The sequence below is a fragment of the Diospyros lotus genome, chromosome 13, assembly GCF_014633365.1.
Source record: "Diospyros lotus cultivar Yz01 chromosome 13, ASM1463336v1, whole genome shotgun sequence".
In the NCBI taxonomy this organism is placed as follows: Eukaryota; Viridiplantae; Streptophyta; class Magnoliopsida; order Ericales; family Ebenaceae; genus Diospyros; species Diospyros lotus.
In genome coordinates, this window is record NC_068350.1 from 38,806,442 (window position 1) to 38,878,530 (window position 72,089).

The following is a 72,089-nucleotide window of genomic DNA, read 5'->3' on the forward strand; positions in this document are numbered from 1 at the left end:
CGGAAAGTAAGGGGCTGTTTGGACCATTTCGTGTCTTTTCCCATTCCCTCTTGGTCGGTCAAGTGGGTCTGGACTCTGGGCCCTTTTTAAAGATTGTTTGCTTTCCTTTGTTCCCATTGGGTTGGTGCCCTTCAAAAAAATTCTTAATTTCTTATTTGTGCATGTGAATAATACAACCTCATCAAAGGATTGTTATGTTATGGATGTATCTGTCCTCAAAACAAAATTAAAAATGAGATCATACCTAATAAATTTAAAGCGATGTTTATTGAAGATAGGATGTTCACATTTGATAAGATAGCAAATAATTATGCACATGAAATGACCAATTTTATATTTTTGTTTATATGTTTTTATATTTTTTTCATGTGATCTTTTAATTTTTTTATTATTTTGATTATATATATATAAATTTGATTTTTGAGTTAATTTAATTTTTATATTTTAATTATTTTTTTGTGTGATAATTTAATTTTTTTGTTATTTTGATTATATCATTAAACTTGTATTTTTGAGTTAATTTAATCTTATATTTTTATATTTAAAAAAAAGTAAAATGAGATGATAAAGTATACGTTATGTTTTATTAATATTAAAATGAGTTAAATTGACTTAAAAATGTAAATTTAGTAATGTAATTAAAATAATAAAAAGTTTAATTCTTTATATAAAAATAAAATAAAATATAGAGATTGAATTAATTTAAAAATATAATTGAAACAATAATATAGATTTAACCTAAATGAAATACTTATTTAAGATAACATATAAGAGGTACAATTGAGATGATTTGAATATTTATTAAAAGATTGGAAAAAATTGTAACAACAACAATAGAGGGGGAATAAAAATATTTGGTACAAAGTAAGAAATATATAGTGACTTCTCATAAAATATGACCATAAGACATATATCGTTGAAGAGTTTAGATTTTTGTATTTGGTCTTTGGTTGATTTTTGTATTTGGTCTTTGGCTGTGATTGGGACCCATAATCAGATGACCACCACAATGCATTGTATTTAGCATTAGGTAGTCCAGATCACATTTGAATAGGGCAACACTTTTCCAATGTGTCGGTAAACGCACTTCCATCAATTTTGTCACTGTCATGAACTCACAAATAAATAAAAGAAATGAAATGAAATGAATATAAGGAGAGAAATTGGTATGAGAAATGACATTTCACCTCTTTGATTAGTGGAGAAGCAAAGATGGAATGGAAGTCTTCTGCATAGGAAAATTGACTCTTTTGCCACCATTTTAGTGTGGCCACTTCCACTTGGGTCCTTTGCATTAACACTTCCAGTGAGTTAATAGCACAACAACCATGCAGACAAGTTTTCAAGGCATTACAAGCATGAACCCTTATTATTTTTCTGTTTAGGCAAGTCTAATCTATTACCATTTATGGGTTGTAAATTTATGAAACAATTATCCCAATGTATATATGACTATGATTTGTCCATATTTCTCTCTCCCTTGTTGAGTAAAGGAATAGGTTTAAGATCCAAAATATGTTTGTGTAGAACAAATAAATCTAATTCTTTAATCCACTTATAAGACTAGACTTGACTGGGCAAATCAACTTATATTACACTTAGATAATATCTAAAGAATTGAAGTACTCTGATTTTGGCTTCAATAATAAAGTTTTTAATTATTTCATAATTTAAATTTAAATTATTAATGTAAGAGATTACTAAAATTTGAAATTATCATCTTTGCGTAATTTCTTGTCGTTCGTGTTCTCGATTTCAACAGATGAGATAAATTGACGATAGAGATTTTGCCTCACAAACAGAACAATGAATTGAATCCTCAACTTATTGGTGAGAATCCCAACTTATTATGACCCAAAACTTAATTTGTGCTCTAGAGAAAAGAATTACTAAAACTTGAAATGATAGAGGGAGAGTAATCATCATAATTGAAGTCACAATCTTTCAAATAATTTGATATACCTATATTAAGAAAAAAAAAAGCACTAAACTTTTGAGGCAGATGATATCCATTAAGCTTTTGAGGCAGCTGATATCCGCTTGCCATTGGAAATTAATGAAAAATCAGTTGGGGATGTGATATCATACCTACATTCTCAGAAAATTCCTTTGTCTGAATGATCATCCCCAACCCCAGCCCCAACCCAACCCAACAAAATGAATCTGAAAGTGCAAGCAAGGGCTTGCCCCTTCTTTGCTCTACCATTCCCCACCCTCTCTCTCTCTCTCTCCCCCTTATCTCTTATTTGGCAAATAATCAACTTCTCCATTACTATTCCATGCCCGCTATGTCTTGCTTTGCTTAAATCTGCTTTTCCTCCCCTTTGTAAATCATCATCTTTCCAATTTAATAATACCTCTGTTCATGGACTTACATATCGTTGCTTTTCTCTCTCTCTCTCTCTCTCTCTCTCTCTTAAATACAAGGTGTAGCTTGGCCTCATAATTGTGGAATGTAGCTTTACTCAAGTCATGACCCCCCACTACTTATAATACCCCCAGAAACAGAAAAGCCATAGCCAATATCTTCAACAATCCCCAGAATCATTTTCATTTCACTGCCACTTGTATTCACCAGTTGTTGCTGTGAAAAAGAACTGTTCTTGCTTCGTCTTGGTTGATCCCAATTGCATTGCTGAGGAGTTGGATCTGCTAATCTCCTGGGTCTTGGGTCTTCAATGGAGACGGAGAATGGCGATGTGAAGTCCAAGATGGAAGATTATGAAGTCATAGAGCAGATTGGAAGGGGAGCTTTTGGGGCCGCTTTTCTTGTTCTCCACAGAGCTGAGAAAAAGAAGTAAGAAAAATTCCAACTTCTTTCTGTGTCATATTGCGAACCAGTACCGTAGAATCAAGGGTTTCGAAACCCAGTACGATTTTGAAGGGACTATTTGAAGAAACGACTTGGATGGATTGAAATATTTATCCTATTTTGGTCCCTTTTCTATTCGAAGCTTGCATCTTAGAACTTCATGTTCCAAGCAAACAAGAGCGATATTCTGTGTATAATGATTTGTTTGAGATGATTTTTAACTGAATTCCTAAAATCGTACTGTTTATGGACGAGATGTTTAATTGTGTTCATGCCCCTCTTTTCTGTGCATGACTTTGTGCGTATCCTGCGTTTGATGGTTGTTCTAAACGAAGCAAGGGGAAATCATCTTCTCTTTCTCCGTACCAGCAAACCTGACATAACTAAGTTAGATGAATCTGAGGAAGAATTTGATTTCGTCGATGGTTTCTGGAGTTTCAGAAGCATTTTAGAAGTGCTTAAGAAAAAAACTTGGGCAAAATGTTTCACATTTGTCGAAATGTTTGTCATTTTTGCGCCTGTTCTATTTGAAACCTGCTATTTTAGAACTTAATGGTGCATAGAAGAGCAAGATTTCTGTGTATAATAATAGTTAATTAAATGATTTTCAATAGGACTGCCAAAGTTGTACTCTTACCTACCAAGATGTTCAATTATGTTTCATCTCTCTCGATTCTAAGTTTGACTTTGCATGCATCTTGTATTTCATGAAGTCTGATGGTTGTTCCCCCCCCCCCCCCCCCCCCCCCCCCCCCCCCCCCCCCCCCCCTCCTTTCTCTGAAAGGTATGTGTTGAAGAAGATTCGCTTGGCTAAGCAAACTGAGAAGATTAAGCGGACGGCACATCAGGAGGTATTTTAAGAAAATTTGTTGGATCCTGAACTTGGTTCTGCACTTGAGTTATCTTCTGTTAATGAGTCTGTCAAATATTAATTTTATATCTCTTGTCTGTAACATTAGTTTCAAACTCCATATTCCACATATGCATGTCTATGTACCCAATTTTCTAGATTTATCTTATCAACGGTACTCTTTGGCTGATCTTATAGACATATAAGCGCCTAACTTTCTTGTCTTTTGGATGTCTAAGTACCCAATCTTGTATTTGAATTGATCATGTAAAATTTTCTTGAAGCATCTGCAAGATAGCAAGTGGCAAGTGAGAATTCATGTAGCCAATCCCATGTAGTGGGATTAAGGCTTGCTATGTTGTTGTTTATCTGCAACTGAGCAACGGCTGACTAAATTTTATTTTCAATTATATTGATAAATACTTTGGAATTAGTGCCTAATTGTTTCCTTTATATCAATCTTAACTGCAGTGGTCAGTAAAATTGCTCTTTATGATGTGAAGTTGAATTTATACTTCTCGGCTTACCTATTTTGTCATCTCCTACCTAACCTAGGAAGCTGATCACATTGCATGCATACAAGGAACGGAAAAAGTAAAGAAATTCTTTTGAATACAACAGTCATTATAGCTAGGATGGAAACTCTGTGCTTTAACCTTCAACAGTTCTAATTTCAATTTGTCACCATATTCTTGTACAGTATCATCTTTTTTTTTTTTTTTTTTCCTTTGGGTCAATTTATACTATATTTCTACTATATATCTGTTCTTGCTTGTATTTTTGACCTGCTTAAGATGTCATCTATCTACATATGTGGGAAATAACTTTATAGTCTTTGTTTTAGTACAGAAACCAAATACATAGGTTATTTCTAGAATTAATGAGAAAGAAAAGCAATACTTTACTCAAAATTTTCTTACTTTAGCCATCAAAAGAGAAGGAAAATATAATAATAAAATCTCTCTCTGAAATAAATGGGTTGTAGAACTAAGTCAATAATGATTTAGTAGAAGTTATGAGCCTCAATAATGTTAGTCACCGTTGCAGATGGACTTGATGGCTAAGCTGAACCATCCATATATCGTGGAGTTCAAAGATGCTTGGGTTGACAAGGTAAAGGAATGGTTTCTATATGCGGATCTTTGTTGAACTGAATGTCATAATTACCATGAGATTAGACAGAAAACTACTGGTACTGGAACTTCCACCATATTAACTGCCCACAACATGTTACGTTGCAGGGATGTTATGTATGCATTGTAACTGCCTACTGTGAAGGAGGAGATATGTAAGTAAACAGTTTCATTGTTGGACATGATGGTAACGTTCTTTCACATTAACCACAAATGAATACTGAAAGAGCCAATTTTACACAAAGAAAAAGCACCAACTTAAAACTGCATTCAAATTCTAGTAAAAAATTGTTGCTGCAGAAAATAAGAACCAACTTAAAACAGCATTCGAATTCTAGTAAAAGAATGTTGCTGCAGAAAATAAGTATGCTTCAGAATATTTGCTAAATGCTACAAAGTATGGCTTCTAGGTGTGTATAATTAATTTCCTTAAGACTTAATTCACCCCTATCATAAACTGAATTGGTGTGCAATGGGGTGTCCCGAAATAACATTTAGGATGCAAAAAAGCCTATGTTTGAATGCCTTTTGCACAAAACATATTCAAACTTCTGAGTAATCACCAAAGATAACAAGATCGTCAAAGTCTTAAAGATTGTTTTTGCAGTGAACAAGCTTTAAGGATGATTTAGAAGTATGGAAAAATTGATTTTTCTTTTGAACCAAATGAGAACTCTATTCATAGAGTTGCTCATACTCTCGTTCAAAAAGTTGTGACTTTTCTGATTAGTCACAGTATTAACTACCCGAAGTAGTTAATTACCAACCATGGCACCTTTTAATAAAAGGTGTTACTATACAAATAGTTATCAAATTAACTACTCTTTGATGAAGAGTTGTGACTTTTAGAGAATAGTCACTAAGTTAATAATTGGTAAATAAACTAATTTTCTACCCCTCAAACAGTTGTTGTGACTATTTGAATAGTCACCTGAGTACTTCCTAGTTATTTAACAACCATCTATATCTTTTCATTAATACATATGACTTTTCGGAAAATGTTTTATTAATTTTGAAAATGTTCCAACAAAAAAAGCGTTCAAATGTTAGGGAAAACTGATACTTTATTTTTGGTATAACTTTCACCAAATGCACTGATACGAGTTCCTTTCCAGTTAATGATATTATGTTTCTCCCATGTAATTCAATCAAATTTTTGGAAAAGCCAACTTATATTCTGAACATATATACATACATATGGAACACATACCCTTTAGAAATGAGTGACTAATAATATTTCTAATGTTCTTGGATGATCAGGGCTGAGATTGTTAGGAAGGCCAGGGGAGTATTTTTCCCAGAGGAGGTAATAAGAAAGAATTCACATAATTGATTTGTATTTGTAGCATCGGTTGACAACTTACACCTATTTGACATTTTCTTCTGTGTTTTGTTTCCCAGAAACTATGTAAATGGCTGACTCAGCTGTTACTAGCAGTGGATTATTTGCACTCCAACCGCGTCCTTCATAGGGATCTGAAGGTATATGCAAATTATCCTTATAGCAAGGTTGAACTTTTTGACAATGGCAATGCTAACTCAACCTTATTCAATTACAGTGTTCCAACATTTTCCTCACCAAGGACAACGACATTCGGCTTGGTAGGTTGAAATAGACAAGGGGATTTCTCTGTCAGGTTTCTCTTCTAGTTTCTTCTAAGCAAATTTCTTCTTACATTACTCTACAGGTGACTTTGGGCTTGCAAAACTGCTCAACTCAGAAGACCTTGCTTCATCGGTAATGTTTTTCTTATGGTTATTATGTTTATTTCATTTCAATATCTTAGCATAATTTGCTAGTATATGGAGTTGACTGAACCTGAACTATTGCTAATGGACATGATCTGTTAAGCCAGAGAATTTCAACTTTGAATGGCATCATTCCCCATTCTTTTTCTTTGTTCTCTTCTCTTTGTATCTTTCTTTGGAACAGTGTCATTCCTGCACCCAACCCAAACTACCATTATAGTATTTTTTTTTTTTTTTAGGATTAGAAGCTTATGTAAAAAATTTGGGGTTTGTGGTAATTCTAGTTTTCTTTTGCATATACATGTTTTTCTTAAGGGTTAATTAATAAAAAAAACTAAACTTTAACTGAGTTTTCAATTTTTAGACCGAGCTTTTAATTTTTTTAATAGTAGCATCATACTTTATTTAGTTTCATTTGTGGACCACTGTTTTCCCTCATTAGATGTTGTTGTTAAAGTGTGACGTGGTAAGTTAATGTTTAATGAGCTGGCAGAATTTTTTTTCCATAGTAAGAATTTCATTAAAAAACAACTAAAAGCCTTTACAGTTTTAAACTAGAGCATTCCCCAAGCCCCAACCAAAGATCACATGAGATCTAACCAAGTAATAAAATGTACAAATATGCAAAAGAAAAAGCCTCTTGACATCAAAAGAAATGTACAACTGTCAGGAGAAACTTTCATCAACGTCACCTTTTGAACATATTCAGAAAATTAACTTCTCTAAGGATCATGTTGGCTTTGGTTATCAAAGGTTAACAGTTGTGCTGCCAACCTCACGATACTCACCAAAATAATCACTTAGGTTGCAAAAGTATACTCATAGCTCGAGCCACCGTTTAACGTGAGAGTAGGCATTTGTGACGTCAATACCTAGTTACTAAGCTGCCCAAATTAGTGGAGTAGACAACAAACACAAAAGTGAACTGTCAACTCATGAGTTTTCTTAAGGATTATGTTGACTTTGGTCGTCTAAAGTTAATAGTTGTGTTGACAACCCCATGATACTCACCAAGATAATCAATGTATAAGTATACTCATAAGTCAAACCACCATAAGTGATTCGAATTAGCGGAGTAAAGAAAATTGGTTAGCTGGAAGCTGCCAAAAATGCCGTAGAGCTTAGCTCTGTAAAATAGGAGGGAAAGAGATAATAGCTAACCTTGTCTAGACAAAGCACACCGGATTTGATATACCAACTGGGACACATATCGCTCTTGCTCCCTAAAGCATTGATTGTTGCGCTCTTGCCATAGAAAATAAACCATAGCATGCAAGACCAAATGGTTAGGAACTTGCCAAGGGCCTTTACCATTCCATCTTGCCGCTGCCCACAAGATGCCTGTCTCCCATCGACGCCAAAGCCATCCAAATTTCTTTGAATGACGAAAGAAAGACAACAACACTTCATGAGAATAAGGACAATCAAAGAAAATGTGGCTATGTCGCTCTGGGGCTGCCTTGCAAAGGACCCATCTATTTGGAAAAGGCAAATAAAGGTTAATACGATCAAGAGTAGATAACCTTTCCCTAATTGCCAACCAAAATATAAACATATGTGAAGGAATACCCAAACTGTGCCATACCAATTGATGCCAGGGAATGCGCTGATGCTGCACCAAAAAGCCTTGCAAGGCAAAGCGAACAGAAAGTACCCCATTTGAGGTTGGCAACCACCTTAATTCATCCTGATGCCCAACTCTGGGAGGGCTAGGCATTTGGTCTTGGATAATTTGCAAAGATGGTGACAAAGTCACCTTAGACCATCTCCATGACCCATCAGCAAGGATTTCTGATACCTGTGCATTTATAGAGATACCCAACTGTCGAGGCAATTGGCAGGAGAATCGATCTAGAAACACCCCAAGGGGATGCCACTGATCATGCCACAGGAAGACTTCCCTACCATCGCCTATCTTTCATCCAAATTTATATCGCATGTCATTGCGGAGTGATAGAAGCCTCCTCCAGTACCAGGGACACGAGTAAGGTACCATAAGCAGCCAAAAACACCTATTTTTAACTTGATAGGTGAGCTGCCAGAAATTATCCACCTCACCACACAAAGTACCAAAAAATGAATCAAAAACTGAATAACAACATACAAAAAAATTGAAGAACAAAAAACATTGTCTAACAGGGGATAATTTTTGCTGCCTCATCATTACACATCAACTTGCAATATCTTATTTTAATGGCAACACCTAATAAGGGTCAATGGCAGTCCATAATTGAAACTAAATAAAAGTAGGATGCTACTCTGTTTTTTTTTTTTTTTAAGATTGGAAGGATGCTACCATTGAAAAAATTTGAAGTATGGTCTAAAATTGAAACTCGGGTAAAGTTTAGTTTTCTTTTTTCTTTTTGGTAATTAACCCTTTTCTTGATGAAAGGAGAGACAAGTTTTGCCAACCATCTGTTTCATTTAATCAATTCATTTTCTTGCCTTCTGTAGGTTGTTGGAACTCCCAACTACATGTGCCCTGAGCTTCTTGCTGATATTCCTTATGGCTACAAATCTGATATATGGTCACTTGGTAAGAACTGGAAAGCGTGGTGCGTGCTTTCACATTTTCATGCTGAAATACCTCATTGAATAATGTCTTTCCATTACTTCAGGTTGCTGTATGTTTGAGATTGCTGCACATCAACCAGCATTTAGGGCTCCTGTAAGTTCAGGCTTGAACTATGCGAATAAGAGTGTTATCATTTAGTGATTACAATATGCTAAATTGAGTCATCTTCACATCTGGCTGTTCTCAAAATAATATAACACCGGTGGCAACATTGACAGGACATGGCTGGACTTATCAACAAGATAAATAGGTCCTCAATATCTCCACTCCCAATTGTATATTCATCCACATTGTAAGTGTAATCTTCAAATCCTTGGCAAAGTTTGTGTTTTCTCAAAATTTACTTTTATGCATAGACCATGATAGATTGTTCTTGGTGGACACTCCTCCATGCAATTTTTTTAAAAGTTAGGATGATACTGATACTTTAATAAACAATATTGTTAAAACCGAATCACAGTTTGTATCCAATAACTCACTCAAATACTCACTGAATCAATCACAATGCATACACAAAACAGAAAGTAAAAGAAAGACAGAATTTGAAAAAGAAAAGAAGATCAAACCACAAGTATTGCATGCCGATTTTACCCTAGTTCATGCCTTAGAAATGACACAACTCCACTAAGAGAACAATCCACTAAGAATGAGAAATCAGTACAATGAATCACTCGCCTTCTCTTACAACCCGAGTACAATTCTTTCAAAAGACTCCAAGAACTTTATCCTTCTCACAGCTCTCTCTCTTTTTCACTGCGCTCGAACAAGAGAATAAAATGATTTATGATTGATAATCACAATTGATCCCTTGCCCTCTTATTTATAAACTAAAAGGGGTGGACCAACCTAGGGACATATCCGACTCTTATAAAGTCTAAACTGCCCCTAATATTTTCAGTTAATTACAGATATATCCTGCACACTAACTGCCATTTGATCATCATCATAGACTCCTCTGATTTCTTCTAAGCTTCCAGCATACTAAACTCGGGCAAAACATCGACAAATATGTTTTTTTTTTCTCGTACAACATAAATAAGGCTTAATCCCATTATGTGGAGTCGGCTATATGGATTCTAGCTTGCCAATAATCTCTATTACCATATGCATGCAGGAAAATATTAACAATCCTTTATATTCTGCATTGCACATACTTTTTTAGAGAACTTTATTTATAAACAAGTTGATAGCTTTGGAGTAGAGAATTCTTGTAATTACAAGTCTAAAGAAACGACAGCAAAGGAAATCTAAACAATCACTGACGCTCTTAAACTCGTAAAGTGTGTCTAATTTGTCTCAGTGAAGGACATGCATCTTACCATGGGCCCAGGTATGTTCAAAAGTACTGAAAACGTGTTTGGTTCCGTAAAAATTAAAAAATGATACACTTATTTGGCTGTGTCTACACATACTTGGGAGAGAGTAGCTATCCGACATAGTATCTGATATTACATGCCGCCTTCTTTTAAGTGTTTGTGCTTCTTCATGATCTAGAGCTGCCAATATTTTATTCTATTTGCGATCACGATATGTCCATGAACTGAATCAGAATAATTTAAACATTATAGGAAGCAGATCGTTAAGACTATGTTGAGAAAAAGCCCCGAACACAGACCTACTGTAAGTCAGGCAGTGTACCACCTTGAGTTCAATTTTCTAATTCTAGTTCATCCTAATTTATTTGCTTTCACATTTCTGCAGGCTGCAGAACTTTTAAGGCATTCCCATCTACAACCCTATCTCCTTCGTTGCCATAATCCGTCCTCTGTTTTTCTTCCAGTAAAACCCACAAACAACACAAAAGATAAAGCGAGAAGGAGATTGTCATCTGGCAGATCTAGTGATGGCAAAGACGATGATGAAACAGAGGTAAAAGTAGAAAAACAGACAGAACCAATTCCGAAATTGGAGGAAAATGGCCATAAGCAGCAGATGAGTTTCTCCAACAGCGACATGACAGCAAGCATCACCATGCAAGAAGACAATCTTGGAACCAGAAGAGTTGATCGTGCTAGCTATTCCTCCAATATCTCTAATAATAGTGAGGATTCAAGAGGCGGGGACATCAGCTCTGAATTAACTGATTGCAATGGAGATAAGAGGGTCGGCTCTCACTCCCTATCAGAAACGGAAAGCAATGACACTCAGAATACAGCGAGCAAGGTATCAAATTGTCTGCTGGAAGTAGAACAGTTGAAGGCCAGTCAAGTTGGTCCCGAATGCTCTCAGCAATACCAAGAGATTGGTATCGAAAAAGAGAACCATGACGATGCTGAGACCTCCTGCAATCAAGAAATTACCAGGGAAGCTGAAATACAGCTGGAGGTTTATGCTTCACAGGACCAGATAAGAACGTCCAGTGATAGCCACATTTATGAAGACGTATCTATAGATAATAAAAATTCATCTGCTTCGGTGAGTACTGCAAGACTTGAACCTGAAAGCAATGATACACCTCGATGCAAAGATCCGGATGATTCTACAGAAGCTGTTCCTGCACATGTATCGTCCGAGGGTAATGGTACCCTTCCAAGCAAAGATAATGTGGCTGTGAAAACAGAGAATACGAGTCACTTGACACAAACAGAGAAAGATGATGTAAGTCAAACGATAAACCAAGGTTCCAGCAACATTTCATTGCTGAGTACGCTAACTGCAGTAGGCAATGATAACAAGAGTGGGTGGGAGAACCCGACTCAGCAACGAGCAGATGCTCTTGAGTCACTGCTGGAGCTCTGTGCAAGATTGCTGAAGCAGGACAAACTTGAAGAGCTTTCCAGGGTCCTAAAACCCTTCGGGGAAGAAGCTGTATCATCCCGGGAAACAGCAATATGGCTGACTAAAAGCCTCATGAGTGCTCAAAAGTTTGCTGGAGGTTCCTGATGTTTGAGAAGAGGTTTAGAATGGCGTTTTCTCATTTGATGCATTACTGCTGAATTGGTGTCTTGTTAGGCTTGTTTGATATAGAATGTGTTGTGCTTTTAGGAGCTTGTTTGGTTGATGGCAAAAGGTACTGGGCTTGAATGTCATTCAGAATGTCATTAACATATTACTTAAAAGGAATCCATGTTTGTGCTTGATCTTGAGTTCATTGTGGACTAATGATGTCATTTTGCTCATCTGTGGGTTGCAAAAATGTGGAGTAGAAGATGGATATTAGGGCTAAAGGGCCCTCGCCCAAAACTGTCATTTGTATTAAAGAACCACCGTCAGTTTTGAATAATTTACCTAGGTATGGACGTTACTGAACATAAAAATGGCTGAAATGATTTGAGTCAATAACATCTATCATGGATTTACATTGAGCACCACACGTGTAGAAAATATTTACATTGAGCACAATGGTAGAATGGTGATGAGATGCTCTGTCCACAACCATTGAATATTTGGGCACCCTTGACTTTATTAATTTGTTAACCGAAAAAAAATTAGGAAGTGATCTTCACCACAATAACTGATGTTGGCAACTATTTTGTTTGGAACTCCACAAAATCTGATGTTCTTGATCGAGTTATCCAATACAGGTAGGGATGTTATCATATTAATCTCTCCTTTACAATCCCAAAAATAAATCCCAATGCCCCAATTAAATAACATCATACAACAGAATTAAGAGTTCCGGAAAGGGGGAGAGAGTTGCTCGAAATAGAAGAACATTAAGAATGGCGAAAGAGCCTACTACTTGGGATTCTCAGGCTCCAATGGCACGCAATCTACATGAACGCAGTATTGGCATTCCAAACAGCAATAAACCCAATACCCCTCTGTTAAGTTTCCATATGCAGATTTCACATTTGCGATACTTTAAAGGGAACATAATGGAGGATGGTTAGGGGGTGACGGTGGGGACGAAGATCGAGTGGTTGGTAATGAAGGACAACGCTGATTGACCCAGAGGCTACAGGTAGTGCAAAGATACGATTTGCCCTCATGCTTTCTACCACAAGCATCGCACAAGAACTGGGCCCCCATCTCGAGGGGGATCAGCTGGTGCTGGTGACTCCTGTGCTCAACCATGTCCTGAATGTGGAGCACCATCGAAGCGCAGGCTAGGTCGAGATAGAAGTGGCAGTTGGAACAACGGCATGTGAATCCGTGGATGTGCGAGCGGCAGACATCGCATGTGTGAGTAGAAAGCGGGTTGGGAAGGAGGGCGAGAGCGTGCTTCTGGTGAGTGGGTTGGGAAACTGACATAGGAGGAGCTGGCGCTAGAGATTGGCTCCCCACGGCCTTCTTGACAGGTAAGTTCGACGCTGTACTCTAATTTGTGTTCTTCATTGAGAAGCAGTGGATGATCATGGCTCAAGTGTGCTAACTTTATCTGATCTCTTTCTCCTTCCATCTCTCTCTCTCTCTCTCTCAAAGTTGTTGGATCTCTATACTATACTTGCAGATGGGTTGACCTTTTGCTCTGCGTGTTTCCAGTGGAGGGAGGAGAGGTCATGGTACAGTTGCTGGTAGGTGCCTTTGCTCGTCTAAGTTAAACGGTTTCAGCTCAAGTGGATGAATGCCATCTTTTAATTGTGAAGACGATGGGTCTACAAGTCTTGTTGGTAAATGCATAACTGCTCGTGGGGCACAAACAGTTGTAGCATAGAATTGCCTGTGCCACGAACAATTATATTTGTGAAGCAAACTGTATACCTTTGCCACGATTGCATTGCTAAGAAAAGGGGAGTTTGTGGCTTGAGCGTAGACTGTATTCTTTTGTCTTAGAGATCTCTTGTTTTCTTGTAATCTGGTTGTTTCACTCCTTTGCATAAGGGCTACTTCTTATGACTGGATGCTTAGGTTGTCTTGTCCCTAAAAGCTTCTCCTAGAATTTTTTCGAGGCTTCATATGCTCTGTTCAGCAATGGGGGAATATTTCTATTAGCAGGCTGATAATTCCTAAGTTCTTGATTTGACTTGGAGCTACTAATTAAGCCCTCTTTTGCAATGACAAAGGAGGGCATGATTAGCTGTTCCATGCTGTGAAAAATAGGAATTTTCTGTTTTTTAAAATTAATTTACCATAGTATTTACTCAGGTTTATGACTTTATGTTGGAGCTTGCTTCCTGCAACTGAGGAATGATTTATTAAATGTCTTGTAACCGTAATGAAGAGATGTTCTTATTTTGGGAAGCTTCCATTCTTGAGTTGAGAACTAAGCCTCTGCACAGGTCCTCTAGTGCTTACAGGTCTCAAGTATATGAATGTCCTTGGGAGGCTCTCAACAGTGCTCAGGAAGGACGACTGTGATTTGGTTGCTTCAGGCATCGTGTTCTCCTTCCATATTGCTTGGCTTGGCTTTTTCATGCTTTTGGAAAAACACTACTACTACTACTACTACTACTACTTTATTTCTCACTTATTCTTCCCTTATATTGTTTGTTGTTTTTTTGAGCTGTTCTCCTATTATTTTCAGTTATCTTCTGCTTTGTTTTTAAAGAAAAAACCCTGGAGACTCTAAGCAGGTGTGAGGATTTTTGTTATTACTCAAATGATGCCAGTATCCTATTATGTCTTGGTTGTGTTGATCACAATGGTGAGAGGTTCTATTTAATTTCCTTGTTGCCTGAAATGAAGTAAGGCTCTCTATGTCCTCGTGGGGAGTGTAGGACTCAGAAGCATCCTGGCTTGGGAAGATCAAATAGTTTTTGGGAGGATGTGTCTCATGAAGAGGGTATCCTACTCATGCTTTCAACTCTCGGGGTGATGGTTAGTAATAATAATTTTTCCGTTTTTCCACTAAGTAGACTATCATGATATGAGCTTAGCTGCTGGCCTGGAGGTGTTTTGGTTGTGGGTTTCTGTTTGTAAAATGGGACGGTCACTCTGCTGGTTGCTGGTTGTAGAATGTGGTGTGTTCAGCCAGCACGAAATTCTTGTCTACTTCTGCTCTTGCTGTAGTTGAGCAACTTAAGCAGATAATTCTCATCTATTTCTTTCTAGTTGATTTAGGATTGGTGTCCTTTAAGACTTAGTGTTTTGGATGGTTGCTGTTTCTTCAGTTGTCTTCCTCAGACAAATAATGTCTCTTTCAATTGTCCTTGTTCTTTAGAAGAACTTTGCTTTATCATTAATAACTGGATTTGTTTACAAAAACGAAAAAGAGAGTTAATTCATTGTCTAGCTTTCACATCTATCCTTTACGCATACATTCATAGCTTTGTTTCACATATGCCATTTGCACGTAACATAGTGATACGAGATCACTTCTCTTTATGAAGCCTTTTGGCCGAAGTTAGTAATACTATTCTCATTGTTTTTGTTTGTCTTCTACACACTTTCTGCAGGTGAAGAAGATTAAAATTGTACATGGGCCATTTCTAGAAGAACATGAAGCCAAAAATTTACTGAAATTCTGAGGTTAGTTGGGATGCTAACTTCTATACTCATGGCTGCTGTTCTTATTTGCTGATTAATTGATCTAATACCTTCTGCTTACATAATCTGACCATTTACTATTGAAGTAATGCTAATTTGAGCAGCAGCAGTATACCATTTATATGGAAGATCCTTTTTGCTAGCAATAGCGTTTACTTTATAATATGAAGCTATTAGTATCTAAAACATTAGCAGGTTGCTTAGTTGCTTAGATATTTGGTATTCGAGTGAGAGGGATGCTTAATTTCTGGGGCCAATTCTGGACAGTATTTAGGCAATTCAGGTAACTTAGGCACCATAGTCTTTGTTTTCTTCATTGAAAACCAGTGGAGGATCATGCCCGATGTACACACTCTTTACCTCTCTCTCACACATAAGCTTGTTCCCCAATATATGTATCTTCTCTCATCTTAACAATTCTCTTTAGTTTGGCTATTGTTAACAAAAAAATCATCTTTCTTCTCTGGGTCTTATTTTTGAGAAGGCCTGGCTTTTGGGCCTTATTTTTGAGAAGGCCTAATGGGAGCCAAGCCCATGTGAAGTCATCTTTCTTCTCTGGGTCTTAGGCCCGACTTTTGGGCTTATTTTTGGGAAGGCCCAATGGGAGCCAAGACCATGTGACAATAGAAAGCCACTAGGGCTACCAGCTCCCTTCCTTCCTCCCCCTCTTCTTGTTTTTTTCCGTCAGTCTCTTGTCTCTCTCTCTCTCTTTCATTCTCTTCCAAGAGCACTTTTGTAAATCACCGATTTTGTAAAATCCAACTGTCTGATCTTGAATCCGATCGAATTTTCACCGTGAAAGCGGCCCCGATCTACAAGGAGGTAAGTCTTTTAGTTTTGTCAGAATTAATTTCAGCACAGATCCATGGTATATACGTATATACACGCGGTTTGGGTTTGGCCGAAAGTTTAAACTTAGATTTATGGAGATTGGGCCATTGGATCTTGCTGGTTTTTGGATATGTTGATTGATGGGGATAAGGGTGTCGGGTCGCTGCCTCTGATCGCTGGAAACCACCGGCCATGGTGGCCGGTGGCGACTGCCAGGGCGTTTTTTCAGTTCTGGCCGGAAATTAAAAATCAGATCTATGAAAATCCAGCCGTTAAATCTTACCCATTTTTGTGTATGATAACGCCCTTGGCTTGGCGTTTCTAATGGTAGGCTCTGATAGTGGGAATCTCCGGCGGAAGGTCGTCGCCAGCGGCCGCTGGTGGCGGCGGTTGTGGCTGGTTTAGGCTGTTTTTGGGATTGGTCTAGGTTGCCCAGCTGGTTCATGGGCCAGTCCAATGTGTTTGGGGCTGGGTCTGGCCCTGTTGTGGCAGCCCTTGGGTTGGTCCAAAACCCAATCCGTCGAGCCGTTCGACCTTAACCGTTTACCTTTTCGTTAGTCAGTTTGGATAGGCATTTTTGATCTTGTATTTATGCAATTCTCATGTAATTTACTGATCTTATTAGGGGACTTTGATGTGACCCAGCGGAGAGGCCTATGAGGGAATCCCAAATATTTTTTAACACTGTGTGAGTGGATAAATTGTAATTTTTGCATTCATAATTCAAATCATTTTGGGGTTCTATATATACTATTCACGATTTCATTCTTTAATTGCATCTAGAAAATTAGAATCCATATTGTCTATTCTGCCCATATTGACACTTGTAGTTGATTGCATTTCTTTTAAATTAAATTTGGGAAAAATATGATTCCTGTTGTTGTGGACGGTTAATGTTGATACTTATATGTGATATATTGCGTGTGGCACTTTTAATATTAAATGGTAGCATAAGATGTATCTTAAAAAGGAGTAACTAGTTAGAATCTTGTATTGCTAATTATAGTAAAAGTTAGTTGTTGGTGCACCATGTATACATTAAAGTGAGAGTTTGTCCACCCTTATTGGTGAGAGTGGGTCTGCCATCCATGTTTATATCTGGTGAGGGTACGGTCCGTTGAAGTGGATGATCTTGTGGGTGAGAGTACAACCCGCCCCAAGAGAATAGAATTTGTGAATTTTGATTCTAAATTGTTTACTCCTAAATGTGCATGTGTATTCATCTTCTCTTATAATGATATAATTATTATTGGGCATGACATGGCATGATGACTATCTTTGATGCATTGATTTTATATTTTCTCTATTATAATGCTCTTTACCTCTCACTAAGTTAGTGGTAGGCTTACCTCTTAATATTTCAGATTTGTAGGTTGACATCAATTTTGACGGTAAGGATCGTGGTAAGTGATTTTACTACATATGCACTAGTCACGCTCCGACTACAGCGCGAACACCTCACTTCCTAGGAATTGTGCATAGGGAGGTTTAAGTTTCTTTCTTATGTGAATTAGTAAATTTTGGATATTGTAAACATATGATGAAATTTTGGGCTGGTGGACACTTCAATTTCAGTATAAAAGGTAATGGAAATATTTTTGTAATTTATTTGAGATGTTTAAATGTCAGAAGATTATGTATATTGTAAGGTTTACTATTTCCTATTGAAATCTACAACTTCTTAGGGGATAATGTCGGTCCAGATTTTGGGGTGTCACAGTTAACAAAAATCATCTTTCTCCTCTGGGTCTTTGCCTTCCCTCTCAAACTACCATTTTTCAAGAACCTGTTTAAATGATAAGCCAAATGTTGGGTAAATTTTGAGTTATAATTTATTAACAGAAATGCTACTTGCACACTCAGTAGCAATATTTGGGGTGACATTTCTATATTAGTTTATTATACACTTGCATTGAAACGAAAAATACAGTACAATACAGGAATGCAGAAATGTTATCTCAGGTGTATTTGTTACTCTTGACTGACTGTTGAAGTACTGTTTCCAATTTATTGATTAGAAAAAGTAGTGAATAATATTTTAAGTAGTAATAATTGGGAATTGCAGCTGGCCGAGCTGGTTGGCTCTAGTTATTGCCAAGCAGTAAGTAAATACAGCTGCATATATTGACATCTTTGGGGGCACAAAACCAGCCCTTACTGCTATAGCTGGAGCAGTTCAAAGGTTGATGGTGTTCTACATCATAAACAATTGTGATAGCATATTTGTAAATTTAAAATGTTATTATAAGAGTTTTTCTTTTGGTTTGTTTTCTTAATTGTATTTGTACAATTAGTACTATTTTTGTTTTTACTATTTTTGGTCATCAGACAGACAAGGCGGAGAATTTGAGAATCAGGAGGTTGATTGTTGAGGTTGAATTTGTGAGTCACAAGAAGAGAATAGCTTGAATTGCACTTCACCAGAGTTGTAAAATGAAGGCACAAAGCAGAGAGAGAGATTGATGGAAGTAGAAGAAGAAAGGGAAGAGAAACAAAACCAACGTACAGAGAGATTGATGGAGGAAATATTAGAAGGAGAAATGGATGGGAAAGATCTGCCAATAATTGAGCACCCCAGCCATGATCTCCCTCCCACTGGTTCTCAGATAATCACTAGATCTGCCAATAATTGAGTACCCCGGCCATGATCACCCACTGGTTCTCAGATAATCACTCCAAGGCCACGGCGGCTGCTATGGTGGTGGAAGTGTCCAAGTTTACTGCGATGGATGCAGTAAACCAATCTCTTCTTCTTCTTTTTCATCATCATGAGGAGCAGGGGGAGGTGGAGGCGCTTTCTATGCTTCCCCCAACTCCGATTGCTGGTTTTTGCTCTCACACTCTCCACAACAAAAACTCTTCACTCAAACTCTCTAAATGGATCTTAGAACGTTTGATTTGTTTCAAAATTCTTCAAACCGCATTCCTTGTTATGCTCAATCTCTGCCGCCTATTGCCACAAATTTAACCAATAAACTTATGAGGGAAGACAATCCGCGATAGTGTGGTTGTCGTTTGCTTGTCATGTTCACACTCCAATTTCTCTAAAATGACAATGTGGGCACCCCTAGTCTTTCTTAATTTCTCCTAGGGCTTTCTTCTCAAGCCCTCTTAAACTTTTGATCAATTATGTTAATTCTCTAATTTCAACAATTACCAAAATATCCTAGATGATAATCTAAATTATCAAAATGCCCTCAATCCATTCTCTCTTAGAAAAATCACTATTTCTATTTTTTAAATTTTCTAAAATATATCAAGTGTTACATCTAATCCCCTTAATCAAATTTTGTCATTCAAATTTTTTTAAGTTAGTGTTTCAAATAAACAAGCACTTAAAAAAAAAAAATGATTTTTAACAACAGAAAAAATCCTTCAATAAATACCCAAAATTCGATTGTTATTCACTTGGCTACGGAATTAGTGACAGTATTTTAATTCGTTGCTAATTGTTAATTATCGCGACAAATTTTTAAATTCATCACTAATTAAAGATGAAAAAAATTTATTTTTAAAATTAAAAACTTTATCGCTAAATTAATCACAAAACTGGCCACATTTTGGTTTTAAGATGGGAAAAACAAGCTATCGAGATCAATTTTGTGGCTATTAATGACTAAATTAATTTTATTTCTAATTAATAATAATAGGTGCAACAATAGTAGCAGAGGGTGTGTGGTGCTCAATGGCTTGGGCACGTGCGGCATGTGCACGCTCGTGTGTATGGCTTTCCTTTTTTCTAAAAAATATTGTTTCCCCTGTAACTTAAACTCGGATTCTAGTGTGATCGACGGCCCTAACATGATTTACTTCATCATGAGGCCCAAGAACCCGATCAATTACTTATTTGTCCTAACCTATATTTAAACTATTCTTTCCTATTTTTTATAAAAAATTCTAACTTTTCCTTATCTTACCAACGATCAATCATATTATCATTAAATTAACATATGTGAAAAATATTAATTATTTTATTATAAAAAATATTTAATACAGAGTTTAGAAACGAAAAAGATATATTAGAATATAAATATAAACAAAATATTAATTGTTTATATTATAAAATATCAATTATTTTATTATAAAATAAAAAATCCTTAATATAGAGTTTAAAAACAAAAAAATTTCGTCTCTAAACTTAGATACTTCCACATATGTTAGAATATAGATATTATTTGTATTTATTTTCTAAAATATAAATACTAATTATTTTTATATTTTTAAATACTAATTATTATTACATGCATACTTTATATTTTAAAATGCCAATTATTTATATTTTAAAATATTAATTATTTTATTATAAATTAAAAAACTCTTAATATAGAATTTACAAATAGATGCTTGGCATAATATAAATATTGTTTATATTTATGTTCTAACATATAAATACTAATTATTTTATATTTTAAAATATTAATTATTTTATTATTGCATGCATATTTTCACTTTTAATTATTTTTATTTTATATTCTTTAATTTTGTACAAATAGAGACGAAAATTAATTCTGTCTTTAAGCTAAGAGCGAGGCCAGAGACGAAAATTAAAATCAGAGATGAAAAAAATTTGTCTCTGGCGAGGAAAATATATAGAATTTTTGTTTTTAATTTCAAAGACAAAAAAATTGTCTCTAAATTTGTTTTTGAGCAAAAAAAAAAAAAAAAATCAAAGATGCAAAAATTCCATTTCTGATTCTATCTCTAAATCAGAGACGACTAGTTTCTATCACTAAATCAGTCTAAAATTATTTTTCTAAATTTGTCTCTATTAGAGATGGAAAAAATTTTCTCCCTCTAAAATTTGTCTCTAATTTTTTTTATTTTTTTTGTAGTGAAACCAAAAATGCCTCAAATTATGGTAATTAAGTCATTTTCTTCAATAATTTCTTTTAGTTTTATGGGCAGTACACTTGCAATTTTTTTATAATGATACAAATATTATTTACAATTAACTTAACATTAAAATTAATCATTTCACCCTCATATTTAAACAGTTCTCTCTCCTCTCTCTCTCTCTCTCTCTCTCTTCCCCCCCCCCCCCCCTCCTCTTTCCTAGCAACTCTCAAGTCACCTGTTCCTTTCCTTTTTCTTGGCATTTCCCAACTCGAACACCAACTCCATTTCTATTAGCTGATTACAACCGGAACCATATTATATATTGATTAGTTGATTACAACTGGAGCCATATTACTTTACATACAATTTATGTTTATATTTCATCTTGAGGTTTTAGAGAGTTCAAAAGTAAAGACTCTTTATTGATTATATATATTGAAGCCAGCCAGGAGCAACGACTGGAACAAGAAGTCTATCTTCAATTAATTAATAGAGATTGATATAAAATGCGGTTCAGCTAACAAATATCCCTTTGTCATGAAGTGGAATTCAACCTCAAATTGTAGATTCCCAAATTGTTTGATAGATGGCCTAATCTTTAATTAAGTTGTGAGAATCTTTTGGGTAATTTGGAAGCAGAAAGACACATACAACGCATAGAGAGATTGATGGAATTAGGAGGAGAAATGGAGGGGAAAGAGCTGCTAATAATTGAGCACCCGAGCCATGATCACCCACTGGTTCTCAGAGAATCACTCCTAGGCGGCGACGGCTATGGTGGTGGAGGTATCCAAGTTCGCTGCGATGGGTGCGGGAAACGAATCTCCTCTTCTTCTTCATCATCATCAGGAGCAGGGGGAGGAGGAGGAGGAGGCTCTTTCTATGCTTGCCCCAACTCCGATTGCTGGTATCTGCTGCACAAACACTGTGCAGAATTGCCCCCTAAAATCGAGCATCCCTGTCACCCGGAGCACGCCCTCATTCTCCGTCTCCATCTCTTGCGTGATTATTATGAATGTTATGTCTGCGGTTCCACCATCGACGAATTACATTACCGTTGTTCCGACTGCGGCTTCTGTGTTGACGTTCGCTGCGCTTTAATGGCGGTCCATATCCATGATAGGGTGGACGAGAACAACAGGATTCACCAACACCCGATGATTTCCCTCGAGAAGGAGGCTGAGTTCTTGTGCGATGCCTGTGGTAGAGAACATAAAGGCAAATCCTATCTTTGCCCCACCTGTGGCTTCTGGGCCAATCAGATTTGTGCTTCTGGGCCAACCACCGTTGACATCCGCAGCCACCCTCACCCCCTCGCTCTCTTTCGTTGTTTTCGCGATGATGTTGACTATTGTCCAATCTGCCATGATAGAGTGGAGAGAGCGTCTTGGGTTTATCGTTGCTCGGAGGGATGCAGTTATCTCGTCCATGTAGGTTGCCCGCTGTCGGAGGAGGCTGAAAATTCCAACAGGTAGGCTCTTCTCTTCTGTTCGTCCTGCTTACATGTTAGATGTTTTTTTTTTTATTTGATTAATTTGAATAAATATTTTCTCTACCCAAGCAAGTTTCATCTTTTTTTCTGTGCTTTCAGTGATATCCAAACAAAGCTTCATTCAGAATCAACAAGCCATAAAATTGAGATACTCACGTAAGCATTTTCCCCCCCTTCAATTGGAATTTTTCCTTTTACTCAATCATATTTAATTAGACACATTCTCTTCTTATATTGTGATTTTAGGGATCCTAAAGAAGAGATTATTCCCATCACTTGGCCTGTGCATCAGGAATCTATTGAAATAATAACCCAATTGATCAAGAACCTTAGCTTACAAGGAAGGCATAAAAGAGCCACCAAGATCCTTGGTTGCAAAAAAGACCACCCTTTGACTTTTGTCAACAAAAAAATTGATAAATCAAAGGATGACCAACTATGTGGTGGCTGTGCACAAAATATCTCATCCCAATTCTACCATTGCACTCAATGCAACTTTTCTCTTCACAAATGGTGTGCTATGTTACCCACTAAACTCCAACACATATCTCACCCAGAACACCCACTTTACTTGATGACAGAGCCTTGGTTCCACAGTTGTCGTAATTGTCAATTGCCTTACATCGGGTTCGGCTTTGGTTGCAGCACTTGTGAATTCTACCTTGATCTCAAATGTGCTTCACTTCCGCGAGTAATCAAACATGAAGCTCATGACCACAATCTTGTCCTGAAGAGGAACAAATGCGACGGTTGCTTTAGTGGTTGCAATGCATGTGGAGGAAATCGCTCCATATTCTCTACTTATTTTCAGTGTGAAGCTTGTTATTTCAGGGTGTGCATGATATGCATTCTTCTTCCATTTTCAGCCAGACATAGATATGATAAACACCAATTTGTTCTTATCTATTCCCCATCAAAGGTCAGCCTGATGAGTATTACTGTGAAATCTGTGAGGCGGACATTAACTCCATGTACTGGTTCTATCATTGCATTGAATGCGATCAATCTCTACACGCAGAATGCATCTATTCTATTGAACAATTTTTGACGTGAAGTTTGGCGCACGCATGGAAGTGAATTTTCACTCCCACCTTCATAGTTGCATCCGCCGCCCCAAGGCAGGGGTTGAATCCCCCTGTTGTCATCACTGTGGCTATGGTTTTAGTGAATTTGACTGTGCGGCCTATGAATGTTTTTAGATGCACCTTAATTGGCTGTTTATTTAGTGTACTTTCAACTAATGAGCTAACCAATTCAACAACTCTGCCAAACTAAGGATTCTTAGTTTGTGTATTTATAAGCTCTATGAATAAAAAACTATTTTTATTGGATTTTTTAATATTTTCTAATAAATTATATTGAAATAAAGAGCTTATAAAAACTTTATAAAATTATCAATTTCCTTTAAATCTCAACCTCCCAACATAATCAAATTATTACTATGTCATTATTTTTGTAGTAATTAATGCAAAATTATTTTTTTGATATCATGTTTATTTTTTTTTAATTTCCAAGCTTGGTTGAGTTGGTCACTTGATTAGCAGGTGTAGTCAAAATTATCACATACTTGTCTTCGATCACTCTATTGTCACAAGTAACATCTATATATTATTTAAGTAGAAAATTATAAATATTTTTGTATTTATAGTTTTGAAAAATAAACACTTTTTATTATTTAAAATTATTTATGATTTTATGAAAAGTATTATTAATTATTTTAAAAAAATACTTATAATTTTATTCGTGTCAAATAGGGAGTTGAAATAGAGTATCCTGATAACATGATTGGAAATGCAATTTGTCTAACACTCAAAAGTTTAGGTGGTGTTCTCTTTGTGTTTTAGTTTTGAATTTTGAATTTATTTTCAGTTTTGTATTTTGAGTATCTATTTTGAGATTTTTGAAAACGCGTTCTTTTTTTTATTTTCTAAAAATCCGTTTCTTAAAATGGAAAACTAGAAAACACATTTGCTTTGTAATTTTGAAAAATTATTTAATGTTTCTTTTTTTTTTTCCTTTCTTCTTCTATTCTCTAGCGTTGTATTTTCTCCTTAGATCTAAGATCGACGACGACAACAACTTTCAATAGAACCAGCAAGATCAATGGTAACAGCTTTTAGTAATGGCGGGCGAGGTCGACGGCGGCTCATGGAGATGACGAAGATGATTGGAGGAGGTCGAGAGAAGAAAGGAGACCCACGGTTTGAACCAGCAAGATTGAATGGCCAGTGGGTAGTCGACGAAGGCTTTCGACAATGGCGAGCGAGGTCAACAGTGGCTCATGGCAACGACGAAGATAGTGGGATAGTCGACGGCCGATGCTTGTGAGAGATAGAGTAGAGAGGAGAGAGAGAATAAATTGAATTCTGTCTAGATTTTGGGGGGTTGGGGGTGGGGGGAGACTGTTTTCTGTGTTTTTAAGTTTTCGGTATATTTTCACTCAAAACAATATTTTGTTGTTTTGGGTTTCTTTTACAAAGTTTTTAATTGTTTTTGAAAATTTGTTTTGAAGAATAACAAAGAAAATGTATTTTCAATATTTTAAAAAATTAAAACTTCAAAACGGATTGAAATTGCCAAAGAGAACATGCCTTTATTTCCCAAGATATCACCATCTTCTCTGAGTGTTTAGCATGCTTGGCCATATCTTTGTGACCCACCTCTGTTGACATCGTTCTTTTAGGGTCGATATAACCTATTGGACAACTCTTTTTTTTTTTTTTTTTTTCGATACCCGAACTCTACTCGAATCGATGTTGTTATCTCACTATTCATCACCAAGGCCTTGAACTGGCCATGTTGTATTACCCAAAATCTCATTTATCGAGAATTCACTGACTCTCACATTTCGATCTTTAGATCCCGCTGACTATCGATGCAAGGCCATTCATGATCCCATTGTCAGACTAGATACCGATGTATTCTACTCCTCGAGTCTCGTATTGTTCGTCATGTCACCTACTCCCAAGATGACCGCGAACCCCGATACAATTCTTTAAATAAGTCACTTAGTCCATATTCAATCCATTTCATTCGGGTTAATTTCCTAGGCTTCCAGGCTCTTTTAACCTTAGCTAGTGGCATACCTCGCACCCTATACCATTGGGACTTAAACCCTTACAAGGTACAGACCCTACTGGGCTGTCCCAGATCTTCAGCATCTAATCGTCTCCCAGGCAGTTTGCTACGATGCTTCGATCGACGGGCTTCCCGTACCTTATCGCAAGCCATCCATCAACCATCTGCACGTGGGTCCCTAGATCCAGATCTGTCACTGCGAACACCGAACCAGTAGTGTCGTCACGCTGCTAGGGTTCTTATCCCGTCTTTGCGAGTCACATCGATTGTACCACCGTCACCTCATCAATTGACTTAACTCATATGCCATCACTTGGCCATCTTCGACCTTTTGCTTGACTCAATTCGTTGGATCCCTAATCTACTCATCTTATTTCCGAGATACTAAATGGTCCTCGAAATACTTATCATTCAATCCTAACTCAACATCTAGGCTATGTCATATCAGACTAATCATCCATGACTTAATCATTTTAATAAGTACCAGCTATCCTATCATTCATCGCAAGGATTTCGACTAATGACCTTGTTATGGGAGATCTCCGGAATTCAGCTGACGGGCTGGACTCGGTTGCGCAGGGTGAACCCTAGACTCGGTTGCGCAGGGCGAACCCAAAATACCCAAGGCACAATAGGTCGGCCGGAATTCCTTAGAGGCTCGCCAGGCCCAGAGATCGAGAACCGCCAATGAAGAGTCTCACGGTAAAAAGTCAGGTCACCTGAAGACAGCGAGCTCGCTCTAAGCGAGCTCACTCAAAACAACATCCCAGCATCACAACATCACGACTTCTGCTTCGCCGAAAGATGCGCCAAAGATTAGAACAACTAGGAGACCGCGAGATTATCGAAAGCGATATACACCTGCCTATCAGAAGTAATTCAAATCCCTGAAGACAAGGAACCTATCCCTGATATTCCGGAGCCGATAAGGAAAGCGCCATCAACGGAATAGACTCCTTCCATATTTAGAACTGATTCGAATTGTAAACAACATGACTCTATTTATAGAGAAGAATACACCACTGTAAAGGGATCGATCATAAAATTACATACTGTGACTCTGCTAGAATAACCAGAGAACAGTCGTGGACTAGGCATCATTCGAGCCGAACCACGTAAAAATCTTGTGTGCTTATTGTTGGTTCCTTTGCTTCTGTTCCTTACTCTTCGGCACCTGTTATTGCATTGCGGGCTCTCGAACTTCGGTTGACGGTTTTCGTACGTCAACAGACCTCAAATCAATAGTCTCTGAATCTCTTGGATCCATAATCATGGTTACCGAGTTAACCTTACACCCAAATCATATCGTCAGATCCTAACTTCAATAACTAGATCATTGTACTAGCTTCCATCTGGCTTTTACTATTCATCGAGAATAGTAATCATATATTGGAATAGTATCTGTACGTAAATAGTACACCAGGTAAGTTCCCAGGAAAGAGAGGTGGGTCACAAATGGACACACTTAAATACCAAGTCTTTCCTTAGCCAGAATTTCCCTAGACATGTACTTCCACTACTCAACACTGAAATCCAATAACCTCTAAGCCTTCAACCGACAATCCCCAAATTTTTAAATAGGGATCTCATTTTACGAACCATGAATTTATTTCCCTTAAGCCTTTACTTGGGGGTCCTACTAACTGGTTCTGTCAACATCGGATCCTCTTAAGTCTCCAATTCGTTCTTCCCTAATTTCCAAATAGGGTTTAACTCTAATTTCACTATATCCGAGTCACTTAGGGCTTCCAATAAACTTAAGCTCTGATACCAACTATAACGCCCCGTTTTTTCGGCGCGTTATAAATTGAGACAATTCCGGGACAAATTTTTTTTTTCTTTCAAACTTAATTCTAAATTACATCATACCTCAAATCTGTCCCAGAATTCCCATACTTTGATCTCGAAAGAGAATCACTATGCACATCAAATGTGGAAGCAAAGATCGAAACCTGATATTTTAACATTAATCATAAATAAATTTTTACATCTTCAACATTTCTCAAAGCGTTCAGAATCTAAAGTAACAGAATTTAAATACAGGGGCTACGTAACATACATTCCATTTTTCATGCACTCTGATAAGTGTCATTTCATGTCTCATTTATCCTTGAATCTGCTATAATCTCCACCTGGAACGTTTGAATATTCCAGGGGCAAAAACCCAAATTAGATGATGAATCATCTAAGTAAGGGTACATAATGCTATGTCATGTGTGTATGCAATGTTTTTCATCGTAGGTGTCAACTGCACCCCTCATGCTGCCTACCATTTTTGCGGCCTCCTCTTTCGAGACCGAGGTGTATGAGTGCACCCTTGGTAAAACAGCGGTGTCAGTTCGTACTCCCTACGGCCATAAATGTGCGTGATCGATGATATCAATGTGTGTTTATGCATTTCATAGTCATGTATGCAGTCTACGTGATGATTACGTATCAGGGCATGTCAATATGATGAAAACATTTCGAGGAAGTACCACTTACTTTCTAGAGCTTATCAGGTTACCTCGATATTCGTGCCTTGCCTCGTGCATTGCCTCGATTTGCGTGCCAACCTCAAAATTTGCACCAGTCACTTCAACTTAAACCTCAAAGTATCCTTAACTTAGCATCTCCGATTTTCTTGATATGCGTGCCATTTCCTTGAAATGCGTGCTCGGGCCGTTTTCTCGCCAAAATCTCTGAAATATTATCGAAATATAATTCCCTATTTTCTCAAATTTTTCTGAAATTTTTTTGACATTTTTTCCATTTATTTTTTTTCCTTTTCTTTTCCTTTCTTTTTCCTTTTCTTTTCTATTTCTTTTTTCTTTTTTTCTTTTATTTCTCCTCTTCTTCTCCACCTTCTTCTTCCTCCTCCCGCTTGCAACTCCATCTTCTCTTCTTTTTTTTTTTTTTTTCCTTTTTTTTTCTCCTTCTTTTCTTTCTTTCTTCTTCTTCTTCTTCCTTCTATTCTTCTTCTTCTTCTTCCCTTCCTTCTCTTCCTCCTCTGCTTCTTTCTGCGCGAACAGAGCACTACGGCTGCCGGCCTTGCCGCCGCCCACGCTGGCCGCGCGATCGCCTCCCTTGCTGCCTGCTGGCCACCGCGATCGCCTCCGCCAACCTCCCCGGCCGCTGATGCAGCCACTGCGCTGTGGCTGGCAGCCATTCACGGCCGCTAATGGCCGCGGCTGGTTGCAGCCTTGCTGCAACTGGTTGCGGCCATGGCTTCCATGGCCGCGCCAGCTTCTCCGGACCGACTCCTGGCCTTCTCCGAGCTTCTTTGCTCGTTGCTACTCCCCTACCCGCTGCTGGAACTTGCTGCTCGGCCTTCCTCCGCTTGCTGGCTGCCCGCGCCTTGCTCCATCTTGCGGCCATGGCCGCCTGGAGCTTGTAGCTGCAATGGCCACCAGCCAATGACCCTCCTCATTACCTACAATCTCTCTCTCTCTCTCTCTCTCGCATTTGCTTGCCGAAGCTCTCATGTGCTCACTGCCATGCTTTCAGCTTCCATTTCTATTCTATTTATAGGCTCTCCACTTCTCCCCCACCTCACTGCCCATACCTCATTACGTCTAAGACCCTTAATTTTCCATAACAATTGCAGGGTGAAGATTTGGACTTGCAGGGATTGGATTTGCGTGAAGGACTCCTAACTTGCAAATTGAAATTACAGGGCATGGGTTTAAAGTAAAAAGGCATGGAGATTTGCAGAGCGCCTGCTACGTACATATATATAAATATATAATTATATATTATGTTTTAAATTAAAAAAAATTATAAAAATTACACATTAAATCTCAATTGTTACTTCTATTTCATCTATGCAACTCTTAAATTGCAAGTATACCCTCAAACGCAAAATTAAATTGCATTATAATACCGAAAATATAAAATTAATAATTTTAAAGTTACTCGATAATGACGATTTCGCCCCAGTATTCTTACCAGGCTATCGTTTCATCTCGCAATCACTGAAGGGTTGTTTGTTACGCAAAACCGAAGCCCTCTAGGGTTCCGTTGATTTTTCGGGAGCCTCCTACAACGATTCGGTTTTATAGCCTAAATGGCAGTTGTATTTTAGCTGTACCGAAAACTGTTCCCGATCAGATTTCTTTCGATACCATAAATTCTATCTCAGAGTGCTCATCAAAATCATATCATTTTTCTTAGATAATTCTACCCTGAGACACTCCCTGCAGTTGATTCGGTACTTGTAACTGCTATTAATTCAATTTTTCAGTATCCTAATCTCATCGAAATTACGTGGCAACGTCATACGAACATGGGGTATTACAGTGGCTCTTTTATGTTTTCCTTGTAAGCTGAGGTTTTTGATCAATTAGGTCATTGATTCTGTAATACTCCGGGAGTTTAAAGAAAAGTAGTATATATCGATGATAAGTAAGGAAGGAAATAACATTAGTTGGATACCTTTTGGGCTGAATGCAGGCAAAGAACTCCAGGATTAAGCGTGCTTGACCTGGAGAAATCCAAAGATGGGTGACTCCCCTAGGAAGTTCGCGTAGACCCATCAGGGTAAGTTGTTTCGATCCTTTCTATCGCTTAATGCGGGATGTTACAGGTGGTATTAGAGTCGACCCTTAGAGAAGGCGGTCCAATGATGGCGGGGAATGGCACTGGGGCGCAAGGCCTGATCAAGGAGCGGCTCCTGACAAGCTTCTAGGATGGTAGCCTCCAAAGGGGAAAATGTCTGGGACCAGTTATAAGGTCACATGACAAGAACGTCATGTGTTCAAGAGGGGGAGAATGTAATATCCCGGGAGTCCAGAGAAGAGTAGTATATATCGAGGATAAGTAAAGAAGGAAACAACATCGATTGGATACCTTTTGGGCTGAATGCAGACAAAGAACTCCAAAATTAAGGGTGCTTGACCTGAGAAAATCTAAGGATGGGTGATCCCCTTGAAAAGTTCACATAGAATTATCAGGGTAAATTATTCCGAACCTTTCTATATCGCTTGATACAGGATGTTAAAGATTTGATAGATTCATGTGACACTCGCCAACTGTTAAGAATAATTATATCTTCTTTGAGATCCCTAAAACCACAATGTGAGAAAACAACGTAGCCAATTAAACAAACCATCAATAACCAATAGAAAAACTCTTCTATAATTAATATAAAAAATATAAGAGTGACTTTTAATCACATTAAACATATTATTGTAATATTATTTAGATAATATTTTTTATATGAAATTTTATAAAAATACATCAATTTCATTGAGTTTTACATGAATTTAAAATTTGAAAACTATTTTTGCTTTTGCAATTAATTTTTGTTTTAAGAGTAGGGAAAAATCAAGAGCAATTTTGAATTTAGACCAAGTTTATTAAAATGGAAGATGTTGGGATACCGTTGTTGTTAGATATCAGTATTTTATATAACACAGAAGAGTATTAAAACTTATTAATATTTTTGTAAAATAATTATATATTTTAGTCAATTGTGTTTATTTGGTTTAAAATTGTAACGTTCATGTTAAAAATTGAATAAAAAATCAAAACTATAAACAAAAATAACTATTTCAATATAAGAAACTCAAACGAATTAAATTTAGAAAAAGATTGAACTGGATTAACCAAAATTAGTCGGGTTAGTTTGAAAATTGGATTTTAACCAAATAATTAATGGCATCTATGAAACATACACTCGAAGCATAGATGTAAAAGGTAGACCATGAATATGTTCATTTTTTTTCTTAGATAAAGAAATACATCTATTAAAGATAAAACCAACTATTTCTGAAGAAAAAAGACAACTGAAGGAGACATTATTCATCTAAGATAAATACAATTGAAGACAAAATATAGTCTTAAATGACATCAATCATAAACCAAATAGAAAGATATATGGAGAGAATCATGTACTAAAGGTGCCTAACTAATTAAAGGACAATTACTATATGATCCTTAGGCAACCGGAGGACAAAATATGTTCCAAAGGAAGAAGAGTCTCCAACTTCTAAACAACCAACCACAAACTAAGAAAATCCTTAGTTTGCTGGAGTCATTGAAGTGGTGAGCTTTGTTTGTTGAAAGGAAGAAAAACATGAACGGTGCATCCAAAAATCACATTGCTCATCACATTCATAGGCCATGTAGTCTAATTCTTTGAAATGATGGCCACAATCATGGCAAGGGGCTAAGACCCCCGCCTTGGGGCGGTGGACGAAACTAAGAAGGTGGGAGTGAAATTTCACTTCGAATCGCGCCCCAAACTTCAGAATCACTTGTCGTTCAATCGAATATATGCATTCCGGATGCAGGGATTGATCGCATTTGATGCAGTGATAGAACCAATACAATGAATTAATGTCCTCCTCGCAGATTTCACAGTAATACTCATCAGGTTGTCCTTTGATAGGAGAATAGGTAAGAACAAATGGGTGCTTGTCATATCTATGCCTGACTGAAGATGGAAGAAGAGCACAGTTGATGCACAACCCGAAATTGCAACCTTCACATAAAAAATTAAAGTATCTAATGTAACTTGATCCACATGCATTGCATGGATCTTCGTTCATTACCCTTCTGAAGGCAAGATCGTGATCATGAACTCGATGATTGATTAATCGTGGAAGTGAAGCACACTTGAGATCAAGGTAGAAGTCACAAGTGAAGCAACCATAGACAAACCCGTTAGTTTGCATATAACAACTATCACAAAAGGTGTGGTCCATAACCGTTCGTGTGTGCACAAGCCCGTTAGTGTGCACATTTGATATCAAGGTAGAAGCAAGTGAGCAAATGGGTTCTCTTCGTTGTGTACACAGGCGAAGTGGGTGTTCTGGGTGACATATGTGTGGCAATTCGTTAGGTAACTCAGCACACCAGTTGTGAAGAGAAAAGTTGCATCGAGCGCAATGGTAAAATTGGGATGAGATAGTCTGTGCACAACCATCACATAGTTGATCATCCTTAGATTCATCAATTTTCTTGTTAACAAAAATCAACGGGTGGTCATATCTGCAATGGAGGGTCTTGGTGGCTCTTTTATGCCTTCCTGGTGAGGTGAGTTTCTTGATCAATTGGGTCATTACTTCAACAGGTTCATTCGACAGTGGCCAAGGGAGGATAATATCTTCTTTAGGATACCTAAAACCAAGATATGATGGGAGAATGTGGCCAAGTAAGTATCATTGGGTAAAAGGAAAAATTCCAATTAACGACGGAAAAATGCTCACATGAGTATGTCAATTTTATGGCTTGTTGAATCCGAATGAAATATTTTTTGGACATCCCTGAAAGCACAAAAAAAAAATGAAATGGGTAGAGAAAATATTTATTCAAATTAATCAATTAAAAAAATATCTAGTTAGCATGTAGCATGACGGGCAGAAGGGAAGAGCCTACTTGTTGGAACAATTCTCAGCCTCCTCCAACGGCAAGCAACCTACATGGACTGAATACTTGCATCCGTCCGAGCAAAAATAGGCCCAACACGCTCTCTTCACTTCCTCATTGCAGATTTTACACTTCTCATGGCGGCGAGAAGCTGGACGAAAGAGAGTGAGGGGGTGAGGGTGGCTGTGGAGGTCAACGGTGGTTGGCGCAGAAGCACAAATCTGATTGGCCCAGAAACCACAGGTGGGGCAGAGATAGGATTTGCCTTTATGTTCTCTACCGCAAGCAGTACACAGAAACTGGACTTCCATCTCAATGGGAATCAACAAGTGTTGGTGAATCTTGTTGTTCTCATCGACCCAATCCTGGATATGGAGCGCCATTGAAGCACAGCGTAGGTCGACATCGAAGTCGCAGTTGGAACAACGGTATATGAATCCGTTGATTTCGGAGCGACAGACTTCGCATCGATGATAATATTGCAAGCGAAAGTGATGCAGAGTGAGGGCGTGCTCCGGGTGAGAAGGATGCTCAATTTTAGAGGGCAATTCTGCACACCGGTTGTGCAGCAAAAACCAGCAATCGGAGTTGGGGCAAGCATAGAATGCTTCTCCTCCTCCCCCTACTCCTGATGATGATGATGATGACGACGGCGACGACGACGACGACGACGACGAGGAGGAGGAGGAGATTGGTTCCCTGCATCCGTCGCAGTAAACTGGGACACTTCCACCACCATAGCAGCTGCCGCCTCGGAGTGATTCTCTGAGAAGCAGTGGGTGATCATGGCTCGGGTGCTCGATTATTCGCAGATCTTTCCCCTCCATTTCTCCTTGTGTTAATTCCATCATTCTCTCCGTCCGTGGGTTTTGTTTCTCTTCCCTTTCTTCTTCTACTCCTGATGATGGCGATGGTGATGGCGATAGTGGTGATGATGATGATGAAGAAGAAGAGATTGGTTCCTGATAACGGAGCGCCATTGAAGCGCAGCGTACGTGGAGATCGAAGTCGTAGTCGGAACAACGATATAGGAATCCGTCGATGCTGGAATCGCAGACATCGCAATTTAGATTTATTAAATTGATTTACTTTATTTTTTTTTAATTTGCAGGCAGTGGGCCCCTGGGACTCCCCAGGTAATTAACTTTTTCTTTTTCTTTTTTGTTTTTTTATTTTTGTCCCCTTGCAATAATTTCTGATGGTATCTTATAAAGGACAGAAGATGTAATTTTTCAGGCATCTTCATCATTTCTTGCTTCAAGATTAAGGAAATTCTATTCAGAATCTAAAAATTTATTCTTCAAAACACAGTCCTATCAAAATTTTTAATAATTTTAATATATCTCTTTTATCCCCATAATTCACAGTCAACCCTCTCTTCCGATCACCTCTCATTATCGGCCATCACCTTGCATTTCTTATCACCGACCATCACCTATATAAATATATATATACACACTCACACACACTTATATATACATAGCATGGCCGCGACCATAACAGCCGCGACTATGCAACCCAGCACACACACATATACACTCACACACCTATATAAATATATATATATATATACACTCACACACATATATATATATATATATACATACACATAACATGGCCGCGGCCATGTAACCTAACACACACACATATACACTCACACACTTATATAAATATATATATACATACTTACACACACACACACAAGTTCCATGGCCGTGACCATGGAAACCCCTGCACCTTGTGTTGAGAGAGTTTCAGCAATTCCCGCACCGTGAGGTACGGGACTTTCAGAACTCCCCACACCTCGCGGTGCGGGGGTTTCTACAACTCCCGCATCGCGAGGTGCGGGGAATTAAGCAATCGGGGAAGGCTGGTTTTATTTTTTTTTATTTTAATTAAATTTGTTTTATTATAATAAAATAAAATAAAAAATAAAAATTAATATAAATAAATAAATTCTAAATATCTGTATTTTAAGTAATTATAAATTAAATAATTTTAAATTTTAAATCATTGTAATTAGGTGTTGAATTTTTTATACTTAAAAAAATTTAAAATTAATTAATTTATCTTATTGATTTTTTTTAAAATTAATTAATTTATGTTATTGAATTAGGTAAAGATACATATATTTAAAAAAATATTTTAAATGATGATAGAATTTTTAAATTTATCTTATTGAATTAGGTAAAGATATATATATTTTAAAAAAATTATTTTAAATGATGATAGGATTTTTAGATATGTGTATTTTTAAGTAATTCAATAAAATAAATTGACTAATTTTAAATTTTTTTAAGTATTAAAAATTCAACACTTAATTACAATGATTTAAAATTTAAAATTAGTTAATTTATAATTACTTAAAATACAGATATTTAGAATTTATTTATTTATATTATTTTATTTTATTATAATAAAATAAATTTAATTAAAATAAAAAAAATAAAACTAGCCTTCCCCCTGCACCGGGAGGTGTGGGGGTTTCCATGGCCGCGGCCATGGAACTCGTGTGTGTATATATATATATATATATAAGTGTGTGAGTGTGTATATATATATTTATATAGGTGTATGAGTGTATATGTGTGTGTGTTGGGTTGCATGGCCGTGGACATGCTGTGTGTATATATATATATATAAGTGTGTGTGAGTGTGTATGTATATATTTATATAGGTGATGACCGACGATAAGAGATGCAAGGTGATGGTCGATAATGAGAGGTGATCGGAGGAGAGGGTTGGCTGTGGGTTGTGGGGGGTAAAAGAGGTATATTAAAATTATTGAAAATTTTGATGAGATATGGGTTTTGAAGAGTAAATTTTTGGATTCTGAATAGAATTTCTCACAAAATTAATAGAAAGCTAATAGGATAGGTGGGTAAAAATATCGGATAAAAAACTAAATGAATCTATCATTTCATCTTCTCCTATTTTATTTTTTGTATTTTTCTTACAAGTATAGGTGTAATATTTATACCTATACTTATATTAGTGTCAAAAATAAATTGAAAGTAAAAACAAAAATAAATATTTTTATATAAAAAACCTAAACCAATTAAATTTAAAAAGTAAAAATTACAAAAAACTAACCATCCTTCAAAAAACAAATTCATTTTTAATCACTATTTAAAAAAAATATTTTTAACAACTCAAATAAATTAATTACATAATTTACCTATTTTATCACATTTGACAATTATTTTATTTAAAAGTAAAAAAATAAAAAAAAGTAAATATCAAAATATTCTCACACACTTTAAACTCACAAAACCATGCAAATATCAAAATACCTTGTAACGTCCTGTAATAGCCTATATTTGTATAAGGTTGCCATATAATTTTAATAAGTTTAGAATACCGAAAAATTAATTTTTATAGCAATTTCAAGTACCGAATCAACTACAGGGAATGCCTCGGAGTGAAATTGTCTAAGGAAAATGATATGGTCTCAATATGCGTTTCGAGTTAGAATTTATGGTATCGAAGGAAATCAGATCGGGAACAATTTTTAGTACAGCTAAAATACAGCTGTTATTTAGGCTGAAAAATCGAATCATTGTAGGAGGCTCCCAAAAAATTAACGAAACCCTAGGGGGGCTTCGGTTTTGCGTAATGAGCAACCGTTCAGTGGTTTTGGGATGAAACGACAACCCGGAGAAGACAGTGGGGCGAATCGTCCTTTTTGACTAAGTTTTGAGTTATTAATTTTGGAATTTCGATATGATAATGCAATTTAATTTGGCATTTGAGGGTATACTTGCAATTTGAGAAGTTGCATTGATGAAATAGAAGTAAAAATTGTGGTTTAATGTGTATTTTTGTTAGTGTAAAATATATATATATATATAAATATATATTATATATGCGTGCTGTGAGCGTAACCCCTGCAATTCCGCCATGTCCTGCAATCTCATGACCTGCAACATTGGATGGATTTGCACGCACTAGGTGATGTGTAGCTGCAACTTGAGTGTACTATACGCATTGAGGGATGGCTTGAGGCATGGCGTAAGGCTGTGGCATGGACTATAAATAGAAATAAATTGGAAGCAAATGGCAGTGAGCAGCTTCTGCCGAGAGAGAGGAAGAGAAGGCTTGCGAGTTAGAAGGAAAGAGATCGTGAGGTAGAGGTCAGCCGAGGCAATGGCGAAGCAAACTGCCACAGTAGCAGCAAGCGGCCATAGTTGCGAGCTCCCAAGGTTGCAACGGCTATGGCCGCATGGGAAGCAAGCTGGGCGGAGCTGAGGCAGCTGCAAAGAGGCCGGTGGCGGCCTAGCAGTGGCCAGCAAGGCCGGTGGCGGCGAGTAAAGGTCGAGAAACGGCTGTTGAAGGCAGCAATGAAGGCCGAAGTTGGCCATGGTAGCAGCCATGGAAGCACCGCGAGGCAGGGGAGAGGGCCGCGGGCGTGGTGCAGCGCCGCTGTGGCTGCGGCTGTGCACGGGGGAGCAAGGGTGGCCGGCGACGTTGGTGGTGGCCGTTGGGGCGGTTGTGATAGTCGGCGGAGCTAGACCGTGTGCGGCATGGCCGTCGCGAAGAAGGAGGAGCAGAGGAGTTGCAGACGTGCGAAGGAAGAAGAAGAGATGGAGAAGAAAGAAAAAGAAAAAGAAAAAGAAAAAGAAAAAGAAAAGAAAAGAAAAGAAAGAAAAAGAAGAAAAATTAGGAAAATTTTTTGAAAAAATCCCGAAAAAATAGGATTTGGTGATTTATTATTATTCCGGAGATTTTAGCTAGAAAAGCGGTCCGGGCACGCTTTTCAAGGATAGGGCATGCATACCGAGGAAATCAGAGATGTTAAGTTAAGGTGAGTAAAATTTCCTAGAAAATTTTAAAAATTTAAGAATATTATTTTATGAATTGTCGTAGTGAAATATTTGAGAAAATATTTTAAAAATATTTAGTTTGGATTTATTGAGGGGAAAATAGGAAGAAATAGAGAAAAAATTAAAGAAAATGCAAGAAATTATGGAAAAATAGGTTTTAATGTTTATTTAAATAATTATGGTAATAAGGATGTTTTGAGGCTTAAGTTGAAGTGACTGGTGCAAATTTTGAGATTGACACGCAAATCTAGACGATGTACGCACTTTAAGACAGGTGCAAATATCGAGATAGTTTGATAAGCTTGAGAAGGTAAGTGATATTTCTCAATTAAAGTTAATTTTATGAAAAATGCTTGATTTATAAGTGAATTATGTTCATCAAAAATGCTTTCATCATATTGACATACTCTGATATGTACCAATCACGTAAACTGCATACATGACATGACTATGAAATGCATAAATACACGTTGATATCATTGATCACTCGCATTGAGGTCGTAGGGAGTACGAACTGGCACTGCTACTTTACCAAGGGTGCACCCATACACCCAGATTTCGAAAGAAGTGGCCGCAAAAATGGCAGGCAGCATGAGGGGTGCAGTTGACACCTACGAGGTAAGACATTGCATACACACATGATATAACATTGTGTACCCTTACTTAGATGGTTCATCATCTAATTTGAGTTTTTGCCCCTGAAATATTCAAACATTCCAGATGGAGGTTGTAGCAGATTTGAGGATAAATGAGGCATGATAAGGCACTTAGCAGAGTGCATGAAGAATGAAATGTATGTTATGTAGCCCATGTATTCTGCTACTTTAAATTCTGAATGTTTCGAGGAATGTTGAAAATGTAAGAATTTATTTATAATTAATGTTAAGATATCAGGTTTCGATCTTTGCTTCCCCATTTGATGTGTATAATGATTCTCTTTCGAGATTAATGTTTGAAAATTCTGGAACGGATTCGAGGAATGATGCAGCTTAGTTTCAGTGTTTGAAAGAAAAACAATTATTGTCCCAATTTATAACGCACCCGAAAAAGTGGGGCGTTACAGTCCCGCTTTTCCCGATCGTTAAATAATTTAGAAATTTCGAAGATATAAATATATATATATATTTAAGATAAATTCAATATAAATCATTTTTTGATAATCCCGATCTAACTTCTCCGCATACCAAAATAGGAAATCAATGAGATAAGACAGACAATTATCATAAATGCAGAAACAATAATCGAAATCTAATATAATACATAACCGAATTCACTTAAATTATAACATAAGAATCCGTACCATAATATATCTTCAAATACAAAATAAATGAAAACTTATCTTTCAAAGATAATAACTGAATACCTCAATAATATTGAACAATATTGCATGATCGGTTCCTTAAAACATCACTTGAATACATAACACTCTTATATAGTACTAATCATCAAAAGAGTATAAGATTAAAAACATATATGTCTTTTTATGATGAAGCAAAATACCAGAATCACATATTGAATCCATTAGACATGCACGTTACCGCGTGTCGTCACATCTCAATAACTTCCATGTTTAAGCTGCAAGTCCTATCTAGAACGTTTGAATGTTCCAAAGGCATAACTCAATTAGAAGATGAATTTTCTAGTGAGTGTTTAAAAACAGATACATGAATGCATGATGCAAATACATGAATAACATATGCCTTAGTGTAACTTCCCTGGCCCACAAGCCCGATACGAAACTCTAAGCAAAATCCCAACCTGTTTTCAGAATAATCCTAACGTTGTTCCATCAATTGCCCTTAGCGAATTACGACTACACTATCGGGGCGACATCTTAATCACATGTACGAGTATTAATATGCCAATAATATTGTGTCACGTAAAAATCATGACTTTTTATGCAATAGTATATGAACAAATATAACAAAATGATCATAACTTTCATAAGTATCATGCATAATATAAGTAATCATATCACATACAAGCTTTTAGGGAGAACCATTCACTTTAACACGAAATTCATAACACCTCGAAAAATATGCATCGTCTCAATTTGCGTACCTGACATCAATTTTCATGCTGAACTTAGAGATCACTTAAGCCACAATGATCCCTAGACACCATATTTATTTAAAAGAAATATAAATACCTATTTTTTTTTATAATTTCTTTTATTTTTTTCTCATTTTTCTCTCTAATATTTTAAATAAATAATTTCTTAACTATTTGTGTGTCAGATTTGTGCTTCCGAGCCAACCACCGTTGACATTCGCAACCACCCTCACCCCCTTACCCTCTTTCGTTGTTTTCGCGATATTGTTGGCTGATAAGTGTCTTTTATTCACTTATTTTGTTCTATAAACTTAGCATTTATACATTCAATGAGCATAATTTCTACTTGATTTGGTTCTATATATGATTATGTAGATGTGGAGCATGTGTTAAAGCGGACATGGAGTAAAAAGAATGATTTTGGTGTATGATGGGAGTGAAATAAAGCTTGGAGGCATGGTCGGGTATCGAATTAAAAGAAAGCAAAAGAGTATCGAGAGCAAGAAGTTGAAGATGATAAAGTAAGAGGCTAAAGAAGAAGGCTAGCGGGCTTACAGCGGAATGCATACCGCTGTAGGACCGCTATAAGACTTAGTTTTTGGAGCTCACGGTTTTACAGCGGAATGCATACCGCTGTAGGACAGCTTTATGAATTAGTTTCTGAAGCTCACGGGTCTGTAGCAACAAGCATACCACGATAGGGTTCAAAACTTCGTGAAAAAGATCGTTTTAAGCCCGTTTCAATCCAAATAAAAGAGAGATAGACTCCTTCAAGGTGCATGACTTTGATAACGTAAAGAGGACTATATAAAGAATTATTTTTGGGAGATTAAGGAGCTTTAGGGAGGAGGAGAAGACGGCAAGTCGAGGAAGAAGAAGGAGATTTTTTTGAAGATCTTCGGTTTGGTTGTATTTTTCCGTTCTTTTTTCTCTCCAACATCATGAACTTTATTTTTATTATTCTTTCATTGATTGAAACTATGTTAGGCTAAGTACTTTGTGACTAGGGTGATCGATGAAACCTAGTTTAATGATGGTTTAATTAAAAGTATTTGAATTTTATTTTATTCTTGTATTTGGAGTTGATCGTTTGTTATGCACTAATTTTGTTTTGATGCTTGGCCGCCATTAGAACGTGTTTGTGATTTATATTGCTTTCGAGAGATTCAATATAGATTAGCATTTGGTAATAAACGACATAAGGTTCAATAATAGGTAGAGATATCGTTATGCCTTGTGAAATCTTATTTTGATGATCATTGTGGATAAATGCATGTTTGTATATTTGCAGATTAATTAGAGATAATTAATCTCATATGTAAGTATAGATTCGATTGACCATCGAGAGAGACTTTTGATTAATTTAGGATCATCGATTTTCAGCTCAAAGTAAGAATTATAAAACCCGATCACTGAAAAATTAAACCAATTATAGAACTATGATGGATTTATGAACCCTAGTGCATTAGATTTCTATATTTAAAACCTAAAGAGTTATTTTGTAATTTTTTTTTGGTGAGTTAGTTTTAATTTATATACAACTTTCATTTAGTATTTTTTTAATTGTGTGTGGCTTATTAAAATTAATAGTAGTTAAAGTAGGGATCAAAAGCTAATTCTCGTGGAAATAATATTTGATTCATCATTATATTACTTGTTACGATTATATTCACTTACAAAAAAAGAATACGCGAATATTGGTCACCGTCAAATTTACTATCATAGAGTGGAGAGAGCGTCTTGGGTTTATCGTTGCTCGGAGGGATGCAGTAATCTCGTCCATGTAGGTTGTCCGCTGTCGGGGGAGGCTGAAAATTTCAAGAAGTAGGCTCTTCTCTTCGGTTCGTCCTTCACATGTTAGATGTTTTTTTTTTATTTGATTAATTTGAATAAATATTTTCTCTATCCAAGCAAGTTTCGTCCTTTTTTTTTTCTGTGCTTTCAGTGATATTCAAACAAAACTCACGTAAGCATCCCCCCCCCCCCCCAACTGGAATTTTTCCTTTTACTCAATTATATTTAATTAGACACATTCTCTTCTTACATTGTGATTTTAGGAATCCTAAAGAAAAGATTATTCCCATCACTTGGCCTGTGCTTCAGGAATCTATTGAAATAATAACCCAATTGATCAAGAACCTTAGCTTACAAGGAAGGCATAAAAGAGTCACCAAAATTCTCTGTTGTAAAAAAGACCACTCTTTGACTTTTGTCAACAAAAAAATTGACAAATCAAATGATGACCAACTATGCGGTGGCTGTGCACAGAATATCTCATCCCAATTCTACCATTGCACTCAATGCAACTTTCCTCTTCACAAGTGGTGTGCTATGTTACTCAGTAAACTCCAACACATATCTCACCCAGAACACCCACTTTACTTGATGACAGAGACTTGGTTTTACAGTTGTTGTAATTGTCAATTGCCTTACATCGAGTTTGGCTTTGGTTGCAGTACTTGTGAATTCTACCTTGATCTCAAATGTGCTTCACTTCCGCGATTAATCAAACATGAAGCTCATGACCACAATCTTGTCCTGAAGAGGAACAAATGCACAGGTTGCTATAGTGGTTGCAATGCATGTGGAGGAAATCGCTCCATATTCTCTACTTTTTTTCAATGTGAAGCTTGTCATTTTAGGGTGTGCATCATATGCATTCTTCTTCCGTTTTCAGCCAGGCATAGATATGATAAACACCCGTTTGCTCTTATCTATTCCTCCATCAAAGGCCAGCCTGATGAGTATTACTATGAAATCTGTGAGGCGGACATTAACTCCAACTACTGGTTCTATCATTGCATGGAATGCGATCAATCTCTGCATGCAGAATGCATCTATTCTATTGAACAATTTTTGACGTGAAGTTTGGCGCACGCATGGAAGTGAATTTTCACTCCCACCTTCACAGTTGCATCCGCGCCCCAAGGCAGGGGTTGAATCCCCCTGTTGTCATCACTGTGGCTATGGTTTTAGTGAATTTGACTGTGCGGCCTATGAATGTTTTTAGATGCACCTTAATTGGCTGTTTATTTAGTGTACTTTCAACTAATGAGCTAACCAATTCAACTACCCTGCCATACTAACGATTTTCTTAGTTTGTGTATGTATAAGCTCTATGAATAAAAAACTATTTTTATCGGATTTTTTAATATTTTCCTAACAAATTATATTGAGATAAAGAGCTTATAAAAACTTTATATAATTATCAATTTCCTTTAAATCTCAACCTCCCAACATAATCAAATTATTACTATGCCATTATTTTTGTAGTAATTAATGCAAAATTATTGTTTTGATATCATTTTTTTTTAATTTCCAAGCTTGGTTGAGTTGGTCACTTGATTAGCAGGTGTAGTCAAAATTATCACAAACTTGTCTTCAATCTATTGTCACAAGTAACATCTATATATTATTTAAGTAGAAAATTATAAATATTTTTGTATTTATAGTTTTGAAAATAAACACTTTTTATTATGTAAAATTATTTACGATTTTATGAAAAGTATTATTAATTATTTTAAAAAATACTTATAATTTGATTAGTGTCAAACAGGGAGTCGAAATAGAGTATTCTGATAACATGCATGATTGGAAATGTAGTTTGTCTGACACTTAGAAGCTTATGTGGTGTTCTCTTTGTGTTTTACTTTTGAGTTTTGAATTCATTTTCAGTTTTACATTTTGAGTGTCTGTTTTTAGATTTTTGAAAACGTGTTCTTTTTGTCATTCTGAAAAATCGTTTCTTAAAATGGAAAACTAGAAAACTCGTTTGCTTTATAATTTTGAAAAATTATTTTGTGTTTTTTTTTCTTTTCTTCTTCTATTATTCAGTGTTGCATTTTCTCCTTAGATCTAAGATCGACGGCGGCTCATGGAGGTGACGGAGATGACGGGGGCGATCAAGAGAAGAAAGGGGACCCACGGTTTAAACCAGCAAGATTGAATGGTCGGGGGGTGGTCGACAGTGGCTTTCAGCAATGGCGAGCGAGGTCGACAGTGGCTCATGGTAGCGATGGAGATGGTGGGGTAGTCGACGGCCGATGCTTGAGAGAGAGAGAGAGGAAAGAGGAGAGAGAGAAGAAATTGAGTTCTGTTAAGATTTTGGGAGGTTGGGAAGGCTGTTCTTTGTATTTTTGTGTTTTCAGTGCATTTTTATTGAAAATATCCAAAACAATATTTTGTTATTTTAGATTTCATTTACAAACTTTTCAATTATTTTAGAAAATGTGTTTTTGAAAATAACAAAAGAAACACATTTTCAATATTTTACAAAATTAAAAACTCAGAACGAACTGAAGTCACCGAAAAGAATATGCCCTTATTTCCCAAGATATCACCATCTTCTCTTAGAGTGTGTTTGATTGCACACATTTATCATAGAAAATATGTAATTATTACACATTTTCTATGAAAAACAATCAAACATACTTAAATTTTTTATAGAAAAATATATATGGTACAAGCATTTAAAGTTTCTTTTCATGGAATTCATTTTCCAAGAGAGTGGGATGATTTTTGTTTTCTAAGCAATATTACTTAGAATTAAATTTTAGATAATGCAATCAAACACACATTTAGTTTTTAGCCAGCTTGGCCATATCTTGTGTGGGGGAGAGGAGAAAAATGTCTTTTTCCCTTTTTAACAATTCACCCTAGTTGGGCAATTGTTAAGAAAAAGAATCTTTGTTCCATGGGTCTCTCCCTTCCCTCTCAAACTACCATTTTCCAACAAGTTGTTTAAATGATAAGCCAACTGATGAGTAAATTTTGAGTTACAATTTATTAAAAGGAAAGGCTACTTGGACAGTACTCCTAGTAAAAATATATATTTGGGGTAACATTCTTACGTTAGTGTAGTATACACTTACGTTGACACTTTATACTAATGTAAAAATGTTATCTCAAGTGTGTTGTAAAAATGTTATCTCAAGGGAGAGCATATTGGGGTTATTGTTCGTCCTGTTACATGCTAACTAGATGTTTTTTTTATTTAATTAATTTGAATAAGTATTTTCTCTACTCAACCAAGTTTCATCTTTTTTCTATTCTTTTAGGGATATCCAAACAAACCTTCGTTTGGAATCAACAAGTCATAAAATTCAGATACCCACGTGAGCATTTTTTCCCTTTTAAACGAAATTTTCTCTTTTATCCAATAATATTTAATTGGTCACATTTTTTTTCTCACATAGTGATTTTATCTGCAATTTCACTTTTTATTAATATGAACGATCACACGAGACCAAAAATACAGGTAAAGATCAAAGAGAATCATTTTAAGTGATCTCATCACTCAAATTGATACCAATAATAATTGATGAATTGACTATTTGAAGTGATAGACATATCGACATTTGAATTCATATTGATTTTTTCAAACCGACAATTCGTTTGGTAATAGTTAAAGTGGCAAAAAATAATGAATTTATTGTGATTTGAATCCTTTTGAGTATTAGTTTGCATGTTACTATAAATACATCTTCACATTAGTCAATATAGATCAAGCAATTTCATCACAACATATTAGTGGAAGTGAAGTACATTTGAGATTAAGGAGGAAGGCACAAGTGGAGCAGTCGAAGACAAACCCATTGGTGGGCATACCATAGCTATAACAGTAGGCGTGAAAAAAATCCTGAAAAAAAAATCCAGATGTTCTCGTGTATTAAAGTGAAGTGGGTGTTCTGAGTGAAGTACGTGTTATAATTTATTAGGTAACTAAGCACACCACTAGTGGAGAGAAAAGTTACATTGAGTGCAATGGAAGAATTGTGATGAATTTAAAATTTGAAAACTATTTTTGCTTTTGCAATTAATTTTTGTTTTAAGAGTAGGGAAAAATCACGAGCAATTTTGAATTTAGAACAAGTTTATTAAAATGGAAGATGTTGGGATACCATTGTTGTTTAGATATCAGTATTTTATATAACATGAAGAGTATTAAAACTTATTAATATTTTTGTAAAATAATTATATATTTTAGTCAATTGTGTTAATTTGGTTAAAATTGTAACGTTAATGTTAAAAACTGAATAAAAAATCAAAACTATAAACACAAATAACTATTTCAATATAAGAAACTCAAACAAATTAAATTTAGAAAAAGATCGAACTGGATTAATCAAAATTAGTTGGGTTAGTTTGAAAATTGGATTTTAACCAAATAATTAATGGCATCTATGAAACATACACTCGAAGCATAGATGTAAAAGGTAGACCATGAATATGTTCATTTTTTTTCTTAGATAAAGAAATACATCTATTAAAGATAAAGCCAAGTCTTTCCAAAGAACAAAGACAGCTGAACATTATTCATCTAAGAGAAAGACAATTGAAGGCAAAATATAGTCTTAAATGACATCAATCATAAACCAAATAGAAAGATATATGGAGAGAATCATGTACCAAAGGTGCCTAACTAATTAAAGGACAATTACTATATGATCCTTAGGCAACCGGAGGACAAAATATGTTCCAAAGGAAGAAGAGTCTCCAACTTCTAAACAACCAACCACAAACTAAGAAAATCCTTAGTTTGGTGGAGTCATTGAAGTGGTGAGCTTTATTTTTTGAAAGGAATAAAAACATAAACGGTGCATCCAAAAATCACATTGCTCACATTCATAGGCCATGTAGTCTAATGCTTCGAAATGACGGCCACAACCATGGCAAGGGGCTAAGACCCCCGCCTTGGGGCCGCGAACAAAACTAAGAAGGTGGGAGTGAAAATTTACTTCGAATCGCGCCCCAAACTTCATAATCATATATCGTTCAATCGGATATATGCATTCCGGATGTAAGGATTGATCGCATTTGATGCAGTGATAGAACCAATACATTGAGTTAATGTCCTTCTCGCAGATTTCGCAATGATACTCATTGGGCTGGTCTTTGATGGGAGAACAGGTAAGAGCAAATGGGTGCTTGTCATATCTATGCCTGATTGAAGATGGAAGAAGAGCGCATTTGATGCACAACCCGAAATTGCAAGCTTCACATCGAAAAAAAGTAAAGTATCTAAAGTAATTTACTCCACATGCATTGCAGGGACCTTTGTTCGTTTCCCTTCTCAAGGCAAGATTGTGATCATGAACTCGATGTTTGATTGATCGTGGAAGTGAAGCACATTTGAGATCAAGGTAGAAGTCACAAGTGAAGCAGCCGTAGACAAATCCGTCAGTGAGCATATAACAACTACTACAAAGGGTGTCCACAACCGTTCGTGTGTGCCCAAGCTTGTCAGTGTGCACATTTGAGATCAAGGTAGAAGCATGTGAGCAAATGGGTTCTTGTTGTTGTGTACGCAGGCGAAGTGGGTGTTGTTGGTGAAATCTGTGGTTCAATTGGTTAGGTAACTCAGCACACCACCCGTGAAGAGAAAAGTTGCATTGAACACAATGGTAGAATTGAGATGAGATGGTCTGTGCACAGCCGTCACATAGTTGGTCATCCTTCGATTCGTCAATTTTTTTATTGACAAAAATCAACTGATGGTCATTTTTGCATCGAAGGATTTTGGTGGCTCTTTCATGCGTGCCTTGTAAGCTGAGCTTCTTGATCAACTGGGTCATTAATTTGGTAGATTCATCTGGCACTGGCCAACTGCTAAGAATAATATATTCTTTGAGATCTCTAAAACCACAATGCGAGAAGAGAATATGACCAATTAAATATCATTGAGTAAAAGGGAAATTTCCAATTACAAGGGGAAAAATGCTCACGAGGGTATCTCAGTTTTATAGCTTGTTGATTCCGAATGAAGGTTTGGTTGGATATCCCTGGAAGCACAGAAAAAGGATGAAACTTGCTTGGGTAGAGAAAATATTTATTCAAATTAATCAAATAAAAAAATATCTAGTTAGCGTATAGCATGCTGGGCAGAAGAGAATAGCTTACTTGTTGGAATTGGAATTCTTAGCCTTCTCCGACAGCGAGCAACCTACATGAACAGAATCCCCGCATCCCTCCGAGCAACGATAAATCCAAGATGCTGTCTTCACTTCCTCATTGCAGATTATACATATCTTCTGATGACTATAGCGAAAAGAACGGAAGAGAGTGAAGGGGTGAGGGTGGATGTGGAGGTCAACGGTGGTTGGCGCGGAAGCACAAATCTGATTGGCCCAGAAGCCACATGTGGAGCAAAGATAGGATTTGCCTTTATGTTCTCTACCGCAAGCAGCACAGGGGACCTGGGCTTCCACCTCAATGGGAATCAACGGGTGTTGGTGAATCTTGTAGTTCTCATCGACCCTATCTTGGATATGGAGCGCTATTGAAGCGCAGCGTACGTGGACATCGAAGTCGCAGTCGGAACAACGATATAGGAATCCGTCGATGCTGGAATCGCAGACATCGCAACTATGATTATCTAAGATAAAGTGAGAAAGAGTGAGGGCGTGGTCCAGGTGAGAGGGATGCTCGATTTTGGGGGGCAATTCTGCACAGCGTTTGTGCAGCAAAAACCAGCAATCGGAGTTGGTGCAAGCATAGAAAGTGCCTCCTCCTCCCCCTACTCCTGATGATGATGATGATGAAAAAGAAGAAGAGATTGGTTTCCTGCATCCATCGCAGTAAACTTGGACACTTCCACCACCATAGCAGCCGCCGTGGCTTTGGAGTGATTCTCTGAGAACCAGTGGGTGATCATGGACCGGGTGCTGAATTATTAGTAGATCTTTCCCCTCAATTTCTCCTTGTAAATCCATCAATCTCTCTGTCCGTGGGTTTTGTTTCTCTGCCCTTTCTTCTTCTTCTACTTTTCCATCGTTCTCTCTATCTGTTTTGTGCCTTTATGTTACAATTTTAACTCTCTGGTAAAGTGGAATTCAAACTCTTCTCTCGTCCATATTCACAAATTGTCCTCATCTGCGTGTCAGTCTGATGGCCAAATAATTAATTAATTTGATGATTTAATTGGCTGTTGATTTAGATTTATTAAATTTATTTACTTTATTATATATTTTTTTTAATTTGCAGGGAGACTGATGAATTTCTGTATCTAAAAAATATGAACATATTCATGGTTTAGCTTTCACATCTATGCTTTTGGTTAAAATTGGACTTTCAGACTGACCCAACTAATTTTGTTTGCAAAAGCAATAACAGTTTTCAAATTTTATAAAATTGATGTAAAACTCAATAAAATTGATGTATTTTTATAAAATTTCATATAAAAAATATTATCAAAATAATATTACAATAATATGTTTAATGTGATTACATATCACTCTCATGAAATAATAATATAATAATAAAAAAACATGAAATGTGGGTGGTGGTGGCCACTTATTCTTGTCTTTGAGTGACGTTTGCTTGTATTTTGTCGCAATGTGATTATTTTGGTAATTTTGACAATTACAAAAATATCTTAGATGGTAATCTAAATTATCAAATTATCCTCAAGTCACTTTCTCTTAAAAAAAAAAAAAAAAATCACCGTTTGTGCGTCAAAAACCAGCAATCGGAGTTGGGGCGAGCATAGAAACCACCATTGCAGCCGCCGGCGCCTTGGAGTGATTGTCCAAATTGTCCGGCCAAATAGTTAATTAATTTGATGATTTAATTGGCAGTTGATTTAGATTTATTAAATATATTTTACTTTATTATATATTTTTTAATTCGCCGGCAGTAGGCCCCAGCCCCAGGGACTCACGGTGATTTGACTTTTGAGGCATCTTCATTCATCTCTTCTAACTACGGAAGCTAATAGGATAAAGTGGGCAAAAATGTCAGATCAAACAAGACTTTGGGGCGCAATTGTTAGCTTTTCTTGTCCCTTTCTCCTCCCTCGTCGGTGTGAACGATCAGATAGAATCATTTTGAAAATGTCAGATCCAACAAGACTTTGGGGCGCAATTGTTAGCTTTTCTTGTCCCTTTCTCCTCCCTCGTCGGTGTAGAGAAAATTTTATTGGCAATTCGATAAATTACTCTTCACAATTTAGTATATATAAAATTATGTATTAATTTTTAATTTTTTATTTTAACCCCAATCCATTATTTTCTCCAACCACCACCTCACCATTATTTCTTCCAACCACCATCTCAGCTTTTTCTTTTTCTCCTACACTATATACATATATACACACAAACACATACACCATATATATATATATACTCACACACACATATATATATATATACACACACGATTTCATGGCCGTGGCCATGGCAGCCACGGCCATGGAAGCCGACCCACCTTGGGGAGAGAAAGAGAGTGGGTCGGCCATGACCAACCCACACACACACATTTATATATATATATATACACACACACACATATATATATATACACACACGCATGGCTGCGGCCATGGCAACTGTGGCCGTGGAACCTCTGCACCGTGAGGTGCGGAGGTTTGAGAATCCTCTGCACCTCGTGGTGAGGAGGTTGTACAATCCTCCGCACTGCGAGGTGCGGTGTAACACCTCAAATTTCTCGAGCATGTTATAACTTATGATTTCGGGGATATAAAATTTTTTTCATATCACAATAGCTGTTATACATCACACAATATCTCAAAAAATCCTAATTTACACCTTCTCAACTTAACAAACCCATTAATCGTATAGTTAAGACATGCGTTAAAATCTCGAATGCGGAAGTTAGATTGAACCTGATATGGTTCACAACCATAATATTTTATTTATCATAAAATTGTTCAAGACGTCTACAAAATATATTACATGGACATCATCAAGTAATAACTGAGCATCTTAAACATATCCAAAATTACATAAGTTCGCACATAAATAAAAATATGCTAATCATACTACAGACAGTAATTTAAACTAATTCTTCAGCTACCTCCTTTCCCTTAGAGCCGCTTGTCGAACCTGGAATGTTTGAATATTCCAAGAACATAGTCCAATTAGAAGATGAATCTTCTAGTGAGAAACTCCAAAAACAGTTTATATCGATGCATGATTAGGTATAAAATGTATGAGAAGACAGTGAGAACTACTTCGAAGTGTCTCGTGAACATATCAGCCTCCTCCAACGAGAGCTTTCTCAATGGCGCACGCATAGCGCCTCTTGGGAGGTCCCTAACCATGTCACTTTGGCTCGACTTCATAGCACTCATGCAAACACCACATCCGTTGTTCCTTAGGCTGACAGTTTTCCCCACGAGAGCTTTCTCGATGGAGCACGCATAGAGCCTCTCGAGGGATATCTGACTTTTGCCTTCGGCCAACAACAAATAGGTACAATAGTATGGCCATACGAATTTTATAAATGCAACAGTTAAAAAGCCAATAGCATATATTTTCCAGAAAAATACATTTTTATATGCAACATGATTTCACGTAAGAGAATAACAAGAGTTTACGTATAGGAACTTCACAAAATACGTCTCCTGCAATAGAAGTCTCTCATAAGAGAATAAAAAATAAGATTTAGAGTGTAGGAGTTTCACCTTGTTGGTTTATATCTTGGACGGTATAATTTCACAGCAAACGGCCTAGGTTTCTGCAGAAAACACGCGTTTTGGTAAATCTAACCTCAAACATTTTTATATAGGGTTGAGGGGCATTAAAGTAGGGGCATAACTGAAAAATTTAAAGGAAAATGGGTTTCTTATGCGCCCTCATGCGTCTCGGGAAGGTGGCTCACGCGTCTTCACGTGCAGCCACTTCCAGCGCATGTATCTCACGCGCTGCTACCAGATTTCGGAAAGTATTGCGTCGTTTTCGTATTTCGCCCACATCTTTATCGTTTTAACTCCGATTCGACTCCCGTTTGAACCTACGCGACCTTCTCTTCTCCCTCTACAGGATTATAAAAAAAAAAGGACTTACCTTGCTTTCTTGGAATGATTTGAGAACAACTCATTGTACCTTTTATAGATTTCTTCAACCAATCACAATCTAAGCCATGGACTCCAAAGACTCAAAGATATATTTGAATGGCTTTTGAAATCCAAAACTATAATGGATTTAACTTTTGAAATCCAAGCTAATTCCCCAACTTCTCCCAAATAATATATAAACTTTTAATATTTTTTAAGTGATGTTGCTTATTGAAAAATAAAATATTAAATCATTACCTTTTTTGAAAAAGAATGCCATAAAAATAACATGATAGTGCAATTTTCATTTGTGTTGATGCATTTTGTAGCTAATGGCGAGTAGTGCACATATTTCTCTAAGTGTTGATCAAAGTCTGTCTATATCACCAAGTTCATCAATTCCTTCATCATTGCCTCCTTTAAACTCTTCCGCTGGAAGTGCAGGTCAAAATTAAGTTTAATTTATAATGTAATTACCTAATTTATATTGAGCTAATTTTTTTCCTAATTATGTTAATTATATTGTATTTAGTCTAACATGAATATGGTCTATCTCAAGAAAAAGAACTCAGGGGAATACCAAAAATAGGGAACTCACAAGTTTAGCGTCTGGTCAGAAATTGCCATTACAGTTTAACAATTATAGTCAAGTAATAGGTCCAAATACAAACATGTTTGCAAGCTACTTAGGGAAGATTGTTGCAGTATGTGAGGATGCTCCAATAACTTGCAAACGGTGGGAAGATGTTCCTCAAGCTAACAAAGCTAAAATGTATTCATATGTATTGGTAAGGTCAATAGACAAAATTTATAATAGATATAGTCATTTTTAATTCTTTTTTTGATATATTCCTTTTTTTGATAGGACAAATTTGAGTTTGAAGAAAACGAAAATAGGAAAAATTGGATTATAAAAAAAATGGGAAACAAGTTTGCAAACTACAAGCATAGATTGAAGGTCAAATACTACGACACGTACACCACAGATGAAGAGAGAATTCAAATGGGTCCAGTAGACATTGAGAGAGGGCAATGGAGAGATTTTGTGCATTGGTTGAGCTCACCGGAGTTTCAGGTATACTACACTTGAAGGGTGTTTGCTTTAGTATATTTGTATTTATTATTATTTACTTATAAAGTAAGAAAATTCTTTAAGATTTTTTATTTGATTAATTAATTTTTTCATATAACTTGACATCAAGGCCACATGTGCTCGAAATAAGGACAATCGATCAAAGTTAAAGATGAGCAAAACTACTGGTACAAGAAGTTTTGCTCGGGTCAGAGCTGAAGAGGTATAAATTTTCAATGTTTTAATTTTTATCATTACATCTCATTTTGTGTAGTATTTTTTTACCTATTAATTAAAAATACCTTTTTATTGATAATTACTTAAATCCAGGCTCAAATATTAGGACATGACCCAACAGAAGTATAAATGTTTTACTTGACACATAAAAAGAAAGATGAGTCAATGGTTGATTCGACGTTAGCAGAAATTGTGGTAAGCATTTTAGTTACTTTTAAAGTTTATGTTGTTGTTTTGTTATTCTTGATATCATCAAAATAATTATAATCTTTTTATGAAATCTTATTATGGATCAAAATTAAAGTTCTTCCTTGCAAGGCCCAATCCAAGAAGGTAAAAACCAACTAGAAATGTTCTCATATTACATTCATCCATACAATTTAGAGAAAAACAAAAGGAACTAGTAACTCTGTTAATTATGTTTGGATATGAATTTTGTCTCACTCTAAGTTCTCAAACTTAATTGTTTAGTTGTGGAAAATGATTATTTTCTAATATTGTTTAAGTGCAATATGTAATAATTATTTGTGCAACATTTTATTATAGGAAAATATTCAAACTATAGCAACCTAAAGAGCTAAGGAGCAGCCTTCTGAACCTGTTGATGAAAATCAGATTTTTCTTGAAGTGGTGGGCAAAGAAAGGCATGGTGAAGTTCGTGGATATGGTTTCGGCCCCACACCTTCTTTAGTCTCTGGCAAGCTTCCTTCTCAATTATAAATGGTTTCAACAATTGAAACACTAAGATAAGAGAATAAAGAGTTGAAAGAAAAACTAAGCATAGTAGAGTAAACTCAAGTAGAAACTCTTAACTTGCTAAAAAGCTTCATGGAAGAGGTTAGATTAGGAAGGGTTAGTAATGAATGATGATGCTCTACTGATATGACATGTTTTAGTTGATGAATAGTGTTCAACATTCCATATTTTGTAGGTTTATTGATTTTGTAAAGTGATATTTTGAATTATAGTTTTTGATTGTTGATAATGTGAGTATATATATATGTTTGCCTTTTGGGTTGTTAATGATTGTATAGCAATATATTTCATATATTGTGATAGTTTGTAGCATTTTGTAAAATAGGTGTTCGTAAATTTGTAAAGTAAGTGTACTATGTACATGGTGTAGGTTGTAGGTCAAAAAAGGTGAAATTGTAAACCACTTTTAGTGACGGCAACATATGGTCGTCACTAATGGGTTAAAACCACTTTTAGTGACGGCCGCATATGGTTATCACTAATGGGTAAACCACTTTTAGTGATGGCCGACATTATCGTCACTAATGGGTTAACTTTAGTGACGGCCAACATCGTCGTCACTAATGGGTTAACTTTAGTGACGGCCGACATCGTGTCACTAATGAGTTAATTTTAGTAACGGTCAACATGTAGTGACGACCACGTATGACTGTCACTAATGGGTTGCCATTAGTGACGGCTAGCATTATGGTTCACTAATTACATTAGTGACGACCATATTAACTGTCATTAATGGGTTAACTTTAGTGACGACCAGTTTTATCGTCACTAATTACATTAGTGACGAGGGCATTAGTGACGACTTATGATGGTTTGTCTAGCCTTCACTAATACTTTTAGTGCCGGCTTTTTGGGTTTTTAGTGACGACCTTAGTCTCCACTAAAAAACTTGTTTCTTGTAGTGAACCTTAATCTTCACTCTCTCTCTCTCTCTATATATATTTTCTCTCTCTCTTCCTTCCTTACGTTGTGTTTGTAGGCATGAGATATAGACCTCAACCAGCTCTATGACTTCAATTCCACAACCTTTAAAATTTTTTATTTTTTTGGTTAATTAGGTAAGCCTTTATTAAAGGTTTTCAATTCTCATTATGGAACACTAAAAAGGGACATTGTGGAGGAACGATAGATTAAGATGTGAGGGTATAAACTATTAAACGAGCCCTGTTCAGTTATTGTTTTACCTTGCATTTTTTTTGTGATGAAGTCTAGCAAATGAACTTTTAGTATTGACTGTCACAATGGCTTATTGGTTGTTTATCGAGGGTGTTTTTTATTTTTATTTTTTTGTTTCTTATTATTTTATTTCTCTTATCCTATAATATTTTATACAAATCAAAAGTAAAAATTTATGTTTATAAATTCTTTATTATTTTATACAATTTATGTTTATATTTCCGAAATGTTTGATAGATGGTCGAATCTTTAATTAAGTTTGGAGAATGTTTTGGGTAATTTGCATACAACGAATTAAAGAGGAATATAGAAGGGAGAATCATGTACTTAAGGGGCCCAACTAATTAAAGGACAATCATTATGTCATTCTCATCGAAGGCAACTGAAGGACAAAATATGTTCAACTTCTAAACAATGAACCACCAACTAGGAAAATCCTTAGTTTGATGGAGTCAATATTGATGTCGTCCGTTTTTTATTCGAAAGTGCTTTAAACATCTAGCATGCATCCAAAAATCACATTGCTCATATTCATAGGCCACACAATCTACTTTGAAATGACAGCGAGGGGAATGGCAATGGAGCTTTGACCTTTGCCTTGAGGCAACGGAAGCAACTAAGAACGTGGGAGTGAGAATTCATGTTGAAGCGAGCACCAAACTTCACATATTCATAGATCATTCAATAGGATAGATGCATTCGGGATGTAGGGATTGATCGCATTCAATGCAATGATAGAACCAAAACATTGAGTCAATGTTCTCCTCGTATATTTTGCAGTAATACTCAGGCTGGCCTTTGATGGGGGAATAGGTAAGAGCAAATGGGTGTGACTAAAAATGAAAGAAGAGCGCATAAGCTTCACATTCAAAAACAGTTGTTAGGATTTATGATTCAAAATGTATTTTTATATAATTGGTATGTGTTGTTTGTATGCATTTTGTTATATATTTCGATTTTATCTTATGTTCATTTAGCTAATGTTTAAATGTATATATGATTGATCTGCTGATTATTTTGTAGGCCAAAGCCTCTGCCGTGAGTAGGATTTTTTTGAATCCGAACATGTATCTCGTTGTGTTGATGTTCTATGTGCGTGAGTTGTGTTTTGAGAGTTTCATTTCTGTTTCTATTTTACTGCGCTTGATCTTGGTTGGTTTGGTCGATTAAACAGGGTTGTAATACATTAACAAGTGGTATCAGAGCCCTTGGGATTCAAGATCCGGGCCGAATCGTTTCAGATCCAGAAAGGTAAACACAAAGATCTTTTTCGAATCTTCAATTGGGTAAGAAATTTCGTGTTTGCCCTAATTTGCGATCTTTTTTTTTTGTTTTGCCCTAATTTCATAATCATTACTGTTTTTCAGTAATTGTGTATGTGTGATTCTGATTTTCTTAAATTCCTTATCTCGAGTTATTTAAAGCATGCTCAAATCTGTTTGATTCCTGTATCTTTTCTTTCCCTAACTCTTTCTGAAGTTCTTGATTCTGTTTATGATCTAATAAGTCTTTCATTCTGTTTTTAGCCTAATATTGTATTGATTTCTTGATTTTTTGTTTTAAATCCAAAATTGTTTTTCTTTAAAATCAGTGTTTAAATTCTGTTTTGTCCCAAAAAGGGTTTAGAGAGTGTCTGATAGGACTGTTTATCTTGTTCGATTCTTGATTAATATGTTTTTAGCCTGTTTATATGTTTTCTATATGGCTCCATCTAAATTGGAAGTAGATAAGTTTGATGGCCATGGCAATTTTAGCATGTGGTAGAAAAAGATGAAGGCAGTGCTTGTCCAACATCAGTGTGTGAAGGCTCTGTTGGAAATAAAGGAGGAGAAGGATAAGCAACTCTCCATGACCGCCCAAGAAAGGCAGGACATGGATGAGATGGCTTTTTCTTTGATCATCCTTAGTCTAGCAGACAATGTCCTACGCCAGGTAAATGAAGAAGAATCAACTACAAAGGTATGGTCTAAGTTAGAGTCCTTGTATATGACTAAGTCTAACTAATAAAATATTTTTGAAAGAATAGTTGTTTGGATTTAAAATGAACCCTGCAAAAACCCTAGAGGAAAATCTAGATGAATTTAAAGTGATTACAATAGAATTAGCCAATACTAATGAAAAAATTTCTGATAAGAATCAAGCTATTATTTTGTTAAACTCTTTGCCAGAAGCTTATAAAGACCTTAAAACAACAATTAAATATGGTAGATATTCTTTGACCTTAGAAGGTGTGTTGTCAGCTCTTAGATCTAGGGATCTTGAAGTTAAGAAGGACAATAGGTCAAGTCCTGCAGAGGGATTGCAGGTTAGTAGTCAAGTGGATAGAAATGCCACTAGGGATAAACCTATGATTGGAGGGTCAAGAAAAGAATCCTCAACAACCAAGACTTGCTGATACTGTAAGAAAGAGGGTCACTTAAGGAAAGAGTGTTTCAAAAGGAAGAAAAATCTCGAGAAAAATAAGTATAAAGAATAATCAGTGAACCTGCTTGATGGTTATGAGAGTATAGGAGGTCTGTAGGCTTGGAGTCTAAACATTAAAAGGCTAGGGCACATTGGTCATAAGAGAGCTGTTAGAGTTAAACATGTTAGGCATGAATGGATTTGTTTAGGTTTGTAACCTAGAGGGCTGTATAAATCCTGTTTTATTATATGGGGTAGAGTTTCCCATAGATGTCTGTGTTTTGATTCCCATGGGGTTGTAAGTTGCTTTCTCTGTCTCTTTATTGGGAGCTGTTCCGAGTTCCTAGTTTCTGTCTAGGACCTGTTTTTAAATTCTGATGAAGGTCTAGATGTTAATGTGTGCCTGGTCTTATAGTATTTGATGGACTTGTAGAATTAGACGTACCTAAACAAACTCATAGTGTAGAGTTTGAGGTGGAAATTTGTTATTCTTAGGGTGGAACCTTAGGAAATTTCCGTGTCTAATGGAAGGCTGAGTGTTAGCCCTGATGTCTTGCTTATAGAAGTCTTGAGAGAGGTTTCTGTTGTCTGTAGTAAGGCATGTATTAATTGAGTCGGTCTCAGGTTTTAAGTTTGAGCAAGCTGTGCTGTTGCTCAATGTGCTCTTGTCATAGCTGGGAGAGTTTGTAGAGGTCTCTGGTCAAGTCCACTATTAATCCATTCTTGAATCAAGGTGGAATTTGTTAGGATTTTTGATTCAAAATGTATTTTCATATAATTGATATGTGCTGTTTGTATGCATTTTGTTATATATTTGGGTTTCATCTTATGTTCATTTAATTAATGTTTAAATGTATATATGATTGATTTGCTGATTATTTTTTGGGCCAAATAGCCATTGGGCCGAGATCTTTTTTATGAGGCAAGCCCATATTCATGTGGCTCATGTGATTTGCCTCAGCCCAGCCTGGTTGCTTGCTGCTATATAAGGGCAGCTTCATGCCCTAGTTGATCCAGATCTGCTATTCCTCTCATTTTGAAGCCCTATGTTCGACGCACTCAAAGTGAGACTCTCTCTCACTTGTAAATCATTCTCTTGTTCGATTGACTTTGGTTTGTGATAAGATTACTTGGTAAGGCTGTATTTCTTTAATCTTTATTATTGAATCGCTTGAGACGTGAGAGATTTGGTGTAACTAATAGATCAGATTCTTGACACGATATTGAGATCAGTAGAACAAATCCTATACTTGTTCTTGTATTTTCTTTTCTGATTTCAGTTTATGTTTTTGCAATATGTTTTGTTCTTGTAATTCAATTGTAATCGAAAGTTATTTAGTGGATTGACTAGAGGCAGAGCCTATGTCGTGAGCAGGATTCTTTTGAATCCGAACACGTATCTCGTTGTGTTGATGTTCTGTGTGTGTGCATGAGTTGTGTTTTGAGAGTTTCGTTTTTGTTTCTATTTTAATGCGTTTGCTCTTGGTTGGTTTGGCCGATTAAATAGGGTTGTAATTCGTTAACAACAGTAAAGACTGGAAAGCAATCTACTCCACATGCATTGCAGGAATGTTTGCTTGTTACCTTCCTCAAGGCAAGATTGTGGTCATGAACTTGGTGGTTTGATTACTCCTGGAAGTGAAGTGCATTTGAGAGCAAGGTAGAACTTATAGGTGAAGCAGCCGAAGACAAACCTGTTGGTGGCATATCACAGCTATGACAATAGGTGCGAGAAAAATACTTGTCTTGTGTATACAAGCAAAGTGGGTGTTCTGGATGAAGTATGTGTCGCAATTCGTTAGGTAATTCAGCACACCACTCATGAAGAGAAAAGTTGCATTGAGGAATGGTAGAATTGGGATGAGATGGTTTGTGCACAATTGTCACATAGTTGGTCATCTTTAGATTCGTCAATTTTTTTGTTGACAAAAATCAACAGGTGGTCTTTACAACGAAGGATCTTGGTAACTCTTTTATGTGTTTCTTGTAAGCAGAGCTTTTTGATCAATTGGTTCATTAATTCAGCAGATTGATCTAGCACTGGCAAAGTGATAAGAATAATCTTTTCTTTAGAATCCCTAAAACAAGAGAATGTGACCAATCAAATATTGGGTAAAAGGGAAAATTCCAATTAAAAGGGGGAAAAATGCTCACGTGGGTTTCTCAATTTCATGTCTTGTTGATTTCGAATGAAAGTATTTTTTGGATATCCTTGAAAGCACAGAAAAAAGATGAAACTTGCTTGGTAGATAAAATATTTATTCAAATTAATTAAATAAAAAATTATAATATTAGCGGTAAAAGCTGAACTAAAAATAAATCAAAACAAAAAACAAAAATAAATATTTCTATATAAGAAACTTGAATCAACTAAATTTAAGAAAAGACTAAACTAGATTAAGCAAAATTAGTGGGTCAGTTCGAAAATTGGATTTTAACTAGAATAATGGCATCTATTGAAGGAAAGAAATGTTGATTGGGCCAGGTTTGTTTGTTCAATCTCTTCCTAAATTTAATTTTAGGTTCAGAAGAGTTAGAGGCAAAATGTTAAATAGTATTTTTGTTTGGATTAAATACTGTTTTCATAATAGGAATAGAAATCTGACTCTAAATAAGAATAAAAATTCAAAAAAAAAAAATAAGAATATGAAATTAAAAAAGAAAAGTAAAATATATTCTCAAATAAGTAGAAATCTTAAATCATATTAGTAAATTTAAAAATTTTATAATTGAATTATGCTATGCTGTTATATATATATATATATAGATAGACAATTTCATGAGCTTAATTAATAATTGTTTTGATAATAGTTAATATATTTACTTGTGAAAATGGGTTTTGATTTTAACAATTGCAACAAGGGAAATTCTATTAGCAGTTATGCTTTTTGCTTTTCGCAGCTACTTTTCAATATACTTAAAATACTCTTGAATGAAAATTCAATTTTACCCTTTATTTTGTTTAATGCTCAACTACCTACATTACGCAATCACCTATCATAGCACTTTTTTCTTACCGGCCAAACTCTGTAATTCATTTCTTATTATTTTATGCTCACAATTGCAAAGCTATTTTCTCCTCGCCATAGCAGAGAGTGTTGAGTTCTAACCTAGTCAAGAGGGGGGGTGAATTGACACCTTTTAAAACTTCTAATGCAAAACTTATGCACGTATATATATGAGAAAATAAATTTAATACAAACCAAAATTGTAGTTGAGAGTATGAGAGCACTTAAATACTAAATGAATAATATGATATCCGCCAGCTGTGCTAGTATGTGCTTAGATCCAATATACTCTTCAAATTACAACTTGGTGAAAATATGTGATTTGAATGCACACAATAACAAGACTTTAAATAAAGAATGATCAGTTAAAGCAAAACAGAATATAATACCAAAAACAAACAAGTATAATCAAGCAAGAATAAGTAAAGAGTGAAGAGAAGAAGAACATAGCGATGTATAGTGGTTCGGTCCTTCTGGCTTACATCCACTACCTAAGGATTTCCTTAGGATTTTCAACCAAATCCACTATATGAAACTTTTGATACAACCACTGAAGCCTTCATTTGGCTTCACCACCACCAAACTATTTCTGGAGTCTCACACTTACTGGTTTGGATTTTGTACGCTCTTTACAAGATACAAGAATAGTAGAGATTGAGAAATAGGGTTCTCTAAAAAATAATACAATGAAGTGTAGAGAACTCTCTTAGTTTTCTCTCAAGAAGATAGAGGAAAAGAAAGACTTAGAGAGAATGAAAATCTTAGCCAATGATGTAGAAAATAATAGGGCTTCCAAAAGTTGTTCCAAAGCCTTCAAGAGATCCTTTTATATAGTGTTAGAGTAGGCTTTCTTTGATTAATCTCAGTCCTCCATGTGTCAAGTTTTCAAGCCAATCTTAGCCCTTCGTTTTGAATTTTTGATTTACCTTCCATAATCAGCTAACTTGATTGATCTTCAAGACCTTTGACTTTTGTAGATCTCCAATCAGCCTTGAATGAGCAAATCAATTCTAATAATGCATGGCTGATTTCAAGGATTAAAAATATCATCCAAACCCTTCATAATTCTTGCAAAATCGAAATTAAATAACAAATGATCAATTCTGACTTCTAGTTGATCTTCAAACTCCTTTGATTGTGCAATTGGCCCTTTAGCTTCCATAACAAGTATAGCTAATTTGAAATTTGAATTTAAACCTCCAAATGGTGTAAAATCCAACCAAATAATGAAGCAAATTTGTCCAACAATCAATATATCAATTATAACTTCAAAAGCCCTTAATTGATCAAGTTTCCATACTAAAAAATGTTGACAAGTAGAGAATCAATTTGTGTAGCTAAATATATGCAATATATCCTTTGAATATTCTCCTATAATGAAGATATCAATTAGTCATAATTAGTAGGATACTTGATTCCATGATTTGAGCTTCCATATCATTTTAATGAGAGAGAATCAGTAATAAAGGAAAGTAATATCAATCAAGGTTTAATTTTCAAACCTTAATTTCCTCCATTAATGTTGAACAATAATGCTGAATCTTTAACTTCTCCATTTGAATGCAATTAAAAAAAAAACTTCCATATTTAACTGGGTAAAGGAGCTTTTAGGAACCTTTAAATTTACTCCATGATTCTCTTACCATATCTAGACCAACGAGATGATGTAGCCTTGATGAGTGTGCTCCACGTGGCTACCATGTCATCAAAATGCCATGTTAACAATGCCATGTCGCCAAGTTACATATATGGAAACTCCATATAGTGGACTACTCCAATCTCCTCAAAAACTTCCATATAGATCTTTTGAACTTCCCAACAAGGATTCCATATATATATCTTCTAGACTTTCCATTCCAAAAAGAACTTTCCATACATAGCTCAAATACTCAAATTTGTAGAAAGCTCTTTAAAAACTTGTTTCCATATATAATGAAATCTCTATATCAATATAAGAAGTTTCCATATATAACCTGTGTCAAGAAATCACTAGAGAATAGCTTTGTAAGCCTTATGAAGGTTTCATGCTTTGTTAGTACATAAAATATAAATGAACATTCACATTCACACATGCCAATCATCAATCATCAAAATCTACACTCAATAGAGAGGTCATTCATTTTTATTGTTTCATGTCCATTATTACTTAGTTATTTTTGTTCAGCTAGTTAGAGTTAGCCATACTACAGTCAAATATTGACGACGATGTGGGAAGAGTTTGATGAGGAAGATAACAACTACTCAAAAAAACACCACAAATCATTCTACAAATAAGTAAGTAAACGAGTTTTGAGAATTATAATAATATATGTATGTATGTATGTATTCGTGTCTGTTGTAGGAGGTCGGGAAGTTGGATTCGAAAAACTCCAGAAAATCCATGTTTCCCGAACCCCAAGATTAGGAAAAGTCTTTCCCGAAACCTAGGATTTGTGGAATTTGGGCTTCCCCGAATCCTAGGGTTCAGGGAAAGCCATGTTTCTCGAACCCTACAAATATTTTTTATTTTAATTTATAAATAATTGGATAAAAATAAAATATAAAAAAAAATTAAAGATGTAAAATCATCACTATAAAAAAATTAAAATATAAAATATAAAAAAATGATCACTATCAATTTCCCCGTATATTAAATAAAATTTATGAAAAAAATATGAATTTATTTTTTTAAAAATTAAATTATTCAAGTCCAATACTTAGAAAAAAAAATTAAGTATAAAAAAACATGTTAATCAACAATATTTAATTAAAAAATAGGTTTGGAAAATAATTACATAAAATATAGAATATTAAAAAAAATAAAGATGTGTTTCTCGAACCCTTGAGTTCCGAGAACTACGGATTTTCCGAACCCACGGGTTGGAGAAATCCATACATAGATAAAAAAAAATATGTACTTGTTTTTTTTAAAATTAAATTATTCAAGTACAATACTTAGATAAAAAAGTTAAGTATAAAAAAAAAAACATGTTAATCAACACTGTTTAATTAAAAATTAGGTTTGTCGAATACTTGCATAAAAAATAAAATATAAAAAGATTAAAGATATAAGGTTCGGAGAATCATGGATTTCTCGACCGTTGCACTAAAAGCTTCGAACTTAAACCAGTTATAAAATTGAAAATCCAAATTCATTATCTGAAAATTCCAATGAGACGAGGTAACTCCGGTGACAAACAAACAGCAGGCGATAGAGCAAAGAAGGCGACGACGAGTAGGGAAGGCGATGTGTGGGTTATGGCTGTGTGTGAGGTATGAGATATGTGGGAGAGAGTAATTTTGGAATATAAGTGATTGCGAAGAGTAATAAAATTGGTTGCTAAGAGTAATTATATATATTTTTTATTTATGGCTGTGAAGAGCAAAAACTTGGCTGCGAATAGAATTTCCCTTGCAACAATAAGGGTTAAAAAAATTCTCTTCCATGAAAATAATAAAGATAATTGTGATAACATATTTGTAAATTTAAAATGTTATTGACTATTATAAGAGTTTTTCTCCTCAAAGCCATCCGAATGGTATCTGAAAGCTTGTCCTGTGTACAGTGGGAGTGGGACTCGCTGTCTGCCTGTGAAGCACGAAAATGGTTCGGAGATCCTGTTTTGGTGTTTCCGAACCGTTTCCCATTTTGAAAACGGCAAAGATGTCCCAAAACGACTTTCGAGCCGTTTTGCAATTTACAGAAAAATGTGGGAAATGTGTTTCTCTCTAGAAACACGTTTCCAACGACCGTAGTGAAGTAATCGCCTACAGCGAGAAAGATGAGGGTTGCCACTCACCAGTCACCAAATCTGCAACTCCGACCACCGAGAGGCTAGGCGGCAACCAGATCGAAGGATGTAGCAGCGAGAGAGGTGAGGAGGCGGTTGGCAACGATGGCGACGGGGGTGAGAGGCAATATGGGTTAGTAGTGAGAGGCAAGGTGCCACTAGAGTGACGAGTCAATGCGTCAAAGGTTGGCGGCGAGTAGCGATATAGGTCGACAGATGCAGCGGTTAAGCGGCGAGATGGGTTGGCGACGAGAGCAGCGAACCTAGGTCGACGACGGCGGCAGCAACGACAATGCTACTCCAAATCTTCAGCTTCAACAAACGGCTGCAAATTTGTAATTTGGGTTTGCAACTTAGAATAATACTTATATCATATAAATTATACTAATTTCACATACACCCTTATTTATGTTATTTAACACTTATATTTTTAACTATTTTCACATATACCCCTATATTTTTTAAATTTATAGTTTACCCCACATTTTTGTTTTCTACATTTTTGAAAAAATACCATTTTTTTGTATCCGTGAAACCTAGCTGCCTGCGTAGTCTTCGATATCGTTGAAGGAGACAAGGTTGATTGTAAGCACCCCCGCCCAGATATCCCAACCATCCGGTCTATCCGAACGAAAACGCTTATATAGAGGAAAAAGAAATAGACATAAGACAAAAATATCCTGGCATGCATACATACGAAAAATACAACAGCGGAAGCAAAACAAAACAATATACATGCACGCCCACAAGTACCCCGCTGGAACAACGGTCACAGAGTATATAAATACACACAAACTTTGTGCCAATGAGTAGGAAATACAAAGGGACAACCCGGCACAGTAAAAAATGAGAGTCAGAACTCCTAACAAAACATTAGAGAAGACGGGGGCAGCTAACTGTAAACCCTACTGACACGGCTGGTTGCTAGATGGCGTGGTCCTCGCCTTCGACTTTTGCTTTACCCTTACCTGGAATGATGGAAAGCAAGGTGAGTTGCAAGACTCAGCAAGCTTATATGAAAAGGAAGACTGTAAATGAAACAGAAGAGGAGATCACTCCAAATATAAACCCACATGTACACACAAACCATGTGACGCAACAACGCAACAGTGCCGCATAATAAAAACAGATACCGGTCCTTGGGGCCCACATAAAACACCTGGCACCCAAGTCCCATACCAACCTGTCGCTGCCCTGAAAGGCAACATAGATCTCCAACAAACTTGTGAGCACTGTCCCGGGTCGGTACTCCCATCACCCGAGCCATAGGCTCCCTTGGAACGGTACTCTCGTCCGAGAACTAAATATTACTAGTAACCATGCAATACACATAAAATGAAATGACGCAATGATCATCAACGTGATACAAGACGTCCATACATCCAGGCATCAGGCTATGCTCCGCCCATATAGTAAATCACACGCGATGCATATGCCCGTGTTGGATGCAGCATAACCAAACTAGAATGTCCGTGACCAAGCATAACCAAATCATGATAATCCTAACATGTAGCCCGTACCCATGTGCATACCAAACTATGCTACAAGAATAAAATATAACTAGGCATGTTATAATCACATAATGGCAGAGCTAGTCAGCAGTGCTTGGCACCAGTCAGCGGTCAGTGACCAGGAGAGACCATCTGACGGCCTAAGATAGACCGTACGACAATCACATGCACTGTCACCGAACAGCCGATCCTTGCCCCCACTGCACAACCACTCTAATTGATAAACAACCAAAAATTCATAATATTACCCGATCAGCTAAGAACCTAGCCCTGGGTGAGTACGACATCATTCCCATAGGCTTGAGGGTGGTACAAACCCCCATAGGCAACCAACGAATAAAACCCTCAAAACCAGTTTAATAAATTAAATTTTAAAACAAATCGTTTAACATTCCATAATTTATTAACAACCGAATCCGACGAAGGGAGGTCAAATAAATTGACAATGAAAGAATCGACAATGAAGGTATAAAGAACTTGCCTTTTCGAAGATATCCTTAGGCTTGTTTTGACCAAATGCGGTCAAAATTATACAAACTATAATATCCCAATTATTTGTCAAAATTAATAAAATTGGGCTCTAAACAAAATTTCGTCCGCACAGAATATTAATTACTAACTTGTCTACATACCTGGATAATTAAATCGCTAATTAAATCTGATTTAATTTGAATTTAAGCTCCAATTTCTCACAAATTCATGTCGCGCGCACTGCTCCATTTTCTGTAATTTATTTGCTATTCACTTGCACAAAACATGCCCGAAATCGGGCTTTAAATGTGGCCAAAAGGAGCAAGGGAGGGGGGCGCCACGTGGCAGCGCGCGGCCAGCCGCTGGAGAGGGCACCTCCTATTTCGAAACAACGTCGTTTCGATGTCCTTGGGCTGATTAAATCAGCCAAAAAACCTCGGCCTCGCGCATGCCTGCCCGTAGTTTCGATCCCTCGCCTGCTGCCTGACCGCTCGCGCCCGCACGCCTTCTTCAACCTATATAGAACTTAAGTTATATTTAAAGTGAATTTTGGACTTTTCCGCAACTCGCGCCAGCACCCCCAAACTTCCATTAATTATACTCTCACCCCCTATATTAATGACACTAACACCCTGAGCTTCCAAAAATCACACAATTTGATTTTATTTTAATTTTTTTCTTATTCCAAAAATTCCTAAAATAACAAAATTAATTATCTTAATTTCTTATTTCCTTAAAATCTCATAATTTATTTTTATTTAATCACAACAAATTATTTTGATATTTCTTTTAAATCAAATTACCCCAAAATTAAATTAAATTGCCATTTACGGGACGTTACATTTTTATAAATCTTTACAATATAATATATTTTTATTTTTTAAAGTGAAATATATTATATGAATGCTTGAATATGAATGCTTTTCCATTAAACTAATTTATTTTTTAGGATTGGGTTGCAAATTAATGTTGGAAGTCATTTTATATAATTATTATTGACTTTGGGCAGTTTTCATTCTCTTCAAAATATTCTTAAAATTGTTTACTGAATAATGTTGAAAGACATTTAATATAATTATTGACTTTGGGGTAGTTTTCATTCTCTTCAAAATATTCTCAAAATTAATATTTCGGCACACTAATAATTAATTAATGCACGTTGACTTTTGGTGTGTGAATTATTGATGCTACATATAGTATCAATGACCTTAATTATTTGTGTACAACCCAATTAATCCTGTCAAGAATTAGGACATATGTTCAATTTTATTATTATATAATTAAAATGTACTAGTATTCATAAAAAAATGGCAGTAAATTTATTTTTAAAATTTTTCCAACATACTTATATGCTGATGTTAGCGTAAACAACTTTAAAGTTTATTCTAAATTTGTAAGACAATCACTCCTTAAAATTTATTCTAAATATGTAAGATTTATTTTTGAACATAATACTTATATATGTGTTTTGAAACAAACAATTCTGTACATATTTTGAAACAAACAAACAGCTCTATTGTGGGCATAAAAAGTCCAAAATGTCTTTTTGAGTTAAAAGGTATAAATTTTTCATATGTGAGGGTCCTGACGAAGCGCACAAACATGATAAGTCCGACATTTAAAAATTATTTTGAATATTCCTAGAAAATGATAGATAATTATTCATAGCGAAATCTAATTCTAAAATGATTATGAAATATTTGGATAAGTATCATCTCTAAGAAATTCTATCCCTAAAAAAGATAAGATAAATATCATCTATCAAGATAAACATTATCTGTAATTCTGTTACATTTTAAATCATTCTATATTTTTTTATAAATAGGCAGTTATGCATTCCTGAAGAAAAAAAAAAAGTCTTGGATACTATTTCAATATGGTTTCTTTCATCATACTCAGTGCCTAATTTAAGCGTCGGAGTGTTTGCGTGGGAATCTGTAAGCACTCCCGCCCGGATATCCCCAACCACCCGGACTACCCGAACGGGAGCACTTACGGAAGGAGAAAAAATGAAATACAAAACAAAAATCACCTTGGCATGCATACAAGAAATTAAGAACAACGAAAGCGAAGCTAAACACATGCATGCACCACGGGTACCCCGCTAACATAGCGGTCACATGGTAAATAAATGAACACAGACTCCTGTGCCGACATATACGAGACTCGAGGAAAGATCTGGCACAATGCAAAATAATAGAGTAAATCCTACTCAGACATCAGAGTTGACAGAGGCTGACAGGATTGCCTGTACACCATACCGACTCTGCCGCTAGAAGATGACTCCTTGCCATGGCCCCCGCTGCCACTATTTGGAATGATGGGAAGCAAAGTGAGTTGAGAGATTTAGCAAGCATAAGGAAAGAAAAGCTGAAGGTTGAACATATTCAGAAAACTCTTCCAGAGTAAACCCCCATATACATACAAGCCATGAGACACTACAACACAAGAGCATAGCATAATAAAAGCACATACCAGTCCTTGGGGCCCACACAAGACACACGGCACCCAAGTCCCATACCAACCTTCCGCTGCCCTGGATGGTAACAGATATCTCCAGCAAACCTGCGCGCTCTGTCCCGGGTCGGTACTCTTGTCACTCGTCCATGTCGGTACTCCTGACACCCGAGCCATAGGCTTCCTCGGAACGGTACTCCCGTCCGAGAACTAATAACTACCAGTAACGATGCAATGCTCATAAAAATGCAATAGCGTAGTGAGCATCAACGTGATACATGGCGCCCATACATCCAGGCATCAGGCCATGCTCCGCCCACATAGTAAACCACACGCAATGCATATGCCCGTGTTGGATTTAACCTGACCAGGTTAGCATGTCCGTGTCCAAGCATACTTAATAAATGAATATCCCAACATGTAACCCGTACCCATGTGCATATCAAATAATGAACAGTAATATAATGAATCTAAATGTGTAGAAAATCACAACTTGGAAGAGCTAGTCAGTAGTGCCTGGCACCAATCAACGGCCAGTGACTAGGAGTGTCCACCCGACGGTCCACTTCAGGGCCATACAATAGTCTACCTCAACATCACCAACAACCGACCCCTGCGCCACTGCTTGATAGTTTTAACTGAACCATAAATAAATCTGATAAAATCGTAAATAAACCCGCATGTCTAGGAACCTAGTTCCCAAACTGGTTCAGCATCATTCCCAAAAGGAATGGGGGCGATACAAACCCCCGTAAGCATTTACAGAATTAAACCCCACAAGCCTCCTATTTAATTTAATTTAATAAAATTCCGTTAATAATTAACTATAACGTACACAATTAATTTCTATAACCAAATTGAATTGAGAGAGGACATAAAATTCACAAATCAAATGAGAATCACGGAGGGAGTGAAGAGCTTGCCTTAAATTAATTGTTCCCGGTGTTTATACGCTTACTTGCCACTAAATGAATACACACTGCGTAATAACAGTATAATCAACCAAAATTAATAAATTTACACCCTAAATTGAATTTCAAACCATATAAATTTATTTACATAACTCACACAACTTACCTGAATAATTAAACTTTCATTAAATCACATTTGTTCCAATTTTCCTTCAAATTTTCCTCTTCCTTTTCAGCTTTCGCGCGCCATTTCTTCTCCTTAATTTCCCTTCTCTATCGTTGTAATCTCTTATGGCCGAATGGTGCTGGAATCAGGGGTTAAAATAACAAAAGGAGAAGTCGCCAGAAGCTGCCGCGTGGCAGCCCAAAACAACGTCGTTTTGGGCAAGGTTTGGCTAGAAAATTCCAGTCAAAATCCATCACAGCGCGCACACAAGCGGGGGCTTGAACCCGCGACCTCACCCAGCACACGCGCACTCGCGACCGCCCGCGCTAGCCAACTCATTTAATCTATATGCGCACTCCATTCTACTTAAAGTGATTCACTCTGCTTCTGGAAATCACATTTCAGCACCCAATATTCCCATTAATTACACATGCACCCTCACTTTATATTTACTCTTATATCCCAAACTTCCAATAATTAATTTCCCACTCCCCTAATACAAAATAATTTAATATTTTCTTTTATTACAAATTAAATTAATATTTCCTTTAAACGTATAACCATTTAATAATCACTTGAATTACAATAATTAATAATAATTAACCACACCTATTTAAATTGCTACATATTTCCTATTCCAAATTAAATTAATAACTGTTAATTATTCCCGATTTACCAGGATGTTACAGAATCTCCCCGCTCCCTCTAACTATTTTCTTATTTTTGCAGGCTCAGGCGGTATGAAGACGACGTTTCTATTCTATAAATTTATTATTGTATCCATGTCAAAACAATTGGCGCCAACTGTGGAAAATGTCTAAAAAGTCTATTAATACTACAATGGCTCTCACACAATCTCAAATCAATTGAGAAAGAAGGCATTACACACGTGATAATTGCATTAATGGTATGTTCATTCAGTTAATATTTTTACATCTGTCGCCGTTTTGTTTTTCAATTATTATTTTATTTAAAAATAAAAATAATTGAAAAAAAAAGTAGAGATATCTCTCCCGTATGAAGAAGCTTTGCATGGATGCTTGGTAGAAAAAGAAAAAAAAATGTCAGGAGACATTATATGTATCAACTTTATGTGTGCAATCATCAATTTATATACACATGGCTTATCGTGGAAGCTGAAACAACAAACATTATATAGATGATATATATATATATATTATATCGTAAAGCTTCTCGTGGAAGCTGGGGAGGAAAAAAAATATTATTAAGCATATCTTATGCATATTATATTATATCATATCATATCATATCATGAGAAGCTTCTAAGCTCTTGGAAAAGCTTCAATAAAAGGGGGAAAGACCCAGGAGGCCAATAGTAGAGGCGCAACAACGGCCATGGATGAGCTAGATAATGGCCGCAGCAAGCAGTGAACGCGGAAAAGGATCGAGGCAAGACTAGTGGCAGAGCATGGCCATGGAAGGCAGACCACCTCGGAGCGTGACCGTAGCAGAACCAAATGACGGAAGCTGCGGGCAACAACGCACAGGCTGTTAGCAAGTAGGAGCAACGACGGTGCACAGGTCGCGGGCTGGTAGGAGCAACGACGGCGCAAAGGCTGGCGAAGGTGATCGCGCGCTGGCGAAGGCCGTGGGCTGCAAGCCGCAGGTCGGGCGAGTGGCTGGCGTGGCTAACGGTGGATCAATTGGAAACAGAATCTGACATACTTTAGCTTTATCTCCTCCAACGCTCATTCCTTACAACAGTTTCAGGAGTCTTTGGGTACGGCAAAAAATATATATGTATATTTTCTAGGTTTATGTCACAGATTGCAGAAGTTGAAAGCCTTGAAGAGGGGACTCGGCACCTTGCAATTGAGTTTGTCATTACCCTTGCCAAGGTCAGAGAAAGAGCATCTGACATTGAGCATGAGGATGCAGAGGATACCGGTAACTATAATGTTGGATCGGTTGTCTATGGCATTGGGTTGAAACACAATTGTGTCTGTTGCATCAGCAGATTCAACACAGTTACCAGCGTATTTGGCAGTTCTCGAATGGCAGAAGTGTCATGCTACCCTGATAGCAGTTTTTCAATTGCAAAGGGTTATCGGCTTCACACTGGAATGCTCCCTCCTTTTGTATGGAAATCTCTGGCTCAACAAATATTAAGGATTGGGAAGCCCATAAATTTCCTTCGGGTATGCTGTGAGGATCGTGATTAGGTTAACATTGCAACAAAAGTTGCGGCAGCTACAAGAACCATAGCAAGAGGAGGCCTTTGATAGGGTGAAGCTAATGTGCTTGAATCCCTGGTCACTAAAAATATATATATGTATATTGGTATTATTTAATTACTTTAATTGTGGACATAAATGTTATGTTGAACTGCAAAAATAAAACTCACTCGGATTGCGGATGTAGATGTTACGCCGAATCACGTAAATAA

The 72,089-nt window shown here is 36.3% G+C and overlaps 4 protein-coding genes across 10 annotated transcripts; 2 read left to right on the forward strand and 2 right to left on the reverse strand.

Annotated features, from left to right (window-relative positions):
• The first annotated feature begins 2,083 nt into the window (after positions 1-2,083).
• On the forward strand, positions 2,084-12,197 carry LOC127789027 (serine/threonine-protein kinase Nek6-like). The gene is made up of 13 exons (XM_052317770.1): positions 2,084-2,797; positions 3,597-3,663; positions 4,710-4,775; positions 4,904-4,950; positions 6,056-6,101; positions 6,197-6,277; positions 6,355-6,397; positions 6,484-6,533; positions 8,999-9,080; positions 9,163-9,212; positions 9,338-9,411; positions 10,688-10,739; positions 10,821-12,197. The coding sequence occupies exons 1-13, from the start codon at positions 2,679-2,681 to the stop codon at positions 12,000-12,002; spliced, it is 1,959 nt and encodes a 652-aa protein (XP_052173730.1). The 5' UTR covers positions 2,084-2,678; the 3' UTR covers positions 12,003-12,197.
• Positions 12,198-21,367: 9,170 nt separating this feature from the next.
• On the forward strand, positions 21,368-42,506 carry LOC127789031 (uncharacterized). Of its 4 annotated transcripts, XR_008020479.1 has the most exons (4): positions 21,371-22,626; positions 22,747-22,803; positions 23,229-23,308; positions 42,423-42,506. XR_008020479.1 is itself a non-coding variant. In XM_052317779.1 (3 exons), exons 1-3 carry the CDS (start codon positions 21,824-21,826, stop codon positions 24,700-24,702), a joined length of 879 nt encoding a protein of 292 aa, XP_052173739.1. In that variant the 5' UTR covers positions 21,368-21,823; the 3' UTR covers positions 24,703-25,022. The 4 variants fall into 4 exon arrangements, 3 of the variants coding, with proteins under 3 accessions (XP_052173739.1, XP_052173737.1, XP_052173736.1); XM_052317779.1 differs by lacking the exons at positions 23,229-23,308; positions 42,423-42,506 and adding an exon at positions 24,684-25,022 and having other exon boundaries at positions 21,368-22,626; XM_052317777.1 differs by lacking the exon at positions 42,423-42,506 and having other exon boundaries at positions 21,374-22,626; positions 23,229-23,399.
• LOC127788230 (uncharacterized) lies at positions 31,725-34,107 on the reverse strand. The gene is made up of 3 exons (XM_052316341.1): positions 33,085-34,107; positions 32,916-32,972; positions 31,725-32,826 (listed from the first exon to the last, which is right to left on the reverse strand). The coding sequence occupies exons 1-3, from the start codon at positions 34,053-34,055 to the stop codon at positions 31,725-31,727; spliced, it is 2,130 nt and encodes a 709-aa protein (XP_052172301.1). The 5' UTR covers positions 34,056-34,107.
• Positions 42,507-46,298: 3,792 nt separating the features above from the next.
• LOC127789028 (uncharacterized) lies at positions 46,299-48,762 on the reverse strand. Of its 4 annotated transcripts, none has more exons than XM_052317771.1 (3): positions 47,850-48,762; positions 47,675-47,731; positions 46,299-47,558 (listed from the first exon to the last, which is right to left on the reverse strand). In XM_052317771.1, the coding sequence occupies exons 1-3, from the start codon at positions 48,659-48,661 to the stop codon at positions 46,484-46,486; spliced, it is 1,944 nt and encodes a 647-aa protein (XP_052173731.1). In that variant the 5' UTR covers positions 48,662-48,762; the 3' UTR covers positions 46,299-46,483. The 4 variants fall into 4 exon arrangements, with proteins under 4 accessions (XP_052173731.1, XP_052173732.1, XP_052173733.1 ...); XM_052317772.1 differs by having other exon boundaries at positions 46,299-47,555; positions 47,850-48,761; XM_052317773.1 differs by having other exon boundaries at positions 47,424-47,555; positions 47,657-47,731; positions 47,850-48,760.
• Positions 48,763-72,089: the final 23,327 nt, after the last annotated feature.

Coding starts and splice junctions, on each gene's coding strand:
- LOC127788230 (XM_052316341.1), bottom strand. CDS start 34,055: ATGGCGCTCCGTTATCAGGAACCAATCTCTTCTTCTTCATCATCATCA. Junction 32,973..33,084: donor GCTGAGAATTGTTCCAACAA/GTAGGCTCTTCC, acceptor TTGTGCTTTCAG/GGATGTCCAAAAAATATTTC. Junction 32,827..32,915: donor CATAAAATTGACATACTCAT/GTGAGCATTTTT, acceptor TCTTGGTTTTAG/GTATCCTAAAGAAGATATTA.
- LOC127789031 (XM_052317776.1), top strand. CDS start 21,824: ATGGAATTAGGAGGAGAAATGGAGGGGAAAGAGCTGCTAATAATTGAG. Junction 22,627..22,746: donor GAGGCTGAAAATTCCAACAG/GTAGGCTCTTCT, acceptor CTGTGCTTTCAG/TGATATCCAAACAAAGCTTC. Junction 22,804..22,893: donor CATAAAATTGAGATACTCAC/GTAAGCATTTTC, acceptor TTGTGATTTTAG/GGATCCTAAAGAAGAGATTA.
- LOC127789028 (XM_052317771.1), bottom strand. CDS start 48,661: ATGGATTTACAAGGAGAAATTGAGGGGAAAGATCTACTAATAATTCAG. Junction 47,732..47,849: donor AAGAATTCCAATTCCAACAA/GTAAGCTATTCT, acceptor CTGTGCTTCCAG/GGATATCCAACCAAACCTTC. Junction 47,559..47,674: donor TATAAAACTGAGATACCCTC/GTGAGCATTTTT, acceptor TATTATTCTTAG/CAGTTGGCCAGTGCCAGATG.
- LOC127789027 (XM_052317770.1), top strand. CDS start 2,679: ATGGAGACGGAGAATGGCGATGTGAAGTCCAAGATGGAAGATTATGAA. Junction 2,798..3,596: donor CACAGAGCTGAGAAAAAGAA/GTAAGAAAAATT, acceptor TTTCTCTGAAAG/GTATGTGTTGAAGAAGATTC. Junction 4,951..6,055: donor TACTGTGAAGGAGGAGATAT/GTAAGTAAACAG, acceptor TTGGATGATCAG/GGCTGAGATTGTTAGGAAGG.